Source organism: Solanum verrucosum, unplaced genomic scaffold (assembly GCF_900185275.1).
Source record: "Solanum verrucosum unplaced genomic scaffold, falcon-dt-bn FXZP01000073.1, whole genome shotgun sequence".
Taxonomy (NCBI): domain Eukaryota; kingdom Viridiplantae; phylum Streptophyta; class Magnoliopsida; order Solanales; family Solanaceae; genus Solanum; species Solanum verrucosum.
In genome coordinates this window covers 1,873,787-1,945,875 of record NW_026020298.1, presented here as the reverse complement: position 1 = coordinate 1,945,875, position 72,089 = coordinate 1,873,787, and the positions used below count along the sequence as shown (strand labels likewise).

At 33.0% G+C, this 72,089-nt stretch overlaps 3 protein-coding genes and 1 pseudogene across 3 annotated transcripts; 2 read left to right on the top strand and 2 right to left on the bottom strand.

Moving 5' to 3' along the window:
* Positions 1-42,224: 42,224 nt before the first annotated feature.
* On the top strand, positions 42,225-49,546 carry LOC125834751 (uncharacterized). Its single transcript, XM_049513897.1, has 19 exons — positions 42,225-42,302; positions 43,028-43,132; positions 43,358-43,414; positions 43,519-43,589; positions 43,983-44,082; positions 44,366-44,436; positions 44,549-44,634; positions 44,728-44,831; positions 44,929-44,982; positions 45,096-45,151; positions 45,270-45,308; positions 45,408-45,552; positions 45,724-45,905; positions 45,988-46,055; positions 46,297-46,369; positions 46,464-46,525; positions 46,598-47,525; positions 47,737-48,027; positions 49,161-49,546. The coding sequence occupies exons 1-19, from the start codon at positions 42,240-42,242 to the stop codon at positions 49,447-49,449; spliced, it is 2,844 nt and encodes a 947-aa protein (XP_049369854.1). The 5' UTR covers positions 42,225-42,239; the 3' UTR covers positions 49,450-49,546.
* A 1,109-nt stretch (positions 49,547-50,655) lies between these two features.
* LOC125834802 (uncharacterized) lies at positions 50,656-56,681 on the top strand. Its single transcript, XM_049513953.1, has 14 exons — positions 50,656-51,015; positions 51,560-52,285; positions 52,757-53,236; positions 53,326-53,418; positions 53,493-53,615; positions 53,703-53,828; positions 54,109-54,189; positions 54,261-54,350; positions 54,440-54,737; positions 54,829-54,964; positions 55,054-55,186; positions 55,523-55,974; positions 56,144-56,374; positions 56,459-56,681. Exons 1-14 carry the CDS (start codon positions 50,656-50,658, stop codon positions 56,679-56,681), a joined length of 3,552 nt encoding a protein of 1,183 aa, XP_049369910.1.
* Positions 56,682-57,655: 974 nt separating this feature from the next.
* Positions 57,656-58,415, bottom strand: LOC125834761 (uncharacterized). Its single transcript, XM_049513911.1, has 2 exons — positions 58,209-58,415; positions 57,656-58,099 (listed from the first exon to the last, which is right to left on the bottom strand). The coding sequence occupies exons 1-2, from the start codon at positions 58,413-58,415 to the stop codon at positions 57,656-57,658; spliced, it is 651 nt and encodes a 216-aa protein (XP_049369868.1).
* A 124-nt stretch (positions 58,416-58,539) lies between these two features.
* LOC125834801 (uncharacterized) lies at positions 58,540-59,400 on the bottom strand (annotated as a pseudogene).
* Positions 59,401-72,089: the final 12,689 nt, after the last annotated feature.

Below are 72,089 nucleotides of genomic sequence, written 5' to 3'. Positions count from 1 at the left end.
TATGGTATGTATTGTTAGGTGTTCAAGGATCATGCTAGTCTCTAATATATATTCAATCAGAGAAATAACAATTTTGGGAAGTGAAGATCATTTTGAGTTGCCCAAGGACTATGACATCACTATCTTTTATTATCTGAATAAGGCAAATGTGGTAATAGATTCATTAAGTAGAAAGACAATGAGTATAGGGAATCTATCTTTGTTACAGGTGGTTTGAGCTTCCTTCTGCTATGGATATTCAATCCTTGGCCAATAGTTGATGTAATTCTCACAAGAGAAACTACAATATAATGCGGAAATCGAAAGACAAGAAAATAAAGGATAAATAGATAGACACACAAAGAGGAAATTAAAGGCAATCTAAGGGTATATTAAACCCAAAGACCTCAATCGATAAATCCTACAATAGCACCTAACTCTTACGAAGACCTCAAGGGAATCGAGTTCACCTTGCAACCCCCATTTCTAAGCAACAATCAACACAAGTTTTACGAAGCTCAACACTCAAACATGAGTTTTCAGATTTCAACATCAATATTCAAAATAGTTTAATCCTAAATTGAACCCAAACTAGCTATTTATAGTTTTAGGTTAAAAAGGCCCAAAAGTGGCCTAAAATGACAAAGGGAAAGCTAAGTCAGGGGTCGCCCAGTAGACTCGGTGATCTGCCCTTCTGCTCGGCATTGGTTCCTGCTAGGTAATGCTCCTAGCCATGTTTTGTAGATTTGGGCGAGTTGGGGTCATCGCCCAAGGGCTTGGGCGATCCGCCGATTGGCTCTGGCTCGCCAAAATGGTCAGCACTTCCCCATGCAATCTTCAAGGCATGGAATCCCTTGTTCGCCATCAATACCAGCTCGAAGACCTCTAACTTCGTGAATAACCCTTGCATCCTTTGAAGGTCTCGTGCTTGACTTCTAGTGAATGGCCTTGACGCAATCCGGATTGCATCATTCTCTATTTGTTGAAAAGAATTTGTCCTAAAATTCGATGGATCATCATCATCATCAGTTGGGAATGGTGATAGGTCGCACACATTGAAAGTGTTGTGCACTTGATACTTCGGAGGAAGATCAACCTTGTAAGCGTTGTCGTTGGATCTTTCAAGCACTGGAAATGGTCCATCACCTCTTGGCATCAATTCGTCTTGCGATGAGTGGGGAATCGCTCCTTGCGAAAATGTACCCACACCTAATCACCTGGTTCAAACACAATCCTCTTGCGGCCCTTGTTTGCCTTTTTGGCTACTTCTTGGTTCTTCAGCTCTAGGTGCAGCCGCACCTTTTCATGAAGTTTCTTTATCGCTTCAGCTCGCTTACTCTCATCTAAGCTTAACACAACCTCGTGAGAAATAGAAGTGAGATCTAAAGGGGTTAGGGGGTTAAAACCATAAACCACTTCAAATGGAGTCATGCCAATAGTTCTATGAATAACTCGATTATAAGCAAACTCAACTAAAGGTAAATGTTCCTCCCACGAGGCCAACTTTCCATGCACTACGACACGAAGTATAGAACCCAAGGTCCTATTCAAAATTTCAGTTTGACCATCAGTTTGTGGATGACAAGAAGTTGAGAACAACAACTTAGTACCAAGTCTACCCCACAGTTCCTTCCAAAAGTGACTCAGGAATTTTGGATCCCTATCATTTACAATGGTTCGAGGAATTCCATGCAATTTAACAACATGCTCAACAAACAAAGATGCCACATTTGTAGCATCATCACATTTATGACATTAAATGAAATGAGCCATCTTTGAAAATCGATCAACAACAACAAAGATGCTATCTCTACCTCTATTGGTCCTTGGCAAACCCAAAACGAAATCCATTGAAATATCAAGCCAAGGTCTTTGAGAGGTGGGGAGTGGAGTGTATAAACCATGGGGAAAGAGGAGTGACTTAGCACGTCGACATTCAACACATTGACCACAAATTCAAACAACATACTTGTGCATTTTAGGCCAATAGAATTGTTCCTCAAGAATTCCCTTAGTTTTGTCAATGCCAAAATGACCCATTAAACCCCCACCGTGTGCCTCCCTCATAGATAGTTCTCTCCAAGAGCTCATAGGCACACAAAGTCTCTTGCCTTTGAACAAGAAACCATCAAACTTGGAATAGGGAGTAGAAGACCTATCCCTCATCCACATTTCCCTCTCCCATTCCTCACAACCTTTGAAGATTTGAGCAAACACGGGATCCTTGGGATACAATTCCTTCAAACATTCAAAATCAATCAATTTAGAAAACAAAGTATTTATCAACACATATTGTCTAGATAAGACATCGGCCACCACATTTTACTTTCCCTTTCTGTATTGGATTACATAAGGGAAATTTTCAAGGAATTCAATCCATTTGGCGTGCCTCTTGTTCAGCTTTCCTTGGGCCTGAATATGCTTTAGGGACTCATGGTTAGTCCTAATGACAAACTCTTTGGGCCACAAGTAGTGTTGCCAATTACCCAAAGCCCTTATCAAGGCATACAATTCAAGATCATGAGTGGAATAATTCAAAGTAGCGCCTTTAACCTTTTCACTAAAATAAGTAATGGGCTTTTGGTCTTTCATTAAGACGGCTCCAATGCCTACTTTACTAGCATCACATTCCACTTCAAACATTTTGTCAAAATCAGGTAATTGCAACAAAGGAGTGGAACTAAGCACGGATTTTAAAGCTTCGAAAGCTTTGGATTGTTCCTCTCCCCACTTAAATGGTTTATCCTTTCGGATTACCTCTGTCAAGGGGGCTGCTATGGTACTGAAACCTTTGACAAACCACCTATAAAAACTAGCAAAGCCATGAAAGCTTCTAACATTGCTTATGGATTTCGGAATTGGCCAATTCTTAATAGCGTATATCTTAGACTTATCAACTTCATCCCCTCTTGAACTTACAAGAAAGCCTAAGAAAACAACTTCATCAAGATAAAATGAACACTTATCAAAATTAGCATAAAGTTATTTTTTCCTAAGCATATCAAACACACATCTCAAATTCTCAACATGATCATGCATGGTCTTGCTATAGATCAAGATATCATCAAAATAGACAACCACAAATTTCCTTATAAAGGGTTTCATCACATGATTCATGAGACGCATAAAAGTAGTAGGAGCATTAGTGAGACCAAAAGGCATCACCAACCATTCATATAGACCAAACTTGGTCTTGAATGCAGTCTTTCATTCATCACCGGGGTTCATCCGGATTTGATGATAACCACTTCTAAGATCAATATTTGAAAACACACAAGAGCCATTCAACTCATCAAGCATATCATCTAACCTAGGGAGAGGATGATGATACTTTACCGTAATCTTGTTGATACCATGTTCCATCTTTCTTTGGAACCAAAAGAACCGGCACAACACATTGACTCATGCTCTCCTTCACATAACCTTTGTTGAGGAGATCCTCAACTTGCCTTTGCAGCTCCTTGGTGTCCTCCGGGTTGCTTCGATACGCCGGCTTGTTTGGCAATTGTGATCCTGGCACAAAATCAATTTGATGCTCAATTCCCCGAAGATGGGGGAATCCACTTGGAAGCTCCTTGGGGAAGACATCATCATAATCCTACAAAAGAAATGAAATAGAATCAGGAAGAGAAGAATGAGATTGGTTAGTTTGTAATATAAGATCCCTATGTGTGATAAGGATCAATGGACTATTGGACTCCACTTATTCTCTTCTCTCCTTGTAATTGGCCAACAATACTTGGGCCTTTTCTTTCAACTTCCTCCTCTTCATTACTCTCTGCCTCCACATGTTCCTCCTCACTCTTTCTCTTCTCACTCAACTCACTCATCCTTTGATATACTTCATTGACTTGAGAGGGTGACATAGGGTGAAGAACAAATTTACAATCATCCAACACAAGTGAATACTTGTTGGTCCTCCCATCATATTTGGTTGAAAGATCATTTTTTCAAGGTCTCCTGAGTAGCACATGACAGGCTTGCATTGGGACCACATCACATAGAACCTCATCTTGATACTTCCCAATTTTGAGCTTGATCAACACTTGTCGGTGAACCCTCAATTCTCCACACTCACTCAACCATTGAAGTTTGTAAGGTATAGCATACTTAGTGTTTGGAAGTTTCAAGAAGTCCACTAAAGTGGTACTAGCAACATTTGCACAACTCCCCCTATCAATGATCAAGGAACACACATTATCCTTGATGAGGCACTTGGAGTGAAACAGATTCTCTCTTTGGCTCGGGTCATCTATGGCCTTTTTAATTATTTCTCACCTCACCACATATAGAGGAACGATGTTCTCTCCTTCTCAGAAATAATCATGTTCACTTGGACAACTCCTCATCAAATTATTAGGAACGACAACGACCTTTCGCCCACAAGGGTCTTGTTCCGCATCTTCCCCATCTTCAAACTCATCCTCTTCTTGAGGACCTTCTTCACAATCCTCTTCTTTATCTTCTTCTACACCAAGATATATTTCCCCTCCTTGAATTAGAGCATTCAACCGATTGGGACATTCACGTATCATATGACCCCATCCCCTATACTTGTGACATTGGATTCCTTTAGATATTTTGGTTGGTTCATTATTACCTTTCTCTCTTGGTGGGTACTTTGGAGTGTTTCCTTTGAAGGGCTTCTTCTCATAAGGTTTCTTGAAATCCATACTCTTGTTCCAACCCGATGATGTTTGAACTCCCACTTTGTTCTTACTCCACGAATTGGAGGAGGAAGTCCCTTGTACTTAGGTACCTTCTCCCACCTTGAGTTCCCTCTCTATCTCATTGGCTACTTCAAATATCTCATTCAAGGTAAGAAACCTATGGATGGCCATCTTAGAAGAAATATCTATGTTCAGCCCTACCTTGAAGTGAATAATGCCATGCTCTTGATTTTCATTATATTCGAGCTTCAGGATTATGTTTTGGAACTCATCATAGTAGGCTTCAACACATTTACTTCCTTGCCTCAAGTTGTACAATTTGGCAAGCAACTCTTGGCGGAATATCTCCGGCACATTCTTGATTCTCATCAACATTTTTAGTTCGGCCCATGGTGGGAGAGGACCTCCTTGAATGGCCAATTGATACTTCTGCATATATTCCCCCCATGTAATAGCATACCCTTCAAATTGGGCAATAACATAACAACTCATTTTTACCTCCGCTAAGTCATTGACTTGGAAGATCTAGTCACATTGCGACTCCCATTCTAGATAAGCATCGGGATCGCATTCCCCTTTAAATGATGGAAGGTTAGTCTTGATAGAGTTGATACTAACATCCCGACCTCCGTTGCCACCTTGGTCATGGTTATAGTAACCTCTTTGGTTTTTCTCTCGGTGTTGGTTACCATATTTTTCTCTCGCTCCTTGACCATACCCTTGATTGGCATAGGCTTCTTGTGGCTCTCGACCTTGATGTAGGTTATCATATTGTCTTCCCACATATGGTACCGGACCACTTCTACGTCCTCGGCCTCTATACCCCATTTGTCCTCTAGGCTGATTTATTTGAGTTTCATTTCATGGCGTTTCCTCACCTTCACCTTAAAATCCTCATTGGTACTCCTCATCCCTATCCTCATTCACTAGAACTTGTTGGGCTTGTAGTACCTGGTAGGGTTCCGACCGCCAAATGACTTGTTTTCTTCGCCAAAAGTGAAGTTTAGCTCGCCAACTTGAAGATGGGCTCGCCAAACTCAACAATCTGCCAAGGCAACTTGGTGATCTGGGTGGAAATTTGGCGGAGCACCGATTAGACTCAGCGAGCAAGGCTAAGCTCGCCAAAATTTCCAGTAGCTCCCACGATTTGGCAGCTACTTCGGCGACCAACCTGCCCAAAGGGAAAGGCACCGAATGGACTAGGCGAGCTAAGTCAGTGCTCGACCAATGGTCCAAAGGCTGCACCTGCAATCTCTGAAATTTGAACCTCTGTGGTCCCCCTCTTCCCTTGTCCTTTAGTATTTACCTTTTTTGGTAAATTACCTTTTGTACAAACTCTTTTACACTTTTTCTTTCTTCCTTTTTGGAATCAAACTCCTTCTTTTTGAATATTCTTCCCTTTGAAGATTTGAATGTTGTTCAAGAACTTCAAAAACAAGATGAAGACCCAAAATAAAACCCTTTAGATTTTTAGCTTGGAATTTCACGAAATTCGAGATACAAGCTCTCCTTGATATGGGGAACAACACCCAATACTTTTTAGCCCTCAATTCCCAACCATAACCTTCAGATTTTAAAACCCATTTCCATTTTATTCAAGCTTCTTCAAGTCTCCAATGGTGGAATCTTCAACAAGGCACCAACTCCTTCATATCTCAACCCTAGACCCAAATAGAGTTGGAGAACACTATTCCAACCTTAGAAACTCAAATAAGACTCAAATCTACAAAACCCATTGCAGCAATTTTCTCAAAAATGAATTTGAACACTTTTTTTTGTAACAAACCCAAGACTAGATTTGTAGGAACGAAACTAAGCCTTACTGTGATACCAAATGATGTAATTCTCACAACAAAAACTACAATATAATGCAAAAATCGAAAGACAGGAAAAAATAAAGGATAGATAGATAGACACACAAAGAGGAAATCAAAGGCAACCTAAGGGTATATTAAACCCAAAGACGTCAATCGATAAATACTACAATAGCACCTAACTTTTACGAAGACCTCAAGGGAATCGATTTCACCTTGCAACCCCCGTTTCTAAGCAACAATCAACATAAGCTTTACCAAGTTCAACACTCAAACATGAGTTTTCAGATTTCAACATCAATATTCAAAATAGTCTAAAATGAATCCAAACTAGTTATTTATAGTTTTAGGTTAAAAAGGCCAAAAAGTGGCTCAAAATGACAAAGGGTGAGCTAAGTCGGGGCTTGCCCAGTAGACTCGGTGATCCACCCTTCTGCACAACGTTAGTTTTTGGTAGGTAATGTTGGGCGAGCTGGGGTCATTGCACAAGGGCTTGGGCGATCCGCTGATTGGCTTTGCCTCACCAAAATGGTCAGCACTTCCCCATGCAATATTCAAGGCATGGAATCTCTTGTTCGCCATCAATACCATCTCGAGGACCTCCAACTTCGTGAATAACCCTTTCATCCTTTGAAGGTCTCGTGCTTGACTTCTAGTGATGGCCTTGACGCAATCCGAATTGCATCAATAGCTTTGCGGGACTTGATATTTTGAAATTTGATAGAGTTGTGTCTTACATGGAGGCAGGGTTGTCCTTATTGGATTAGATTCAGGCTCAACAAATTGATGATGGAGATTTCTGTAATATTTGAGACAAGGTGTTACAATAAAAAAAACTGAGGAAATTCTTGATGGGGAGGGAGTTTTGAGGATAAAAGATTGTATTTATATTCATCGAATAGGTGGGTTACGTTGAATAGAATAATCATGGAGGATGCCCATAGTTTATGATATACAATTCATCTGAGGTCTACTAAGATGTATCGTTTATCAGCAAGTAATGTATGCACACCAAAAAAAAACCTTGGAGGTTTTACTTAAAAGACGCACATACTAAAGTGGAAATGGGGAATGATTTCTACGAACTTTGTAGTAGCATTGCCACAGACCTTGGGTAAGGATTGATGTTATTTGAGTCATTGTAGACTGATTGAGCAAGTCTACATATCGCGTGCCGGTTTAGACTATTTATAGTCTAGAGAAATTAGTCCAGTTTTATGTTTCAGAGATAGTTTGATTACATAGGATGCCCGTATCTATTATTTCATGTCAAGGCATATAATTTATATCTTGTTTTTGGCAGTCTATGTAGAAGGAGTTGGGATTCTGGTGGATCTTAGTACATTTTTGCATGCACAGACTGATAGTCAGTTTGAACGGACTATTGAGGTCCTCGAGAACATGTTGCGGGTGTGTGATCACTTTGGTGGTTTTTGGGGATAATTTTTTATTTTTAGTGTAGTTGCATACAACAACAATTATCATTCGAGTGTTGAGTTGGCACCACTCGAGGTATTGTATGGTAGGAGATGTGGATCTCTAGTTTGTTGGTTTGATGCATGTGAGGTTAGGTCATGGGGAACATATCTGGTTAGGGAATTCTTGGATAGGGTTGAGTTGATTTAGGATAAGCTTCTCACGGCTTAGAGTAGGCAAGAGAGTTATACAGATCGGAAGATTCGTGATTTAGAGTTAATGATGGAAGAACGGCTTCTATTGAAGGTTACGCCTATGAAAAGTTTGATGAAATTTGAAAACAAAAACAAGTGAGCCTCAAGTATATTGTCCATGTCGAGATTGATCAATGTATTGGTGAGGTGGCTACAAGTTTGCTTTGTCACTTGGTTGTCGGGTGTTTACATTATATTTCATAATGTAATGTTAAAGAAGTTTCAATTAGGATGGTGCGTATGTGATTCAATGAGATTCAGTGTTACTTGATTGTAGTTTTACTTTTGAGGAGAAGACGATAACTAACATGGATGGAAAAATTCGGAAGTTGAGGTCGAAAGAAATTATTTCAGTAAAGGTTCAAATGAAGGGTTGAAGAGACTACTTGGGAGAATGAGTTGGACATGTAGATCGAATATCCACATTTGTTTTAAGCAGGTAGTTACTTTTATTCTCTTACCGCTCGAGGAAGAACATTTGCTTTTAGTGGTAGATGATGTAGTGACCTGTTAGGTCGTTTTGAGCACTAGGACTATTTTGACTCGCCCGATAAAATTTTAAATAAAGATTTTAAACTATTTGGTAACTACGAGTATTTAGTTGATGAGTTTTTATTAAATAATTAATATAGTTGAAAAATGGGACAAATCCATAATATATACAATATCCTTTACCACTCGGCCCATGTGTACAATTGAATTAACAAAATAGGGATTTATTATTCTTTTGGTCATAAGACAAACCAATTGAGGCTGAAATTCTCAGAGAGAACTTGAAGTCAACATCGACAACAATACATTTTTACTGCTTCAGGTATTAAGTCTTATAAATCTCAACCTTTAGTTTAAATAGAATGAACTATGAATATTGGGTATGTAATAATTTACTATTATTTAAAGGGAAAAGAATTGAAATTGTTGATTTGGCTGGAAATTATTGGATTTGTGGAAATTCTTTTGATTTTAAATTAGAATCTTTCGGCATTGAATATTGGCTAATCATTAGACAATTATCATGATTGATTATTTGAGTGGTATAATGCATTGGGATTAAAACATTGTAACTAGGTTAGTTACTTCCGGTAAAGTGGATTTTGGGGTCAAATTGAAGCGTGATGATGATCCAATGACGTTAGGCATTATATTTTGATATTTTTTTGAGTGTTTATTTCAAATATGGCTAGAGGAAATTGATGTGAGGCAATTTTTGATCACTGCTACTTCTAGGTCCCTTTTTGTTTCTCTTATTATTATTATTTTTGGATGGTTATTGTTTCGGTACAAAAATAGTGAAATATTCAGATTATATAATGAGATGTTTTGCGGATCTGTTTACTTATGCATAAGGTATATTTGATAGATTGGGAACGTTTTGAAGCTCTACAAAAGGAAAAGGTGAAATCTTAAGGATTCGTGATACGTGTTCGACCTTTGAGGTATGTTAAGAATTTCAGATTTCATTGGAGAACATTTTCCTAATTAAAGATTAACGATGGAATAGACAATAGGTAAGGGCGAAAGGTGGGGGTCTCATACCAATGGTGTGACGGGCATTGGTATGAGTACCGGTGTTATAAAAGGAAAGTTTATTACTATAGAATGCAAATTGTAATCTGAAAATGCCAAAGCATATGGGCATTAGTTGATGTATTATTGACTTGAATTCTTTTGTGTGATTGTGTTTCTTTAATGAACCCGTATAATTGTGATAGTTGAGGTGGTTATGTATTATGATGATCTTTAATGATTGAGATGCATCATCATCCCCTTTTATTGAAATCATATTGTGCACATGCATTGACATAAGACTGAATATAAGTTGGGCACATAGAGATCGTCCATGCTAGGGATTGTGAGATGTTAAGATTATAATTTGGACACCTGGAGATCGTCCGTGCAGAAATTGTTTGATTTTATGATGGTGCGTTGAGATCATTCACACAAACGCGTGGAAATCATCTGTGTCGGTATATGGACCTCGCGAGTCCCTCATGGGTCATAAGCTCTCGATATATTTTTGAGAAGTATCATGTATATATGATTGAGATAGTATTTGGCATCTAAGGCATATCATTTCATAGTATCACATTACATTGCATCTTATTACATCCTTTATTTTTGTTGATTATGTGCTTTATTGGTGGTTGTACATTACGTGACATTTGATTGTCCTTATTGATGAAACTTGACTGATAAGTATAATATAGACTTCTATAAGTAAGGACTGATTTTCTTATATGAAGTCTTGTCACTACTTTTTCGTTGTCAGTCTATCAGATATACTGGGTACACGTGGTTTCGTACTCATACTACACTTGTTGCACTCTTTGTAGTGCAGATTTATTTTCGAATACGAACATATCTCGTAGAGATTTTTGAGTCCGAGCTTGGAGTATCTTGGAGTTGTGGTGAGCTGCTTAGTTGTTCCGCATCCCACACCTCCCTCTATTCTATTATTTATTTTGTTGCTTTTGTATCCAGACATGATATCTTTTGTTTAGGCTTGTCATTTTAGTTTCAGACTTGCACCGTATTTTAGAAGCTCTTGTACTTATGACACCAAGTCTTGGGTGGTATTTAGTTTTCTGCATTTCATATTTTTGAAGGACTTAGTGTTGGAGATATTTTACTTGTTGTTTAATTTTTTTTCACCTCATTATATAGTTAAATTAATAATATTATTGGGTTGGCTACCTATCGCTTGGGAACATAGGTGTCATCACGATTTATAAATTTGGGTTGTGACAAGTTAATTCATCATTCTTTATCATCACTTTCCTCTTCATTACCAACATTTCATCAAATCTTCTTTATTTAAGGCATCACTTTGATAGAGAGCAAGTTCAAGATTATGGATTTCGCGGTCTTGGGATTACAAACCGATCACAACAACATATAAATCATTCAAATTACAACAATTAAGTACATGAAAAATTTCACAGCATTGCTCAATGACTATCAATCACTATTAAAAGTATGTCCATCACATAGAACAAATCATAACCCACCTCAACCGAAGAACCAAAGTCAAGCAAGTTAATTCACCAATTCTTTTCCTTTTTTCAATGCTTCATAATGTTCCCAATATATCAAGTATGTATAATTTGTAAATAAACGTTCTTATTTCTATAATCTAGTTTAAACCATGATTTCAAATAGATCAAATTGTATATTTCTTGAATTCTAGTCAAGGGCTAAGTCTCAGTTCCTCCAATTATCATAATTTTAATGGTATCAACAATATAATTCTTATAGTTGAATAATACTTTCATAAATTAATATTTTAAAATTAATTTAGTTTCAGTTGATTTTATATTTTATTTTATTTATTTTGTCTCTTTATTTAGAGATGTGTTTATTTTTCAAACCAAATATAAAATTTATATTGTAATTCAAATAAGCATACACCAACAGACTCTTAGTTAACCATACTCCTTCAATTACCATGAATTGTTTTATTATTGAAATCATTATTCAATTCTATTTTTAGAATACATTAGATCTAAATAATTTTAAAAAATATTTCATTTTTTCAAAATAAAATAAATATATCATATATTCATCAAATAGTTTTTGTATGCTTCTCTTTTTTTATTATATTTTTCACTGCTTATTATTATTATATAGTCAAATTTGGCTAACAGTTCTTAAAATTGTATATTGCAATAAACAATTAAGATTTGGGAGCATTTTTTTAAGAAGAGTATAATGTAGATTATCAAAATTTGAATTTTAAAAAACGGTAAAAAATTTAAGTAGTAGTAAAAATTAGATTGGTAGTACTTTTTCAAAAAAATTTAGTGTTTGCTATTTTTATTTTTATAATTTAAATTAATTTGGTAATACTCATAATGTTTTGATTTTGAATGACAAAGTAGTATACATAGTGGAGTCATATTAATATGTAGTTTTTGTTGATTTTTTTTGTGTGCACTTTCATTTGTTTTTCATATGCTTCTTAATTATTTTTAAAATAATTAAATAGATGTCAATCAATAAAGATAAGTATATTATTTATGATAAAAATAAGAGTCTAAAATAACATAAATATTAGCCACATGTATAATCAGTTATCTTTAAAAATTAAAAAGAGTTACATTAACTATGGTAACTATATTTAAAAAGATTACGCTAAATAAAATACATAGTTTTTTTCTTAACTGTAACGACCGGGTTCCGTCGTCATAGAAAAGCCAACGGGAAAAATTTTGGGTCGAAAAACTTTTTCGTAGAATTTGGATTTTTCCAACCTAGTCCATATTTGGAAGAAATCGGAGTCTTTAAGCTATAGGAAAATCTAGTAGCAATCGAGTGATTTAATAATAATTTTGGTTACATGAGTGGTTAGATAACTCGTTAAGGAATTCGTACGACATTACGGAATTGAATTCGGGCGAGTAGAACTCCCGGAATCGATCTTAGCGTGTAAATTATTTTCTTAGCGTCGTGGGTTAGAGGTGTGTTGTGAAATGGGGATTTGAAATTCTTTAAAATAGCTCATTGGTTCGTGCAAGTCGCCTTGGCGGGGGGTTTTAGCCGCTCTGGCGGGGCCGCTGAAGTGAGATGAGGGTTGTTGTGGCGGGTTCGATGCGACTTAAGGTCGTAAATAAATCCCTAAACGACCTCATTCTGCACTTTTTGATTTTTAGAGCTAAGGAACAGACCCCAGACGACTCTTAATAGTTTTCCACCATTCTTGAGGCTAAAGGTTAGCTTTTCACTCCCCAAATCTATTTTTCGATCCGTAAAACGTAATCTAATAGGTAAATATCGATGGGGGAGGGTTTTGATCTAGATTTTATGGTGTAAACAGCCCTATATTGGGATAATTAGGATCATGGGTGTGATCTAGGGTTGTTAGAATTGTTAGTAACCCGAGTAATTAATGATTGTTTATTGATTCCCGTATTATATTGATTTTTTGTAGACCAAGAAATAGCGGAACGAATCTGGAAAGGGAAGGATCAAGTTTCTTAGGGTTTCAAGCTTGTTTTGAGGTAGGTGATGGTTGTGATTCTTTAATTATGTGATGTATGTTTATTCTTGCTTCATTATGATACATGTATGTATATGAATGTTGCATTATTGATCACACTTGTTGTAAATGAGATAGATGAATGAGGGATACCATGAAATCATGACTTAAATGTATGATCTTGAGGATATACTTGTGATTGTGATTGCGGTGTGTTGAATGGATCGGTTGCCACGTTCCAGCATAACTAACTTGGATCGGCTGTCACGTTCCGGCATAATTATGGGATCGGTTGTCACGTTCCGACATAATCATTGGATCAGGTACCACGTTCCGGTATGCTAATTGTTTGGGTTTGGGTTCCACGAGAGGACCAATGACTTGTCATAATTGTGTATCTTGAGAAAATGTGAAGTTGTTCATTGTTTGTATATGTTGATGATATTGTATATGTTCGATATGTGCATGTGATTATATTGTTGTATTGACTAATGTATGTTACACTTAGTGAGATAGCCGTGTGATCCTACCAGTACATGGTGGTTGTGTACTGATACTGCACTTGCTTTTATTTTTGTTGAGTACAGGGCATCTTCAAGTGGCTACTGACACACCTCGCTTAGAAGATCAGTGATCGTTGTTCGAATTCAAGGGTGAGTCAATTCTTCCGGGCTGCCATAATTTCTCCTTTCGTCTATTTCCACATTCTGGACTTAGATAATTCTACTAATTATTAGTGCATTAGTTGGGGTTGTATCCCTTCTTGTATGGACTTGGTTCATTCTTAGATGTTTTGGTACATTGACTTTCAGGTTCTAGGCATTACTTCCGCATTGTTAGTTTATTATTGTTAGACTTCTGTTAGAGTTTATGGGAACTCTATTACTTTCCTTAGTATTTTCCTACTTTCGTGTGCTTATATGCCTTAGTTTTGGTTTAGTTGCTTGGTTTGGGATGTAATAGTGGTTCTCCAACTGGAGAGTTAGTGTGGGTGCCAATCACGATGGACTGGGTCGTGACATAGTTGGTATCAGAGCCTAGGTTTGTTGATCTTGATGTACCGAAATGAGTCTAATAGAGTCTTGCGGAACGGTACGGGGACGCCTTTACTTTACTCCAAGAGGCTATAGGACTTTAGGAAATCTCTTTGTTTTCTCTTGTCTCCTTTCGTGCTATGACTTGATTCCAATTGATATCTGGCAATTCAAATTGGTATCTAACCTCCTTCAGCCTTTTGTTAGCAGATGGTTAACACTAGATACAACAGCATCAGACTCGTAACTCCCGTCAATGCTCTAGTTGAGGAATCTGCAGCGAGATCTCGCGGTCGAGTCAGGGGCAAAGGAAGAGCTAGGGGTAGAGGCCGTGGAAAGGTAGTGCGGGAATAGAGCTCATGTTGAGAATGCTCCTGTGAATGAGAACCCTCATGTGCATCATGAAGAAATTAAAGAGGAGAATGTTGATGTTGAGGATGTGGGACAAGAGGAAGAGGTGTAGGCTGAGACAACCGATGTTCCCCCCATAGACCTAATGTTAGCTCGACATATCATGCCATTCTTGAAAGGGTTGGTTGAACCTGGAGTGCTTCATTTTGCTCAAGCAACTCAAGCTCTTAATAATCATCATGTTACTAACACTGCGCCAAAGGTGGGTGGGACTAGAGGTAATGATGTTTTCTTCTATCCTTTGTTGGGTTCTGCTTTGACTGATAATGAGCATGAAATGTTGACTAAGTTTTTGAAGCTAAAGCCTCATGTGTTTCTTGGTTCTGCGAGTGAGGATGTGTACGAGTTCATCTTAGATTGTTGGGAGAGGCTTCATAAGCTAGGAATTGTTCATCAGCATGGGGTTGAGTTTGTGACTTTTCAGCTTCAAGGCGAGGCTAAGCAGTGGTGGAGAGCTTATATGGAATGTAGATCTTCAACTTTACCTCCACTTACTTGGACCCAATTTCATTTTCAGTTTCTAGAGAAATGTGTGCCTAGGAGTTTGAGGGATCACAAGAAGGATGAGTTCATGGCTTTGGAGCAAGGTGGTACATATGTGGCTGCTTATGAGGCCAAGTTTCATCCATTGTCTAGATATGCTACTCAATTGGTGACTACTGAGGAAAAGAGAATTCGGTTATTTATTAGGGGACTAAATTCTGAGTTGTAAGTATTATCTATTCATATGACTTCTGCAGAGAGGAGATTTATTGAGGTAACTGACTATGTTTAGAAAGTAGAGGGGCTAAGGCAAGACGATCAAGCTAAGGCATGGGCAAAAAGAGCCAAGAACTCGGGTAACTTTGAAGGTTCTTACTCCAAGGGGTCTGGAAGGCCAACACTTACAGCCAAGCCAATTCAGTCCGCTCTGCCCGTCTCTACAGGTAATTATTCGGGAACTCCACCTTATAATTTGATTCAGGATAGCCACAGAGTCATACCTTCAGCGGGCAGTAGGCTATCTTTTGATTGTACATGTTACAACTCTGGTGAACCTGGGCATATGAGGATAGATTGTCCCCATACACGTGTGTTAGATTCCACGCAGTAGCAGTCTAGAGCAATAGTACCTACGGGGAATGGTAATAATGGTAGAGGACGTCCACAAGGTGGGCGAGGAGGTAATCAGTGAGGCCGTGGAGATAGAGGAAATGGTAATGCAGGCAGGGGTAATGCGCAACCAGGTAGGTAAGTGGCTCGTCAAGATGATATGGCTCAGTGTTACGCATTTCTGAGAAAGAATAAGGCAAAGGCGTCTGACGCAGTGATCACAAGTAGTATTCTTGTATGTGACTGGATAGCTAATGTGTTATTTGATCTAGGTTCTACTTATTCATATGTATCTGTGAGATTTGCCTCAAAGTTTGATATGATTTGTGATATACTTGATACCCCTATCCATGTTTCTACTCCAGTTGAAAAGTCAATCATAGTCACTCATGTCTATCGTGCTTGTCCTATTTTGTTTATGGGTTTTCAGACTTGGGCTGATTTGGTGATTTTGGATATAACTGATTTTGATATAATCTTAGGCATGACTTGGTTGTCCCCCCCCCCCTATTATGTTATGCTTAATTGTAATACTAAGTTTGTAACCCTAGAAATTTCGGAATGGGAAAAATTATAGTGGAAAGGGGTGTACAAGCCTAAGCGAACTAAGTTCATATCCATTCGGGCTAAGAAATTGATAGGCCAGGGTTGTTTGGCTTATTTGGCCCTTATTAGGGATGTTGAGATTGAGGCTCCATCTATTGGGTCTATTCCTGTGGTATCAGAATTTAGAGAAGTGTTTCCTAATGACTTGCCTGGTATGCCTCCGGATAGAGATATAGATTTTTGCATTGATTTAGAGCCTGGTACTCATCCTATTTCCATCCCTCTATATCGCATAGCTCCGACAAAATTAAGAGAGCTTAAGGCTCAAATCCAGGAGCTTTTTGACAAGGGATTTATTCGTGCTAGTGCTTCCCCATGGGGTGCTCCAATTTTGTTTGTTAAAAAATATGATGGTAGTATGAGAATGTGTATAGATTACCGACAATTGAATAGGGTCACTATTCGAAATAAGTATCTCTTGCCTCGAATAGATGATCTTTTTTACCAATAACAAGGTGCATCAGTTTTCTCTAAGATTGATCTAAGGTCTGGCGACAATCAATTGAAAATTAGGCTTAAGGATGTGCCCAAGACGGCGTTTAGAACCCGCTATGGGCACTATGAGTTTTTGGTTATGTCTTTTGTTTTGACCAATGTGCCTGCAGCTTTTATGTGTTTAATGAATGAGGTGTTTAAGCCATTTCTTGATTCTTTCGTTATAGTCATTATTTATGATATTTTGGTCTATTCGAAAAGTGAGGAAGAGCATGCCAACCATCTTCGTATTGTTTTGGGCGTTCTTGGGAAACAAAGTTTGTATGCTAAATTTTCTAAATGTGAATTTTGGTTGACATTGGTTGCATTTTTGGGACATGTAGTCTCAAAAGAATGTGTAATGGTAGATCCTCAAAAGATTGAGGCGGTTAAGAATTGGGTTATGCCTAGCTCTGTGACAGAAGTTAGGAGTTTTGTTGGGCTCGCTAGCTATTATCGTCGATTTGTAAAGAACTTTGCTTCTTTTGCCACACACTTGACTAATTTGACCAAAAAAAGAGATACCATTTAAATGGACTGAAGAGTGTGAGGAGATCTTTCAAAAGCTCAAGACTCTCTTGACCACCGCACTCATACTAGCATTACCGGTAGAAGGTAAAGATTTTATTATTTATTGTGATACTTCACATTCTGGTTTGGGTGTTGTGTTGATGCAGGATAAGACTGTTATAGCTTATGCATCGTGTCAATTGAAGATGCATGATAGGAATTATCCAACACATGATTTGGAGTTGGCAGCGGTAGTGTTTGCTCTGAAGATCTGGCGGCATTACCTCTATGGGGTTAAATATGAGGTATTTACAGATCATAGTAGTTTGCAGCATGTGTTCACTCAAAAGGATTTGAATTTGAGACAATGAAGGTGGATGGAGTTACTTAAAGATTATGATGTCACCGTTCAATACCAATTGAGTAAGGCTAATGTAGTGGCAGACGCTTTGAGTCGAAAAGCGGGAGGATGGGTAGTTTAGCTTACCTAAGTGTAACCAAGCGAACTTTGGCTAAAGAAATTCAAACCTTAGAGTCCAAGTTCATGCAGTTGGGCATCTCAGAAAGAGGTGGGGAGTTAGCTAGTATTGAAATAAGGGTCACATTCATTGAGGAGATTAAGGTCAAACAATTTGAGGATGAAAATTTGGAGAAGCTTAGGAAAAAGATTGTGAATGGTAAGGCACAAGAGACCACTCATGATGAGGATGGTATGCTCAATTTTAAAAGAAGAATATGTGTTCCTAGAGTAGATAACTTTATTGAGAAATTGTTGGCAGAGTCTCATGGTTTGCGATATTTTATTCATCCGGGTGTGACCAAGATGTATCGAGATTTGAAGCGAATTTACTGGTGGTCGGGCCAGAAAAAGGATATAGCGGAGTTTGTGGCGAAGTGTCCAAATTGTCAACAAGTGAAGTATGAACATCAAAGGCCTGCAGGTTTGCTTCAAAGAATGCCAATTTCGGAATGGAAGTGCGAAAGGATAGCCATGGATTTTGTAGTTGATCTTCCTACGACTTTGGGGAAGTTTGATTATATTTGGGTAGTGGTTGATAGATTAACCAAGTCAGCCTATTTTATTCCGATAAGAATAGATTATAATGCTGAACAATTGGCTAAAGTTTACGTGAAAGAGATAGTGAGGTTGCATAGGGTGCCCCTCTCTATCATCTCAGACCGTGATACCCAATTCACATCCAAGTTTTGGAGGAAATTACATGATGAATTGGGCACACAATTCACTTTTAGTACAGCCTTCCATCCACAGACAGACGGACAGTCAGAGAGGACTATTCAAGTGTTAGAAGATATGTTGAGGGCATATGTGCTTGATTTTAGAAGGCATTGGGATAAATTCATACCTTTATGTGAGTTCTCCTATAATAATAGTTATCACTCTAGCATAGATATGGCATCATTTGAGGCACTCTATGAGAGGTGACCATAGGATGGTTTGAGGCTGGAGATGTGAAACTATTGGGGATAGATTTAGTGAAGGATGCTCAAGATAAGGTGATGAGTATTCAAGTTAAGATTTTAGCAGCCCAAAGTAGACAGAAGAACTATGCGGATCATAAGGTAAGAGACATGGCATTTCAAACTGGTGAGAATGTTCTTCTTAAGATATCACCCATGAAAGGGGTGATGAGATTTGGCAAGAAGGGCAAACTAAGTCAGCGATACATTGGTCCCTTTGAGGTTCTTAAATGTGTAGGACCGGTAGCGTATAGATTGGCTTTACCTCCTAATCTATCGGATGTTCATCCGGTATTTCATGTGTCTATGTTGAAGAGGTATCATAGTGACGGGGATTATATCATTAAGTGGACTCAATTGTGTTAGACAAGGAACTCCAATATGAGGAGGAACCGGTGGCAATTCTTGATCGTGATGTACGCAAGTTGAGAACCAAGGAGATTAAGTCCGTGAAAGTTCAATGGAAGCATCGTCCAGTTGAGGAAGCTACTTGGGAGACCGAGAAGGACATGTGAGACAAGTATCCCCAATTGTTCGTCGATTCAGGTACTACTTCATTCCTTCTTTAGCCTGTTTTTCCTAAGTTGTCACTCGGGGACGAGTGATGGGTAAATTGGTATCTATTGTAACGACCGAGTTTCGTCATTATAGAAAAGCCCATGGGGAAAAAATTTGGGTCGAAAAACTTTTTCGTAGTATTTGGATTTTCCCAACCTAGTCCAGATTTGGACGGAATTAGAGTCTTTAAGGTGTAGGGAAATCTGATAGAAATTGGGTGATTTAATTATAATTCTGGTTATATGAGTGGTTAGATAACTCGTTAAGGAATTTGTACGACTTTACATAATTGAATTCGGGAGAGTAGAACTCCCGAAATCGATCTTAGCGTGAAGGGTATTCTCTGAGCGTCATAGGTTAGAGGTGTGTTGTGAAATGGGGATTTGAAATTCTTTAAAATAGCTCACTGGTTCGTGCAAGCCGCCTTGGAGGGGGGTTATGGCCGCTCTGGCAAGGCCGCTGAAGCAGGTGAGGGCCGTTGTGGCGGGTTCAAGGCGATTTAAGGTCGTAAATAAACCCCTAAACGACCTCATTCTGCACTTTTCAATTTTTAGAGCTAAGGAACGGACCTCAGGCAACTCTTAACAGTTTTCCACCATTCTTGAGGCTACAGGTAAGCTTTTCACTCCCCGAATCCATTTTTCGATCCGTAGAACGTAATCTAATGGGTAAATATCGATGGGGGAGGGTTTTGATCTAGATTCTATGGTGGAAACAACCCTATATTGGGATAATTGGGATCATGGGTATGATCTAGGGTTGTTAGAATTGTTAGTAATCCAGGTAATTAGTGATTTTTTATTGATTCCCGTATTATATTGATTTTTTGTAGACCAAGAACAAGCGGAACGAATCCGGAAAGGGAAGGATCAAGTTTCTTAGGGTTTCAAGTTTGTTTTGAGGTAGGTGATGGTTGTGATTCTATGATTATGTGATGTATGTTTGTTCTAGCTTCATTATGATACATGTATGTATATGAATGTTGCAGTATTGATCACACTTGTTGTGAATGAGATAGATGAATGAGGGATACCATGAAATCATGACTTAAATGTATGATCTTGAGGATATACTTATGATTGTAATTGTGGTATGTTGAATGGATCGGTTGTCATGTTTCGGCATAACTTACTTGGATCGGTTGCCACGTTCCGGCATAATTATGGGATCCGTTTCCACGTTCTAGTATAATCATTGGATCGGGTACCATGTTTCGGTATGCTAACTGTTTGGGTTTTGTTTCATGAGAGGACCAATGACTTGTCATAATTGTGTATCTTGAGAAAATGTGAAGTTGTTCATTGTTCGTATATGTTGATGATATTGTATATGTTCAATATGTGCATGTGATTATATTGTTGTATTGACTAATGTATGTTACACTTAGTGGGATAGCCGTGTGATCCTTCCAGTACACTGTGGTTGTGTACTGATACTGCACTTGCTCTTATTTTTGTGGAGTGCAGGACATCTTCAAGCGGCTACTGATAGACATCGCTTAGAAGATTAGTGATGGTCATTTGAATTCAAGTGTGAGCCAATTCTTTCGGGTTGCCATGAGTTCTCCTTTCGTCTATATCCACATTCCGGACTTAGACAGTTCTACTAGTTATTAGTGCATTAGTTGGGGTTGTATCCCTTCTTGTTTAGACTTGGTTCATTGTTACATGTTTTGGTACATTGACTTTCAGGTTCTAGGCATTACTTCCACATTGTTAGTTTATTATTGTTAGACTTTTGTGAGAGTTTATGGGAACTCTATTTCTTTCCTTAGTATTTTCCTGCTTTCGTGTACTTAAATGCCTTAGCTTTGGTTTAGTTGCTTGGTTTGGATTGTAGTAGTGGTTCTCCCATCAGAAAGTTAGTATGAGTGCCAATCATAATGGACTGGGTCGTGACATTAACTTTTTAAAATTTAACTGATTTATAATTTGATTTTTTAATGTATAATGATAAAGCAACATAGTGAGTACTACATTTTATACTATAATCATCTTTAGATTAAAATGAAAACCACAACCAATTATTGTTCTTCGAAAGTCAAACACCCTAATTATTTTACACGAATAAAATGTCACACAGAAAAAGATCGAGAAACTATCACATTTCATTTAACTTTCTAAAATAATTATAAAACATAGATAAGTCAAAGAAAAGAACAAAAATTCAGACTATATCAATATATTAAATTTCATTTAACTTTCTAAAATAATAATTATAAAATTTGAGTGTTAAAACATCAAATCAAATCATATTAAATAATCATCATATAAATAAATCAAACTTGTCTGGTAGTCATATCTATGCTAGAGTGATAACTATTATTATAGGAGAATTCACAAAAAGGTAGGAACTTATCCCAATGCCCTCCAAAGTCAATCACACATGCTCTCAACATGTCTTCTAATACTTGAATAGTCCTCTCTGACTGCCCGTCTATCTGTGGATAGAAGGTTGTACTAAAAGTGAGTTGTGTGCCCAATTCATCATGTAATTTCCTCCAAAACTTGGATGTGAATTGGGTACCACGGTCTGAGATGATAGAGAGGGGCACCCCATGCAACCTCACTATCTCTTTCACATACACCTTAGCTAATTGTTCAGTATTATAATCTATTCTTACCGGAATAAAATGGGCTGACTTAGTCAATCTATTACCCAAATAGAATCAAATTTTCCCAAAGTCTTGGGAAGACCAACCACTAAATCCATGGCTATCATTTCCCACTTTCATTCCAGAATTAGCATTCTTTTAAGCAAACTTGCAGGCCCTTGATGTTCATACTTCACTTGTTGGCAATTTTGACACTTTGCCACAAACTCCGCTATATCCTTCTTCATGCCCGACCACCAATAAATTCGCTTCAAATCTCAATAAATCTTTGTCACACCCGGATGAATAGAATATCGCAAACCATGAGATTCTGCCAACAATTTCTGAATCAAGTCATCAACTCGAGGAACACAAATTCTTCCTTTAAGATTGAGCACGCCTTCCGCATCAAGAGTGGTCTCTTGTGCCTTACCAATCGCAGTCTTCTTCCTAAGCTCCTCCAAATTTTCAATTTCAAATTGTTTGGCCTTGATCTCATCAATAAATGTGGCCCTTATTTTAATGCTAGCTAACACCCCCACCTCTTATTGAGATGCCCAACTACATGAACTTAGACTCTAAGGTCTGAATTTTCTTAGCCGAAGGTCGCTTGGATACAATCAAGCAAGCTAAACTACCCATACTCACCATTTTTCGACTCAAAGCGTCTACCACCACATTAGCCTTGCCCGGATAGTATTGAATGGTGACATCATAATATTTAAGAAACTCCATCCACCTTTGTTGTCTCAAATTCAGATCCTTTTGAGCGAACACATGCTGCAAACTAGGATGATCAGTAAACAGTTCACACTTAACACCATAGAGGTAATGCCGCCAGATCTTAAGAGCAAACACTACCGCTGCCAACTCCAAATCATGTGGTGGATAATTCCTCTCATGCACCTTCAATTGACGCAAGGCATAAGCTATAACATTCTTATCCTGCATCAACACAGCACCAAAATCAGAATGTGAAGCATCACAATAAACAATAAAATCTTTACTTTCAATCGGTAATGCTAGAATAGGTGCGGTGGTCAAGAGAGTCTTGAGCTTTTGGAAGCTCTCCTCACATTTTTCAGTCCATTCAAATGATATCTTCTTTTTGGTCAAATTATTATTATTATTATTATTATTATTATTATTATTATTATTATTATTATTATTATTATTATTATTATTTATTATTATTATTATTATTATTATTATTATTATTATTATTATTATTATTATTATTATTATTATTATTATTATTATTATTATTAATTATTATTATTATTATTATTATTATTATTATTATTATTATTATTATATTATTATTATTATTATTATTATTATTATTATTATTATTATTATTATTATTATTATTATTATTATTATTATTATTATTATTATTATTATTATTATTATTATTATTATTATTATTAATTATTATTATTATTATTATTATTATTATTATTATTATTATTATTATTATTATTATTATTATTATTATTATTATTATTATTATATTATTATTATTATTATTATTATTATTATTATTATTATTATTATTATTATTATTATTATTATTATTATTATTATTATTATTATTATTATTATTTTATTATTATTATTATTATTATTATTATTATTATTATTATTATTATTATTATTATTATTATTTTATTATTTTTATTATTATTATTATTATTATTTATTATTATTATTATTATTATTATTATTATTATTATTATTATTATTATTATTATTATTATTATTATTATTTATTATTATTATTATTATTATTATTATTATTATTATTATTATTATTATTATTATTATTATTATTATTATTATTATTATTATTATTATTATTATTATTATTATTATTATTATTATTATTATTATTATTATTATTATTATTATTATCAAGTGGAGGTTGTAAGGCTGCTATAAAGCTTTCAGGTAAGCCTCGCAAAGTAAGGGGCTTAAAAGCAACCTGTACCAACCCAATATGCATAAACCTATAAATATCCCTATAAGGGGCTAAATCATTATCAGATAATAATCTAAACGTCTGGTTGTCACTATCAATAGTGATAGTTTCTTCTGTGGTTTTTACCACTTGTTTGAGACCTAATTTCTCAAAAGTACCCATCTGATATATGATTCTAGGGGATATTTTAGGAATAGTCCACTTATTAAGTAAATCAAGATGTTGAGGTATATCATATTCTTCCTTTCTACTGTTTTTAACAGTAGACCTTTTCTTTACGATATTCTCCTCCACAAGTGAAGATCTTAAAGCTCTTCAACAAGAAGACTTTCTGACTTTTGAAGATGAGTGTTCACCATGCCAACAAGGAATGGCATGTGAAAAGGAGGTAGAAGAGGATGATCTTTATAAGATCTATGATCAATTTAAAGAAATGAGTCTCAATGTCATTGATAATGACAAAGTAATAGAGCTTTTACAAAATATCAAAGACCCTGAAATCAGGGCCCAAATCATTGATAAAATCAGTGATTCAAAAGAGAAAGATCATATTTCTGAAAGAAATCATATCCCTAAAGAAATCCCTACTAAAGAAGGTTCATATACTATGGCAGAGGTTAAAAATCTCTTATTAGAAAGAAGGAAGATGATAAGTTCTCCTACCACGATTAGTGATTTAAAAGAAGAGATTAATAATCTCAAAGAAGACATTCTACGTCTTAAAGAAAAGAATGTGGTTATAGAAGTCAGAATGGATGCTTTACAAACCCGACTAGATTTAGAAAACGTTTCGGAATCTTCTTCTTCTCTTGAAGGAGAAAATGATAATCTTGATTTTATAAAAAACCTTTCTTTAAAATCAAATAAGACAGATTTTTTATATAGTCTTAAAGCTTTTACTTCCCAAAAGTTTTATACTAAGATAACTCTTTTAATAGATTATAATTATAAGAAAGAATTTATTGCTCTTATTGATAGTGCAACTGATTTAAATTGTATTCAGGAAGGACTTATACCTTCAAGGTATTTTCATAAAACTACTCATAGTCTTCGTTCTGCTAATGGAAGCAAAATGAATATTGAATTTAAATTACCCAAAGCCTTTATATGTAAAGGGAAAAGTTGTGTCCCTCAAAGTTTTGTTTTAGTAAAAAATATCACTAATCAAATTATTTTGGGTGTACCTTTTATAAATGATATTTTCCCACTCACTCATTGGGATAATAATAAAATTATTGGAACTTGGAATAACAAACCATTTATATTAGAGTTTGTTACTAAACCATTTACTAGAATGATAAATGATTTAACTACCAAACTGTTGATTTCAAAAAATAATCAAGTCAATTTTATAAAACAAGAAATTAATAGTATTGAAATTGAAAATATTTTACAAAATCCTAAATTACAAGATAAAATTAATATCCTGGCCAATCAATTCTCTCTTGAAATATGTGGAGATCACCCCAATGCGTTTTGGAATAGGAAAAAGCATGTTGTAAGTCTTCCATATGAAGATGATTTTGATGAGGATAATATTCCTACAAAAGCAAGACCTTGTCAGATGAACTCTGAATATTTAGAGTTATGCAAAAAAGAAATTAGCTCTTTATTACAAAAAGGCCTTATAAGGCAATCCAAATCACCATGGTCTTGTACGGCATTCTATGTTAATAAACACGCCGAACAGGAAAGGGGAGCACCTCGATTGGTAATAAATTATAAGCCTCTTAATAAAGCCTTAAGATGGATAAGGTATCCAATTCCTAATAAAAAGGATTTATTAGATAGAGTTTATGATGCTATTATTTTCTCTAAATTTGATCTAAAATCAGGCTATTGGCAGATTCAGATAGCTGAATCAGATAGGTTCAAAACTGCTTTTAATGTGCCGATGGGGCAATTTGAATGGAATGTCATGCCATTTGGCTTAAAGAATGCTCCATCAGAATTTCAGAAAATTATGAATGATATTTTCATACCTTATAGTAATTTTATAATAGTTTATATAGATGATATTCTAGTATTTTCTAAAAATATAGAAACCCATTTTAAACACTTAGAACTGTTTAAAAGAATTATTATTCAGAACGGGTTAGTTTTGTCTCAACCAAAGATGGCCTTATTTAAAACAAATATCAGGTTTCTTGGTCATAATATAGAAAAAGGAAACATTAGTCCTATCAACAGAAGTATTGAATTTGCTTCTAAATTTCCTGATATTATAACTAACAAAACCCAATTGCAGAGGTTTCTGGGAAGTCTTAATTATATTGCTCCATTTATAAAGGATCTAGCAAAAGATACAGCCATTTTATATGAAAGGTTAAAAAAGAATCCTAAGGCTTGGTCAGATGATCATACTAAAGCAGTTAAAAGGATTAAGGAAAAGGTTAAAAACCTTCCTTGTTTAACTTTGGCCAATCCAAATTGGGCAAAGACTGTAGAAACTGATGCTTTTGATATAGGATATGGGGGTATTCTTACCCAATATTGTCCTGAAAATAAAAGACATTATATTATTCAATATTATTCTGGCAAATGGAACACAGCTCAGAAAAATTATGCCACTATAGCTAAAGAAATATTAGCTATAGTAAAATGTGTCCTTAAATTTCAAGGAGATCTTTATAACCAAAAGTTTTTAATAAAAACTGATTGCCAAGCAGCTAAATTTATGTTTAATAAAGACTGCAAACATGATGTGTCTAAACAAATGTTTGCGAGATGGCAAGCTTTATTGGCACCTTTTGATTTTGAAATACAATGTAAAAAGGGTGAAGAAAATAGTCTTCCAGATTTTCTTACTAGAGAATATTTATCATAATAATTGTTTATGTCTTTTTGCAGGATGAGACCATCTTGGCCCCCTTCACAAAGGGGAAGAGGACGTAACCAGTCCAGAGGAGGAAGAGGTAATATCCTCATTCAGTATGGAAACAGACAGCTAGTAACCGCTAATATTGCATCTAGTTCCAGTGGAACTAGTGGGATTGATATGAATCATCCGATGTATAAGGGGTTTATGGATTTTATGAAATCCAGGAAAGAATCAGATAATAATAATAATCCACCGTCATACTCTTCAATTTTAATAGATGATGAGAACATAGAGGTTTTTGATATGAATGATAAAAAAGAAGTTATACTTCTTTTAGAAGAAAATGATCTCAAATGGAGGAATGAGCCATGGCAGATAATGGCTAGGTATTTGGATACAGTATCTTATACTACTACTGTGTACAAATACAGAATGCATTATGAGATAATACTCTCATCTACAGGGTGCGAATTTCAGCATTTTTACCCTGCTAATACCAAGAAAGTTTATAACTTTTCAAAATTAATCATAAAGAAGATTATAGCGCCTGAAGAGTGGGGTATGAGTACTTTGAAGGAATTGGATTATATCCACCCAGAGCAAAAAGTTGCTGTAAAATATAATTATTGGGATTATATCGATGGATTTAATAAGGTCCTGTTATATGAAAATGCTAATAGGAAGCATTCGTGGTTTATTAAAATATGTTCTAATGTATTTGACAGGCATATTCCTAATTGGTTCTGTAAATGGTGGACTTTATATGGTCCTTCGGTAAAAATCCTACCGGAATCATACAAGAAATTATATTTAGAATGGGTGGACATATCCCCAAAATTAGTAAAGTTGCAGGAAGAGAATGTATTCTTCGAAGGAATATCCTTGATGTATTTCTTCATTGAATTTTCAATTCCTTGGATCATGAAATGGTCAATAGAAGTTAATAATACTTCAGAAGGATTTCCTTGTTTGCAGAGGACTTTTTACACTAAGTTCTGGAGTAAATTACTTCAGAAAAATCCTGAAGGCAAGTTACATGGCCAAGAGATTATTGATTTAATAAATGTTAAAATTAGTCAATATGAGGCTATCACTATGGAATCGTCTATCATAGAAGATTTAAGTCCATTCAAAAAGATTACAAGAAAACTTCAAATGAAAAAAGGGCTTATCTCTAAGTCAGAAGCTATTGCCATATATATGGAAGAAGTAAAGAAAGATTTAATGAAAAATCTTGATATTAAGATAAAAGATGATATTTCTATGGCTTCAGCCAGTCATACTAATGAAGACGATACATGTATTGCTGGAGAAGGACAAGACATTGATGATGAAGAAATAGATCTTGAGACTATTCTCAAGAAATATCAACAACAACTAGAAGAATCTTCTAGTGCAAGTACAGCTGGCGATAAAGGAAAAGGCAAGATATAAAGTTGGTCACTTGTCATAAGAGGCCAAAAAATTAAAGCTACTTTTATAAAGAATAGCCGAAAGCATTGTCGGCCATCTTAAATAAAGAATGAGGCCATGTGAAAGCCATAAGGGCTTGTCGGTCTTATCATGTGGTTATTGGCCAATGTAAAAAGTTGTGGGCCACTCTTTATTATTCGTTTTGCTTTGTAACCTCTATATAAGAGGAAGTGTGTATTCAGTAAGAGGCAGGTTTTAGAAACCCCTCTCTCTTTCTCTTTGTTTCCCTCTCTCTCTCTCTTTGTAATATTTTTGAGTATTTCAATAAAAGTTTGCAATTTGGTTTTGAAGATCTTGTTCGAAGGTACTATTTCTCATCTTAACCTATTGATTTTCTGTTCATAAGCCCAATGATGGGCTAAACTGTTTGTGTTGAGCTATAGCATACTAAGTTATTTTAAGGTGGCATTGTGTCTATTATGTTGACAGATTGAACAAGTTAGATTAAGGTCAGACATAGGTAATCCAGGCCAGTATATGAAAAATAGCCGAAGGAATCCGTTGGATTACCCATGAGGAAGGGCGGACCCGGGCGGACCCGGATAGTAGGGATTTTCATATACTGTTGCCAGGGCTAACTATGACTATAATGGTTCCTAATTATCTAACTGTTGTGCGATCCGTTTCGTATTGGTATCATTATTATTACTATTATTACTATTATTACTATTATTACTATTATTACTATTATTACTATTATTACTATTATTATTATTATTATTATTATTATTAGTATTATTATTACTATTATTACTATTATTACTATTATTACTATTACTATTACTATTATTACTATTACTATTACTATTATTATTACTATTACTATTACTATTACTATTACTATTACTATTACTATTACTATTACTACTATTATTATTACTATTACTATTACTATTATTATTATTATTACTATTATTATTATTATTATTATTATTATTATTACTATTACTATTATTACTATTACTATTATTACTATTACTATTACTATTACTATTATTATTATTATTATTACTATTACTATTATTACTATTACTATTACTACTATTACTATTACTATTATTATTATTATTATTACTATTACTATTACTATTACTACTATTACTATTACTATTATTATTATTATTATTATTATTATTGTTATTATTATTCTTGTTATTATTATTGTTATTATTATTATTATTATTACTATTATTACTATTACTATTATTACTATTACTATTACTACTATTACTAGTATTACTATTACTACTATTACTATTATTACTATTATTATTTTATTATTATTATTATTATTATTATATTATTTTATTATTATTATTATTATTATATTACTATTATTATTATTATTACTATTACTATTATTATTATTATTATTATTATTATTATTATTATTATTACTATTATTATTATTATTATTATTATTACTATTATTATTATTACTATTACTATTATTACTATTACTATTATTACTATTACTATTATTATTATTATTATTATTACTATTACTATTATTACTATTACTATTACTATTATTATTATTATTATTATTATTATTACTATTATTATTATTATTATTATTATTCTTGTTGTTATTGTTCCTGTTGTTGTTCCTTACTTATAGATAGCAAGCACCAAAGGAAGAAATTGAACAACGTGGGGACTAATATAGCAGAATATAACCGAAGAAGAAGCACTAAACCCGCTCATGCATAGCCTCAACATCTAACTGAATAAGAAAGATGACCATATTTTTTGTGCGCATAGCACCAACATTTATGTGATTGAACAAAACTGAAGAAGAACTTAATTATGTATACAGAAGATACACTTGCAGACTGCTCAATCAAGTGATATTCATCAAGTATTTGCTTACAAAGACATCGTATGCAAACAACCAAATAGATTAATAATAGAAGTTGTCTAAGTTGGGATAAAATCATACAAGTATGAATATCATCACTACGGATAACAGGCTTCTACTTAGTAAACTAAACTTGAAATGGAAAAAGGATGAAACACTTAATTAAGCTCAAAGGCGTTTACTTATTAAACTAAACTAAAAATTATAAAAGGACGAAACAACTTAACTATGAGTTTCTCAACCACATTATTAAATAGGGTAAAGTATTGTCCCCTTTTGTATCTGTCACTTTTATGTGTATCTTGAACCTATGTTTAGAGAATAGGTTAGATTAATTCACAATGTATACAAATCAAATTCACAGTGCTTCTACAATCATCACTACGGATAACAGGCGTCTAGTTAGTAAACTAAACTTAAAATGGGAAAAGGACGAAACAACTTAATTAAGCTCAAAGGCGTCTACTTATTAAAATAAACTAAAAATTATAAAAGGACGAAACAACTTAACAATGAGTTTCTCAGCCACATCATTAAATAGGGTAAAAGTACTATCCCCTTCCGTATGTCACTTTTATGTGTATCTTGAACCTATGTTTAGAGAATAGGTTAGATTAATTCACAATGTATACAAATAAAATTTACAGTGCTTCTACAATCCTTACTTCACCAAAGGAAACTTGCAATTTTTATTGCAATTATTGCAGCGATAGACACTATTGACAGATTCAATCTTCTTCGAACACACATTACAAAAGAGGTAGTACCAGCCAAAATAGTTATCTATTTCTATAATTTGGGACTTCACTGTAATGAATTCTTACATTTTAAAAAACAAACTATAATTATATAGTGTAACAATCCTATTGAAATGGAAAATTACAAACAGAAGAACCAAAATAACAAAACAACCTGTAGTTTAGAGCTTCACTCAGACTCCAACAACTCCTTAATGTCCATGCGGTTCAAAAACATCTCTTCCTCAATTGGAAGGTTGTTTCTAACCCTTATCATGAAATCATCTCGACTAGAAACCAACTCTGAAAGGCAAGAATAAGCCATTATAAGAACTCAATTAAAAGTTATACAGAAAATGCAAAATTCGATATGAAAAGGAGTCACTATCAAACTATATATAATCGAATAATTAGGGTATAAAATGGCACAAAAATAAATTAACAGTGTAATGATCCAGAGATTAATACAAATTTAAAACACTACAGTTACAAATCAAGAAGATAAAGGAGTGGGTTAATGATGGTAGAAGGTGAAATAAAATGAAAAACGTACCTTATGAAACTTATGAACTTGGGAGGGAGAAGGTCAGAAACTCAGCCAAAAAATTCTGTGAAATAAGAAAATCAAAATAACGCATGCCTCATAAACTAACCTATTAAATTGGATAATTAAGGCAATGGTAGTGGGCTGGTTGTTTAACGGTTTGGGCTGTAGCTGAGTAATGAACTAACGTAGTCAATTGGTTAATTAAGGTGATATTAGTGGGGGTGGGTTTTAGATGTTTTGGGCTGCAGCTAAGTAAATACTCATATTTAGTGTGATATTTTTAATCATTTATGTATTTTTTTTTAGGGAAAAAATCAGAAATAATTCAAAAAAAGGGGGAAAATAGAAAATTGCAAATGTTGGCCATTAGAGGGTGCCACATCAACAGACCTAGTTTTAGCTTTATATAGATATATAGATTGATTGATTGCAATAAGTTCTTTATAATTGTTACATATTTTCATTTTCTATTACAACACTAAAAATATTTTTTCTTTAAACTCTTCATTGTCCTCTTTAATGGTGTGTTAATGGATGAATAAGAGGAGTTTAGTATTTTTTTAGTTAAAGAAATGAAGGAAAAAGTCCAAAAAATTAAGAAAGAACATTAAGAACAGGAGTAATAATAATAAAAATGTATATTATAGAGAGATGTCATCTCATCTCATCTACGTTTAGCTTTATCAAATTTTATTAAATTAAAAAAAATTAAAATTATTTATTGAAACAGATTTGTCTTTGTCACAATCTTAAGAATACTCTAGAAACGTAATACCCTATGTAGTTGGCCCTTTTTCTCATAGTCTTGGCAATAATGGGTGAGAAGCTATGGAAATTTTAGTATAGGAGAACAATAAGTTAATTTAAACGTTTTATTATCGTGGAAAATTGATAGATGATAAGTTTTTTTATAACTGATAATATAATTAAATAATCATCAAGCCAATAGTAATGAGATTATTACTCCCTCTGTCTATTTTACTCACCCATTATATTAAAAATAATTGTCCAACAATTCAGTTTGAAAAACTAAGAGATAATTTATCCTTTGTTTATTTTATCTTTGATGGTAAGTATGAGTATTTGATAGCTAATACATTTTTCAAAACATTAAATTTAATATATTCAAAAGACAATAGTAATTGTTTATGATTTCGTAAAATGTGTGCTAAATCAATAGCGAATAACAATTGTTGGGCAAAGGGAGTATTAAATGAAGAACTATGCATGATTTTGCACATTTGTTATGGATATTTTCCTGTGATCTTTTCATTAATTAGCCACGTACATTTCAAGAAGACTTTGAATTATCCGTAATTATATTTATTAATAATTACAACATTTTATTTAACTATATTTAACATATTTAATAGAGTTAATTGGGTATATTATATAGAGAAAATGGTTAAATGAGCCCTCAATCTATTATTAGATTTCTAACTACACATTTATACTTTACGAGGTCCGATTACCCCCTGAACTATTTAAAATTGAAATTATTACCTCCCTAAATGCCTATGTGGCAAAGTGAGTATATTTCATTCTCTTTGAGAGAGTGAAGACCAAAAATAAATATTAAAACTTTATTTTTAATATTCTTTCCATTTTTTTCCCTTAATTTGTTTTTTTCTTTTTTAATTTTAAAAAGGAAGTCAGATTAAAACACAGTAATTGAAAAATCAAAACAAACAAAATCAAAAGAAAAAAAAAAGCTACAGAACAATTTGTAAACTAAGCTCCTTCCTTCTTCGGAGCTCCAAGGGTCCGACGCCACCGCATTGATGCCGGAAAATCGAGGTACATAGTTGAAGCCAACCTCAATCACACCAAACTTGAAACTCCTATGAAATTGCCAACTATATAACTCCCATCATCATAGATTTGACATGGAAATAACACAAAAAGCTTGGATAAATATCATCCAAGACAACTATCACATCTCTAATTTGTTTTCTTCTTCTTAGCAACTTAGTAGAGCATTCATGTCAGCCATCAAATTTCACCATCACGATCTGGAAGTCACCACCACAAATCATAGATAGAAATCTCCTTCCCACTCTCCACAATCAAAAACTATTAAGTAAATTACTTTACATCCATTTTTAAAATCAACTAATAGTCATTCAAACTCCATTGAAATACCATTTTGAAGTTATTGTAACAAACTTTTTCAGTTAACAAAATCCATTCAAACAACTTAATAATGATGTAAATCTCTAAAAAAAAAAGATCTCAAAATTTCATCATCGGAAAATATTCTGGCGGACAATTTATTTTTTAGGTCAATTAAATTAACATTAGATCTTATCATTTATGCACCTATTCCATGACCATAAATTTAATAATAATTTTAGATTTAATAAAAAAAAAGAATTTAAAAAGGGAAGAAAAAAAATGGCATTGATGTGTTCAAGGATTTAAAGAAAAAGGAGGAAGAGAAAGGAAAGAAATGTCAGTCAAAAAGGTAACAGAATAAAAAAAATAAAAAAATTCACGTGTCAAACGCGTGGATTTCACTGATCAACATAAATGTGATTGTGAATTTTTAAGGAGATAATAATTTCATTTTTAAATAGTTTATGGAGGTAATAGGACCCCCGTGAAGTATAAGTGTATAGTTGGAAATCCAATAATAGGCTGGGGGCTCATTTGATCAAAATTAGAAAAAAAAAGACTGAAAAATGAGAAAAATAAATAAATGGTGTTCAACGCTAAAGTGAGATGTCACATCACACACACACACACTATATATATATATATATATAACCTTCAAAGTATGAACTCCTAATTTGAATGTTAAATTACTATAATATCCCTAACTTAGGTTGTGACTTTTTCGATGAGTTGTGACTTTTCGATAAGTTGTGACTTTTTATGAAGGGTTGTGATTTTTCGATGAGTTGTGACCTTTCAATAGTGTGACTTTTCCAAAGGGTTGTGACTTCTCGGACTAGTCATAACTTTTCAGATAAGACACAAAAAACACTTGTTCATACTACCCTTTGTTGACTATAAATAGAGGGGTTTCCTCTCATTTTTCAACCACAATTTTTTTTAATCTTCTACTCTTCTTCTTCTTACATTTTAAAAAATTAAGTGTGATTTATTGTCGTTGAGTTAGTTCGAAGTTTAGTGGAATATGAGATATCAATATTATAATGAAGTTAATCGTTCTATCCTAAGAGGGAATGATAACTTCGACTACTTCAGGAAATATATGAATTTAACATGATGTAGTCTAAATTTATTTGTTTTTGTTAACAATTTCACTTGTGATGTAAATATATTCTTCGGAACATCTTTTTACAAAATTATTAAACTTCTCAAGAGTTGGAGAATTGTCTCAATTTGTTTTTTTTGATGCTCAAGACAAAAGAATGACTTTATTTATCAATGTTACTTATGTGATTTAGAATGTTAGAAAGTTTTCTTCAAAATAGTTATTACTATATAAAATTTACCCTTTTGTTCTACTTATTTACTATTTCTTAATATTTCAGTATTTTAGAAGAAGAAAAGTTCATATGACGAATGTATAATCAAGTTAACAAGATCTTCAAACTTCAAAATATACTATATTATTTTGAATTGGTCCGAGTTGTTCTTTTTTAAAAAAAAAAAATCTCACAATAAATGTGAAAATATGTGAATCATTTAAAATTTATCATTTACAAAATAAATTTTATATTCAAAAATATGGAATAATCATTTTCATTTTGTCCCTACACTAAATTAAAATCTAAGAACTATAAAAAAAAAATAGTAACATTACTTAAAAGTCCTATTTATTTATGTAAGTATAAAATTTATTAGAAATACAATTATTGCACATTAATTCTTTAGTTATAACATTATAAATTCTCTTAGTTATTACTAATTATTGCAAACGTTATTCACACTCTTTAACATTGTTTAGTTATAATATTATGAATTCTCATAGTTATTACATTAATTATTTCTATCTTTCATCTTTTATTACATTAACTTTTGAACAATAATGTTTCATATTATTATACCGTCCCTATATATGGGTAAAACAATGTTGTTATTTTCTTGGACGAATCATGCTTGGTTGAATAAATTGAAAATCGTTTACAAGTACATGAACTATATCTTTGTTGGGTGTAAGATAAACATGTGATCATATATATGATTTCACAGATTGAATATATTCTTCAATTTTAATTTCTAGTTTTTTCAGTAAAAAAAAGGAAAATTAACTATGGATAGTCAGATAGTTATCTTTGCTTTAAGTACACAATCAATCGAGAAGTCAAATATGAGAACCAACAACAAGAACGTCATCTATTATGTTATAACTTCTGAAATAAAAATTAATAAAATAATTAGTTCTAAAAAATAATATCTAGTTGTTCTCTTCACATGTTCATATGACATCTAAACAGTTTAACGTGGAATAAACGTGCAACGCACATCTGGTTAGATGACACGAAAAATATACAAAAAACAACATCTATAACGTAATATTACTAAGATCGACTAATTACATGATTGAACCTCATCAAATTATTTAAATAAATATATGCATTATTGCATTTAACTAATAAAATTTTTCATTTGACCATCTCCATAGGTTCGCATGAATAAGATATATATATACATATATATGACGATCCACATGGAATATTCATAAAAGAATCTATAATATTATTTTGTGCAAAACTTATTATTCAAATCTTCGCTTAAATAAGCAATACTATTTACTATAACATATATTCTTTGAATTGATAAACACGTGCAACACGTGTCGAAAAAACTAGTATATATATATATATATATATAATTGATTGCAAAATCAATTGTATTTCATGATGTGTAAAAAGTAAAATATCATGCTTAAATAAATTTGCGACATTCACTTGAGGCACCGAAGTCAAAAGCTATTAAAGTTTATGTTGTCACAATCTGATTTCTCAAAGAAAATTGAATTGTAGTCATATTCGGCTCAAACAAATAAGATAAAAATATACTGAAAATAATAGCAAGTCATCAACAAAATATGTAAAAAGAAAATTAAAATAAATTGTTACGTACACTTCTTGACTTCTTCTGCTCAATGCTTCTACAAATTTCCTGAACATGAAATTGGAGGAATTGATATATTCTCTTATACTCTTTAATCTTTACACAAAAACTATAAAGCTGGGGAAATTGAAAAGCCAAAGGTCTGATTATTAATTAGCATTATTTAGTAGTGTAGAACGTGGGATGAAGCAGTTATTTAGGCTTTATTAGAAACTGCTATCACGTGGACTTACTGTTAGCATTAATGTTTGTTATTGGCGTTACTGTTAGTTATCCATAGTATGTTTTGTTAGGATTTTTTTTTTATATATACATTTTATTATTTTTATATTTATTTAATTAATAAATTATGAATTTTAAAATGCAAAAAAAAATAAAAAAATATGAATGCTGGTCATAGAGAGGTGTAACATCACCTTCTCTATATTTAACTTTATATATATATATATATATATATATATATATATATATATTCTTCAATTACAAAAGTCTCTTTGGGAGGAATCTTTTTCTATTTTTTTAAAGCATCAAAACATACATAAAATCATATATATATATAATGCTAGATAAAAAAGAAGTGATGTGGCACCTCTCAATGGCCAAGGATCCTATTTATCTTTTTGTGATTTTTTTGACATTTTTTCTAATTTTCTTCAATTATTTTATTTTATAAAACCATCTCCTTAATTCATACCTCTTCAATTACATAAATTTAAATATTAGTTAATTTAGTAATATATATATATAACTCCTAATCTTTCATATTCATAACCTTCAAATTATTTAATATACAAATTTAAAACTCCTAAATATTACACTTATAAAAACCTACTTTGAGACTTGTATGATGATTATTTTATTTTCATTTTTCTTATTCTTCATCTTTTGTCTCTTTGATTGGTTAATTTTTTGTCTTCTTTGATTTGATTTTGCAGGAGAGATGTATAATGAAGAATGTTAGATATATTTCCATAGTTTGATTTTACAAGGTAAAATGATTTGACATGTCTAATACTTATAGTTATCACTTTTTTTCTATTGTAATTATACATTTAATATTATGTTTTTGGATTCTTGATGACACAAATCAATTTTTTTATAGGAAAAATAATTTGTTTTTTTTTTCTTTTGCTTCACTTTGTAGTTGCTTGAGATTTTTTCTTTGCTTATTGCTGTAGTTTCTAAATACTCTGATTGTTTTTACTCTCTTCGTCCCTTTATAGATTTTGGAGTATTGAATTATGTTATGTTGAGAATATGATCCTTCTTTCCTCTTTAAATCATAGCTAAATATTCTTTAATATTTTTGCTTGATTAGCTATATAATCAAGAAAATGCAACATTATGAGATATTGTTGTTATTGTTAGTACTCCAGCCAAATCTCCAATGCAACAAGAGATGATTGGTTCCTTAGCTACTTAGTTAATTGGAAAATCGTCAGTATATTTTACTTTTACTGATCTGAAATTCAATTTCGTCTAACGATCTCTTCCTGCCACTAGCTATAAAATTGTTATACAAATATATAATAGAGATAAGTAACAAAAAAAAGTAATATGTCAAATCTCAATATAAAGTATAATAAAATACTAAATATTGCACACAATATATATATATAAGAGAGAGAATGAAAAGAATCCTCAATTGAAATATGAAAAATCATACAATTCAATTAAAAAATAATTCATTAACAATATGAGCCATTAAGAACCAACACGATATTATATATTAATTTTTGAAAAAACTATCATCAAACTAATTATTTTTCTTATATAGCTAAGAATCAAATAAACTGATTCCTCTTAAAATTTCATATGTCATATGTCACAATCACATAACAATGATATGGTAAAAATATATAATTTTAACCCTACATTCTTAATTATATTCTTTAGATATAGAAATTATTTATAAGTCAAAAAGTTGTTTCACAATTTTGAGAATTCAATTAACAAAAAATCAACTATTTTATTTTATTTTATAACATCCGCAACATTGCTTTTTTTGACAAAATTTAAATTTTTTCTATTCCTTTGATTAAATTTTTGATTCTCTGTCCCTTTTAAATTTGTTTTTAATTAATTTTTCCCTTAATAAATTTCTCTCCTATAATATAAAATAAGAGAATATATATATATATATATATATATATATATATAAGGTAATGCAAAATATATTTTTCAAAATAATAGTAATTATTAAAAGTAATGTTTATTAGTAGAAGCATATTCAGTGACATTTAATTAATTTGAAATTTCTAAAATAGATAAACAGAGAATATGTCATATAATAAAATTAAACCATAAAAAATGGTGGAGGATTTTTCTTAAACGTACTTCTGTTTATTAAAAAAAATGTATTTTTTTTTTACTTTTTCTCTTATTTTTATCTATTTATTTATATTTAAGTTTTATCCTAAACTCACACCCTTCATCTTTCATATCCTCTATACTTAATTAGTACTCCCTCCATTCCCTATTAATTGAATTTTTGGGGCATTTTCCATTTTTCAAATTAACTTAATTGTTCAATCTTCAAGACTATTTTTAAAATATTCTTCCAATTTTACCCTTCATTTGGATTTTCAAGGTGATGACTTCAATAAATTTGACAATAATTAATAAGGGTAAAAATGGAAAATTATGTTCAATTTATGTCTTAATCTACTTTTCTTAAAGGCTGTGAAACACCTCAAAAATTTAATTAATATTGAATTGAGGGAGTACTTATTAGTAATATCCATAACTTCCAACTTTATACCTTCATAACCTCTAATTACTTAATGTTCAAGTTTGTGACATCTTAAAATCACATCAAAATAATATTTCTATCCAAATATATTTGTTTTGAGCTTAATTGTCCTCTACTTTAATTTTGTAGTGCAAAAGCTATCGACAAAGATTACTTTGTGTAATTGTTTTTATTTCTAATAATGAGGATACAAAATAAGATATATAAAAGAGCAAAATTGATTTGGATTTTTTTTATTTATGAAATTATAAGAGCAAGATCATTAATAAAAGTTAGCATAAAAAATTATTCTTGAAAAACATTAAAATGTGTTTGTGGATACACTTAGCGGTGGAAGATAATCAAAATTATTATGAAGTTATTTTTAAATTTTCAATAAAATATGAATAATGAAAAATATAAGAAAAATTAATTAAGAGAATTCATTTTTGATATTTTGCATAAATTAGTAAAAATCTAAAGACAAGCTATCTTGATTATGTTAAGATACGATGCCAATTGTTACTGTTTTTAAAAATATATATAAATTAGTAAAAAAATTAAAGACAAGCTAACTTGATTCTTTTGAGATAAGGATGCTAATTGCAACTGTTTTCTTAGTGGAATTAAATAAGCAAAAAAGAAAAAGAAAATAAGAAAAATGGGAGAATCGAAAAATAGTGTTGGAATAAATTCAAAGAAACGTCATTCATCCTCCTTTATAATTATTCTAAGTATTTGCTTAACTTTTTCTCTTACAATTTAATTATATGAAAATATTATTTATCATTAACAATTATAAATATTCCTATTATTTGTGAACAATTTTTTTTATATTTACCTTATTTTAAGAAAATCCAAGAGTCTAATTATAAGCTTTTATTAGATATTATACGAACTTTTTTTTATCTTTATAACATAAAGCTTTTTATCATTCTTTTATAATTGCTCATTTATTACGTATTTTATCATGTATTTTAACCACAATATATAACAACAATATATTATTTTTTTGTTATTTCTATATCACCAAAAATTATTTTGCAGAAGATCATGTATCACCCATTTCTTTTCCAAAGAATCTACATATGAGAAAAATCTTTAAATTTTAATATACAATTGAAGTACTCTTTTAAGTCTTCAAATTATAGGTAGCTTATCTATTACAAATATTTTTTCATATTTCTAAGAGCGTGTTTGGATGTGTTACTATTTTAATTTTTTTTGACATTTTCTTAAAAAAATTTAAAAGACTAAAAGACACTTTAAATTTTTTACAAAATATCAAAGCTGACCATATTTAATTTTGAGAACTCATTCAAATGGATAATAAAGTCATAAATTCTTAATTATTATATTATATTATAACTAACATAAAAGAATAGGTGCTATTCAACCAAAAATAAAAATAGGTATTAGACAATGTTAATTTAAGGATTTTGTTTTGATAAAATCAATTCATGAATCAAGTTAAAATTACAAATCTAAATGTTAAAATTTGTTATTTAATATATTTAAATTTAAAAATTAAAAAAAATTAAAACTTTTATACACCGCGCGTGGCGAGGCTAAGTTTACTAGTTAATTATAAAAGTAAGTATTGACAATTGATTGCTACAAAGTTTATGATGAATCCATCTTATCCTTGGCAAATTAATGCAAAAATTTCAGATTCTTAAAAGAATTCTTTTCAATAAAAATTTTTTTTGTTCAATAATAATGTAACAAAATAGTTTTTTCAAAATTATTTCTATAAGTTCCTGGAATTTTTCTATATGTTCCTCTTGAAGAGGGAAAATTTTATACAACAAAAAAGAGTTTTTTTTCTTAAAAAAATAAAATAAAAAATTTAGTACATCAACTCAAATCAACATGTTCAGTAAGTAATACAACAAAATATTTGTTTTAGATTAAAGGATCTTACAACTTTAATTGAATTTGAATAGAGATAGATAATTAATTCAGTTATTCTTTTCAATATGTCCCTATGATTTAGGAGCATTTTTTTAGGAAGAGTATAATGTTGTTAGCTACCATTAAAATCTGAATTTTAAAAAACCGTAAAAGTATTTAAGAAATAGTAAAAATTAGATATTTTGTATTTTTCCGTTATTTTTTTTTAGTGTTTGCAATTTTAATTTTAATAATTCATAAATTCTGTTTTTTGGTGTTGACTGCGCGTTTTCACCTCTCCTATTATATATAGATTATTATTATTATTATTATTATTATTATTATTATTATTATTATTATTACTTCCTCTGTCTAATTTATGTGACTTACTTGTCAATTTTTTCTTTTATAGTTGTCCCTAATTACTTGTTCATTTGGACAAATCAAGAAAAGGCAATTTTTTTACCTATTATACCCTCAATTAAATGACTAATTACTTTGAAAAATGCAAAACTTTTCATCCACTTCATATTTAATAGGGATAAAATGGTAAATTCACTATGTCATTAATTGATTTCTTAAGGTGTGTCAATTCAAAAATGGACAAGTAATTAGGAATAGAGGGAGTAACAATTTAACTATAAAATATCCCACACAAATTTCTATCATTCATTTTGAACCACAAATTTTAAAAGTCTTTTTATCTTTTTATAACTCTGTGCCGAATCAAACTATGTTACATAGTGGTTAGGCAATTTGGACAAGTTGTCTGGTAATAGGCCCGGTTACGAAAATTAGCCTTTTGCTACCTTTGAATTGTTAACATTTATTAATTCAAGGAACATTATTGGATGCAATCTGTCCACCAACCCCATTACTTATTGAAGATGATGATGATGATGTTGAACTATTAAATAAGTTGGGAATTGAAGTTTTTGTGGTCCAGGTTGGTTTGTCCACCATCATTGATTTGATTTGCTGCTTTAATTTCTGAAAAACAAATTAGTTTTTAGATGAATCATATTCATGGAAGAGTAGTATATAATATGTTTAATTTGGAAGAAAAAGTGTTGGTCATTTAAGTTTTCTAATCAAACAACTAGTCTATTTCTTAACCAATTTTTGGCCAAACTAGAGCTAATACCAAAAATAGGTTGATAATAAAGGTGTATTCATATTTCTCCAATCTCTTTTTTAGCTCTTCCAATCATTTTTGGCTGTGTTTAGCATCGAAATGAAAAGCAAGCTAATAGTACAAGTTTCATTCACTCTTTTTTAGACAAGATGTTTGAAAATGGAGTTGACAAGGAAGAACGACCACCATGTTCTGATTCATTGTTGCATAAGGTGAGATGTTTGCTAAAATTATACACAACCAATTGCCACAACTTTGATCAAATAATATTTCTTTTTGTCTCCCCTAATTATCAAAGTTGGCTAACATAGAAATTGTTATACTACTACTAGTAGTGTCTCTACTTCTTTCATATGGTTGTTGATGCAAGCTGTTGAAGATTATGTGAAGAAGGTGGACGGATTTGTTTTGTCAGAAATTCAAGTCAAGGGAGAGATTTGTTGGATAGTAGTTGCACTGAATTTCTTACCATAAATAGGTTTTTCTTTTAGAAAAAAGTTTTGGAGTGACTAGTCTTTTTCTTGTAGGAAAATGTTTATGATTTTATAAATAAAGGCTTGTTCCTCCCAATTTAATCAGCATTCACAATGTAGTCATAGGGGCTTTGAGAGTTTTGGTTAGGGGGAGAATTTGTGGGACACAAGTTTGATACGTTATCACTTGTGTGAACCTCATGTATTTCGAGTGAATTAGTTGAGGTTATTTCTCTCTATATTTTGTACTCTCATATTTATAGTGGATTGTTCATCTCCTTTGTGGACGTAGGTTGATTGACTGAACCACGTTAAATCATTGTGTCTTTTGATGTATTTCTCATTTGTCTTCTAATTCGTGGTCTATCGAGCTTTGCTTTGTTAGCTTCCACATTACACCTAATTATTGTCGATCCTAACAGATTCCTTTGAAAACTTATGCTATCGCATCCTTTTGCATATAGGTTCATCCTGGAAAACCTCCTTTACTCACATGGCAGCGGAAGTTAAATTCTTCAGCAAGTACCCCTACATCTTTTGCTCCTAGCATTCGAGAAATTTTGCACATGGTAGTATTCACTCAGAAAACATTTCCATTTTCCCCATACTTTGTTCTTGTTGTGCTTTTAGCTGCATTAGAAATCTTCAAACATTATATGCTTACGCATATATTTGTGCTACTCTAGGTAGGTGAAACATAAAAGTTTGCCATAATTTTGTTGCATAAGACAATCTTTTTCTTAATATAATCTCTTCTCAAGTAAGGTAATTGTCGTTTTATTTTTTGTGGATAGCTTCCACTTGGTCTAAGGTTGTGGAGGCATATACATGAAGAAGCTGCAAAAGGAACGGTAATGTGTGATACATATTTCCCATATTCTAATGTTTCATTACTTGGCAGACCATATGAATGGTGTACTTATCCTCATCATTGTCCTCCAATTTACTTTTTCAGCCCTCAATCATGGATCCGTACAACAAGCGTCTTCTCTCATGTTATCATGGCGTTCCATTAGGTGGTATTGGGTGAGTTTTCCTATTGTTTGTGTCAATCAGTTGGGAAGTATGGGGAGTCGATGAAAACGGTTTTTGTAGCTTAAGAGTAGAAATCATCAAATTGAAAAATAATGAACTGTGTAATACAGTCTGCAACACTCATTCTGATTAAGGTTAGTCGACGGAGTTTCAGTTTCATAGTAAATAACTTCATCAAGTATTAAGGTTCTTGACCACTAACAGCCTACAAAAAATGCAAATGGCAGTATTTACGATTTATTATCTAAATATAGAATTGGAAAAGCAAATGCGACCTTGTTTTCCATTGATGGATAGTTGAATTGGTATATAATTACATTGAACTTTACGCTTGATTGTTACTGCTTAGGTTATGACCTTAATAATAGAATCATCAATCTGCAGTGCAGGAAGTATTGGAAGAAGTTTGAGAGGTGAATTTCAACGCTTTCAATTATTCCCCAGAAAATGTGAAGACACACCTATTCTAGCAAACCAGTTTTCAGTAAGTAATTCATTTAATATTAGCTTTTTTATTCTTTGTTTCTTACATTTCTAATTAGCCAGCAACAGAACCTTATTGCCGTGCTACTGCAATGTTATAAATGCATAATCAGAAACTCCAAAGTGGTCTACGCTTTCTTAACATATGACTCATTAATGCAAAAATAGTTGTTGATAAGTAGGCAATCCTAAAGGTCTGAAGAAGTAACGACAAATTCCTGTAATAAGGAAAATGTCATTTTTGTGGGAAGTCATTTAATAGTTTTGTATTTCTCCTTCTACAGATATTCATTGCTCGCCCTGATCGAGAAAAGTTTTCAACCGTGCTGTGCTCCAGAGGTCCCGAAGAGCTCAAGTAAGTAGCCAGCTTAACTGGTGTAGAGCATCAATCGAGACACAAAGGCTCCAGTTGAATTCTAGTGCTCTAAAAACATTATAAAATGATACTGAATTAGCTAGTGATACAGAACGGATGAATCATGGAAATGGAAGCTAGATGGGGAGAACTGCACATATCATGCTTTATACCCAAGAGCGTGGACTGTATATGATGGTATCATGTGCTGATAAATCAAACGTCAAAAGTCTAAAACTCTTATCTAATTCAAAACTAATAAAATGATAAGTTAAATTATTCATCAAGCAGGTGTTCCAGATCCTGAACTCAGCATTGTTTGTCGTCAGCTTTCACCATTTATTCCACATAATTACAAGGACAGCAGCTTCCCAGTCACTGTATTCACATTTACGGTACAGTAGTTTTAAGCGTGTAGAAGACATTATACTAATATCTTGACTTGTCTTGACTTTCTTATATGTTAAATCTTGCTCATGAAAATTTATGCAGCTTTCTAACTCAGGGAAGACTGATGCTGATGTGACATTACTTTTCACATGGGCTGTATGTCGAAATTTCTTTGTTTCTAGTAGAAGCATTCCTTATTGTTTCAAATGAATGTTTTTCATGAATTTTCTGTGTAACTTATTTCAGCATGTTTACTATCTTATCTTCAGAATTCAGTGGGTGGTATATCAGAGTTCTCTGGTGGACATGTTAATAAAAAGATTTTGTAAGAACATTTCCTACTTCAACTTCAATTAACATTGAGCGTCTGACGGAATCAGTTTGGTTTGGTTGCTAATTGTATTGGATGATTCATTTGACCAATATGCATTGGCTCTTTGTAGGATGGAAGATAGTGTGCATAGCATCCTCCTCCATCATAAGTATGTTTTGTGTAAACGCCCTCTAGTCTATAGCAACATTTGTTTTTCCCCATGGCTTGATAGTTCTGTTTTTCTAATACAACTGTATTTTCCATTCAGCGCTTCAGATGGACTCCCTCCAGTAACCTTTTCCATTGCAGCTCAAGAAACTCCTGATGTCCATGTCTCGGAATGTCCATGCTTTTCGATTTCTGGAGAGTCTGAGATTATGACAGCAAAGGACATGTGGAGGGAAATTGAGGAGGTCAGTTTGGTTCATGCATATAAGCAACATCATCACATATAACATTTAAATTCCAACTTCTTAGCTCCTTTCAAGACCTTTTTCCTAATTCTAAATGATTATAATGAATGAGTATTAACCTTATGTCTTATTCTTTATTCCTAATTTCTTTTCAATTTTTTGATTTTGCAGCACGGTTCATTTGATCATCTTAAGGATGCTAAGACCTTGGTAACTTCAGTAAAAGGATCATCTATTGGAGCTGCTTTAGCAGCATCTGTTAAAGTTCCATCTGGTGCTGTCCGGACAGTAACTTTTTCACTTGCGTGGGACTGTCCAGAAATAAGATTTCCCGGAGGCAAGACTTACCACAGGTCATAAAACAGCTCTTGTTTCTAGAATATTACATTTAAATTATTCATTGCTAAAACTTTTGGACATTTAATGTTGTCTCAGACGATATACAAAATTCTATGGTGTTCAAGGTGACGGTGCAGCTAGTATTGCCCATGATGCCCTCCTAGGTAATAATATCATTTATGAAATAGTAATGCATGTATTTTGGCCTTTCCAGTATTGGTGTAGTATTTATGTTTTGGCATTCTTTAACAGCTGGGAGAACCTACTCAACTAATTTACTCATTAAAGTTATCATAAAACAACAAAACTCAATTTGACAGATATGGCCCTGAATGACTTGTGATCTGCAAACAGTCTATGTTTTATAGTCATCCTAATTTTATCGACCGTCTGTCTTTAAATTAGAACATAACAATTGGGAGCATGAGATTGACAAGTGGCAGAAACCAATACTTGAAGACACAAGTCTGCCAGAATGGTGATATATAGATTTAACAAGGTTTTTCCTTAGGGCATATACAGATCACTGAAGTTTCTAAATAATTTTCTGAAGTGCTAATCATTTGCCTCAGGTACCGCATCACTCTTTTCAATGAGCTATATTATCTTAATGCTGGTGGCACAATTTGGACAGGTAATGGGAAAGGAAAATCTGTTGGAATTTTGTGTTATTGTGTCTGATTAAGGCCACGTTTTAATGTCACAGATGGGTCCTTACCAATTCAAAACTTTGGAACCATCAGGGAGAGAGCGTTTTCCCTTGAAAAGACAAAATCAGACTCTGAGGAAACGTTAAAGTTGGACGAAAAAAATGAGACTTATATGGGATTACTTTCTAGGATGAAATCTACTGTTAACCAACTTCAGACTCCGGTGACTTCAAACTGTGGTTTTGGTACTTATCTACTTCAAGACGGAGAGGAGAACATTGGCCAGTTTCTTTATCTTGAAGGAATTGAATATCACATGTTTAATACGTATGATGTCCATTTTTATGCATCATATGCGCTATTAATGCTCTTCCCAAAACTTGAGCTGAGCATCCAAAGAGACTGTGCAATGGCGGTAATGATGCATGATCCATCTAAAATGAAAATTATGAGTGATGGAACATGGGTCTCCAGAAAGGTTCTTGGAGCTGTCCCTCATGATATTGGACTTAACGATCCATGGTTTGAAGTTAATGCATACAATTTCTTCAACACAGACAGATGGAAGGACTTAAATTCGAAATTTGTCCTTCAAGTTTATAGGGATTTTGTTGCTACCGGTGATAAAATTTTTGGAAAAGCTGTTTGGCCATCGGTATACATAGCTATAGCATATATGGATCAGTTTGATAAGGATGGCGATGGCATGATAGAAAATGAAGGGTTCCCTGATCAAACGTACGATGCATGGACTGTTAGTGGTGTGAGCACATATAGTGGAGGGCTCTGGGTAGCAGCTGTACAAGCTGCCTCGGCAATGGCTCATGAGGTCGGTGATGCTGCAGCTGCTGATTACCTTTGGGCTAAGTTTCAGAAGGCAAAGTCTGTATATGAAAAGTTATGGAATGGTTCTTACTTTAATTATGATAATAGTGGTCGAAGATCAAGTTCTTCAATTCATGCTGATCAGTTGGCTGGTCAATGGTGAGTTATTTCTTCATCTTACTGGGAAAGAGGAACTAGAGGCTCTAAACTGAAGAACTATTTCTGAATTTAGAGAAAAGAACACGTACAAATATGTTGCGCTTTTCATATGGTTGATAGAGTCAGTGTTGATGATAAATTGGAACTTGTGCCATTGAATCTGTTGCTCGTTACTTTTTTTTCTTATACTCATTTGGTTGCGATTTCATAGGTATGCTAGAGCGAGTGGTCTTTCACCTATTGCTGATGAAGAGAAGATAAGAACAGCTCTGAAGAAAATCTATGATTTCAATGTGTTAAAGCACAAGGGAGGGATGTGTGGGGCTGTAAATGGGATGCTACCAAGTGGAAAACCTGATATGTCAGCTCTGCAGTCAAGAGAAATATGGACAGGAGTTACGTATTCTCTTGCTGCTAATATGATACAAGAGGGCTTGGTGGACATAGCATTTCAAACTGCGAGTGGAATACACTCGACAGCTTGGTCAGATAAAGGTCTTGGGTAAGTTTTTCTTCTTTTTTGTTTTTGGAAATTCCTCTCTTTTGCTTAGAAGTTACATTTTTGAGGCTGGAGAGGTTCTCATTTAACTAAAAATACTGGTGAGGCTCGGGGTCCAGATAAGATGAGGCTTTCTGAGAGCTAATGTTTGAACAAAAAATCTATTTAGCCATTCAGTTAGAAAACTACTAACATAAAGAACAAATTGATAATCTGGATGCTAAAGATTGCGGCCATTTAATTATGTCATTGATGGTTTTCTTTGGCAAGACATTAGCAAGAGCTTTGTTTGCCTATTGTGTTATATATCTCGGTCGTTAAGGGAGAGGAAGTTAACTTTTTGATGTTGCCAAATCATGATCCATATAACTTATAACTGCCCTGATATCATGACCAGAGAAGAGGATAGAAAAGGTTTGTTGTATTTTTTCTTTGTAATTGTAGCTGGTTATCTCCTCTCAATTACTGTCCTCGTTTCTCTAAAGATTGGACTATGCAAGAGGATATGATCCGGTAACTAGTTGTTAGATTATCAACAACTCTCCGCATCCTTCTTCTCAATGGTGGAATTCAATGTCCCAAAACCGACATCCTTGTATAGCAACATATATCAAGCATCATCATTCATTCATCAAGTTAGTAGTTATAGATTGATCATATGTATCATTGAGCATCACCATTTAAGGAGCCTTACTAGATGCCTTTGTTTGCTATATGTTTACGGAAAAAAGGGTACAATTGAATTATATGAGGTCAAGGACATGTGTCTTAGCTTAACTTGTTATTGGTAATTAGTAGTTACATATCTTGATAATGGTAAAGTAAAAACGGGATAAATATAACGAAGATAGTAAATGAAAGCCTTCGATGATGAGTTTGTGTTGTATCTCCGGTGTTGTTGGAGTATCTGAAGCCTTAGACCTGAGAACAATATTGTAGATAAATGCTATAAGACAAAGACTTGACATTAACCCATAGAAAAACTCCACTCATCCACAAAGTACTACGACCAACAGGCGTTGTCTTGGAAGTGTTGTTAGTAGTGCCAACCAATATCCCTATGCTACATTCAGAATATTCGTATGATGATATCTAGCGTATCCATAATTTAAGTTATTGTTCATGTGTATGTGCAGGTTTGGTTTCCAAACGCCGGAAGGGTGGAACACATATGATCACTATAGATCACTGTGTTATATGAGGCCGTTGGCGATTTGGGCAATGCAATGGGCTCTATCAAAACCAAAGTTGCACAACCAGGAGATGAAGCAGATGAGTAGTAGTCTAAGTGAGAATTCTTCCTATGTAAAACAGGATGCAGGATTTCAAGAGGTTGCTCGCCTTCTCAAGTTACCAAAAGAACAAGCTTCTACAAGTTACATTCAGTCGTTGCATCAGTTTCTTTGTAACAAATTCTCAATTTGACTCAAAACATCATTTCCCTTCCCAATTATTTGTGAAAAGACTCAAATATGTCATCCAACTTTGAGAAAAGACTCGTTATGTCATCTGTTAAAAGTTTGAATTGTCCATATCATTACCATTTGAAAAAAGTTCATCCATGCTATTATTTTTATTTCCGGTTTTGCAAAACCATTTTTTTACCTTAACAAGACCCCAAACAACTTTGAACACTTTTCACTTTGAGTTTTGGATCAAATGTATTGTTTTTTGTTTTTTTCTTCTTAAGAACACCAAGAACACGTGAAGAACACCAAGAACTCTCAAATTTTCAACTTATTTAATTCTTCACAAAATCAACTCAAATTTCAAGAGTAGCTTCCCTCCAAACTAGATACCAAAATTCAATATCTTTTGAGCTCGAATTCAACCTAACTTAACAAGACACACTTTAAATTTCTTCAAGCTACACGACTCCAAATCACTTGAAATTTTGAACATAGACTCAAAACAACACTAGTTAACAAAGATGGAGGATTTGTGGCTTAGGTCGCAGGTTTAAGCCCCACACCATGCAAAGCGAAGCCCGATATTTAAGTGGAGAAGGGTAGAGGGGCGGGCCCATTATCCACCGAGTTTAGAAGGCTGTGATTGGTCCAAAGGGCGGGTCACAGACGGATTTCTCGGTTATCAAAAAAAAAAAAAAACAACACTAGTTAACAAAGATCTAGTGCCAAAGCGACAACAAAAACACGAATCAAAGTAGGTTTTCAAATTTTTGGGACTGATTTCCATTTTTTTTAACACAGGTGGTATTTATTTTAAGGGATAATTGTACATAATGGCAAACTTTTAATGTAAAATAAATACAGTAGCTACCGTTTCATTTATTTCCTTTAAGGAGCAAAGTTTCCGTCAGTTTGCTATTTAATGGCCCCACCGAATTGTATAAGTAAAAAAAAAAATTCAGTTATTCTCTTCCTTTTATACAATATCTTCTTCTCGTTGATATCTCTTTTTTCCTTCAATTTCTCCCAAATTTTCTCCCCAAAATTAGTTTGAAATTTCAAATCTCCACCAGCATCGCGGTTTCAAAATCCATTCAAAAATTTCAGGTACCGCCAAAACTTATCTCAATCGATTACTTTTAATTTTTGTCTATTTTTTTTCAATTTTTTCAAGCTATTTTTCACATCAGTTCATAATCCATACAGTGTTTTCCTTCAAACAATGGATGCCCAATCTCCATCTAAAAGATTCACAAGAGGTATACCCTTGCATGTCGAAAATAGTGTTGAACGCCCATCTTTTTCCTTGGGTTTAACTCAGGATTTTGGGGAGGTTTCAGGTTCAATGTCCAAATCCAACACAATGCAAGAGATCAAATTCAAATTGAAAAATAACCCAATCAGATTGGAGGGAATGAGTGCGAAATCGAAGCAATCCAACATCAAAATTGTGGAGGGAGGTAAGAAAGATCAGTCTGCTGTCGGGTCAAGTAAAAAAAGGAAAGAAAAAACAACTAATTATACAGAAGAGAATGCAAAAAGAAAGAAAGTTGTTGTTTCTGGCTTATTGGAGCATAATGAGGTATTTGTATAATCATTATTTTTGTATATGTTTTCTGTGTTGATTCATGTCTTATAATTGTTTGTTTATACAGTTTTATATAGTCACTATGTTAATATCCAAAGTTAAGTGTATAAAATAGAACTATTTAACTATACATACAAGGTAAACAAGTATACATTTGAAATTTGTTGTATAATGTATAATATATATACATTATAAACATTTATACAGTTTTGTGCATTGTTTTATGTATAAGTTTTTTTCATTGTATAAGGATCCTATTTGTATAATCTTCCTTTAGACATATACAATTCCACAAACTTATACACATACATTATAATATCAATAGTTATTGTGTTCGTAGCGGTACACCAATTTATCTATATATACAATATAAACATTTATACAGTTGAAATTAGTTTGTATAATGTATTTTTTCTTTATAAAACTTGTATATGTTATTTTCATTTAAAAGCTATTTCATACATTTTGATATCTGTACTTGTGTCTTAATTATGTATACGTGTGTATTTTTAGTAAAATTATATATGCATTTTTTCAGGCTGTTAAGTTTTTAGGAAAAAGAGAACCAACACGCATACCTCACATGCAGTGTTACACAAATATTGAAGTAATGAAAGTGTTAGCTACAAAGCTTACTATTTCACAGTATAAAGAATTTTGTGGAACAACATGTTTTGCCCAATTATCTAGCATTCGTAGGTGTCATGTTCAAGCACAACTGATTAGGTGCATGTTTTTGAGAGAAATTGAGGGTAGCTCAAAAGATGCAATCCTGATACATGTGAATGGCACCACTTTGCGATTCACCATTCGTGACTTTGCTATAATAACTGGGTTAAAATGTTCAGACAATGAGAAGGATTTTGTCTTTAATACCGAAGAACCAAACAGAATGATTCTTCAGTATTTTGGAGTCGAAAAAGCCATCACCAAGAGTCAGTTGGTTGAAAAGTTTGATAATAAGGTTTGGGGGGATAATGAAGATGATGCAGTGAAGTTTGCTATATTGTTTTATATACATTCATTCATCCTTTCGAAAGAACCAACCAGTACTGTTATTGATAGGAAAGACTTTGATTTGGTTGAATCGGGCAGATACATTGACTACCCATGGGGTAAAAAGGCTTTTGACCTGCTGATTCTGCATTTGCACACTAAGATCAAACACGATGGGAAGTATTTCAGGTTGTATGGTTTCCCACTTGCTTTGCAAGTGTGGTTTTATGAATGTTGTTCGAATTTTGATGAGGAAATTGCTATTAAGGTATCTCATCACATCCCTAGGATACTTAACTGGAAGACAAAAAAAGATTTCCCTCGTCTAAGCTATTTTGCTAAGGGCATGTTCAAAGACGACAACAATCCGGTACGCACTGTACAAACTTATGTATAATATATTATCTGTATAAATATAGTATACATATATAACTGTATAAATATACAAATGTATAAATATATGTATCAGTTTGTGCTATAGAAAACTATATGTATAAATTTGCTCCATGTATTATTATTTATACAAGTTTTTGACAATGTATAAATATACCTATAAGTATGTGAACTTTATAAACATAAGCTCATTTGTATATATAAGCTTATAAACTGTATAATTATACATATAAGTTTGTCTAATGTATATATATATTTATATAAACTGTATATATGTTTTCACAGTTGATTAAGTAAACATTTTGTATAATGAATATGTCAATATGAACATGTCTATATTTTGCAGCTTGTTTTTAAGAATATAACTCCAACTCCAATGGAACTCAAGATTCTTGAATTATCTCCTGAGTATGTTCAATCGGATTCATCTCCAACAGAAACAGCAGCTGCAAATGCTTCGGACGATGATTTTCAGGATCCTCCATGTCCAATAAATAACAAGGGAAAAGAAAAAGTTGATAGTTGTTTGTCGCCTCCTAAGAAGAAATCAAGGCAGACAGTCACTCCTATTCAGAAGAAGACAACACCTAGGGTCATTTCAAAGAAGCCTTGTTTAATAAAGTCTCCCCGACGTGCCAATGTTGCAAAAAGACCTAAGTCACCACTTCCAAAGAGGCAGGCCAAAAAACATGCTAATGTTCCATCCTATACAGGCATTAAGCAAAATGTTGAGATTAAATCAAGTGTTCCTTTCGAAATACCATCTACCAGCAAGTCACATGATTTCAGTATATCGCGTGATGAGTTTGATCAATTCAAACTCTCGGTATTTATTTTTTAATTGTTTTTATTTATTAAAATTATTTTTAATTTGTATATTTAGCGTTAAAGTTACCTATATATGTCCAATTTCAGATGGAGAAACAGTTTACTGATTTAAGGAACTTCATTGAAAACAACTTCAAAGTTGTGTTGGATTCTATCAAATCAAAGAATGCGGAAGATAAGGTTTGTTAATATAGATCAATACATATATATTATACATAATTATGATAAATATACATTTAATATTTTTCTTTCAGGGTGATGGTGTAGAAGTTACAGATAAAGTGCCAGTCGGTGTCGTTCAATCCGAAGAACCTTCTCAACATTTACCTTCTGAATTGAACTGTCAATCTGTTTTTAATGATCTAAATGATCAAGAGGTATTATACCTATTTTATCTTGTTCCTTATTTAAACTTTTATGGCCTTTTGTATATAATGTATATTTTCTTAAAAAATCTACAAAAGGTTGTTCGAGTATCAGTCCCATCATCTACTCCAGATGTTAGTATTCACCAGTCAAAATTACACTCTCCAGCTGGACAATCAGCATTTAGCCCTTTAGTTCAACAATTCAGTAATCCCGAGCCACAGGTAATTTATTTCTTTTGTGTTATAAACAACATTATCAATTGTTATATACAAATAAACTAACATACATATAGAGTTAAAATGTTTCCAAACAAATAACATACATATACATATACATGTACATGTATGTGTAAAGATATTATTATTATACATATACAACTAAGTAACTGTCCAAATGTATAATTATCTATTGTATAATTTAATAGCAATATTCAATTTGTAACAAACTGTATAATAATGTTGAAATAATTATTACTAATATACAAAGTTATATTTGTTGCAGGGTCACAACAATTCTGGAGTTCCAATCAATTTTAAGGTTCAGAACACTTCCAATATTTTTGAGGTTCAAAACAATTCTGAGGTTTGAATTCTTCAATAGCTTTTTTTGTAATTTTATAATATATAAATATATGTTTATACTTTTATACATAGAAGGAGAATTGTGAAGATGTTCCAATTGAAGTGGTCAAAGAGGGATCTCAATTCATGGATGATCAAACAGACTTCAACAATTCATCTTTTGTATGTTCTTGTCATATTACTTTATAATTGTATATAATCGGATCAATTGTATGTTCTTGCCATATATTTTGTTTATTGTTATATAACAGCAGGATTTGTTGAATGTTATACACGATCAAACTGAAAAGATGGAAAAAGAAGAATTTTCAGATACAATCAAAGCAAGATCATCCAATGTCAATGAGTTAGTTGTTGAAGAAGTTTTAATGCCTCCAGCACCTCTTCAAATGGTACATGATGACCAGCCAAACATTAATCCAGAAAGAAGCATGGTGTTACATCCTTTGTTAGCTGTGGACGCGCATACACCATTACCAATTCATAGGGAAAGGCGTCTAGGCCCATTCAACACATCGCCTTATGTGACATCATTCGGTTCAGAGTCTGGTACAACAAAATTAACTGTTTACATAGTAATATATATATATCAATAAATGTTAAGTCTTATACAGATTATTTATGTCTTTATACATTTCAGGTAGTTCATCAAGGTTCCATTTCTCGTTTGATTTGAAACATCCATTTGTTGCAATGTCTGATTTGGAGCGTACAACTCTGTATATTCATTTCTGGAAATGGTTAAATGAAGGGCTGCTTGTTAGACACAACACAAAGTAAATCATTTAGTAATTGTTAAATATAGAGATTTAATTTTATATGTGTATATTTGTATAAATTTGTCTTTTTATTGTTATTTTGTTAGGAATGGCAAAGAAGAGCGATACAAAAAGAACAAGTCTGTCTTACAAATGTGGTTTCATTTTGGAATTGTCACAGTCCAAAACAAGAACTGGTTCTATAGGCTTGCATACAAAAATCAATTGCTTGATGACTCGGTAAGCTTTACATTATTTATTTCATTATACAGTTGACATGTTCTGTATAAATGAACTTTTTATATAATGTTAGTTGTGTTTTATACATTTATTGTTTCTCTATAGATTTTTTGTGTTGATTCATGCATAACAACCTTTACTATTTTGATAAATCTGAGTTTGTTGTTTGTGGGTCATTGTACTGTATAATCATTATTTTTACATTGTCTTATTGTTGTGTTGATTCATGTCTTATACTGGTTGCTTATAAAATTGTGGTTGTATAAATGTATAATGTTCCCTTAAACATACACATTTGATCACACTTATATAATTTATATCTTCTTATTTTTACAGCATGTAGATGTCATTTTGTATTATATACGCAAAAGAGCCAAGTACTCCGACACCAATGCATTCAGTTTTATCACTGTCGATTGCAATTTCAGTAATCTGATTACCAATGTCTGGGATGCTTATTATAATTTTGAAAGTAATATTAACAAGGAAAGTACAGAGGAGTCGATTATTGAGTATATTAACGGATACAGAATGCATGTTGCTAGACCTTGGCATACAGTTGATAACATCCTCATTCCTGTTAACATCAAGGAGATCTTTCATTGGATTTTGATCGTTGTGTCTATTAATGATAGATCTATACAGATCTATGATTCTCTTAGGGGTGGTGCCCTACACGATTCGTCAGTTGAGAATGAGATCAAGAAATATGCACAACTTGTTCCCATGTATTTATCTAAGTCTGATTTTTATGGGAAGAAAGGCATTGACATATCTTCACACCCAAAGTACATGTCCCACTCTGAATGTGACTCTTTTGAAATGATTTATGTCAATGATATACCACAACAAGATGCATGTTGCTATACCTTGGCATACAGTTGATAACATCCTCATTCCTGTTAACATCAAGGAGATCTTTCATTGGATTTTGATCGTTGTGTCTATTAATGATAGATCTATACAGATCTATGATTTTCTTAGGGGTGGTGCCCTACACGATTCGTCAGTTGAGAATGAGATCAAGAAATATGCACAACTTGTTCCCATGTATTTATCTAAGTCTGATTTTTATGGAAAGAAAGGCATTGACATATCTTCACACCCAAAGTACATGTCCCACTCTGAATGTGACTCTTTTGAAATGATTTATGTCAATGATATACCACAACAAGATGCAGGAAGCCTGTAAGTTTTATTATGGTTATTTTTATTCAAATAGTTATTGTTAATTTTATACTGACCATAAAATTGGATGTGTTTTATTTTCAGCGATTGTGGACTATATGTTGCTGCTTATGCAGACCATATCAGTAATGGAAATGTGGTTCCAAAATCCTTCGATTCAGAGTTCACACGTATTCAATATGCTTCTTTATTGTGGAACTATGGGGTGCAAAAGATCCAAGCCGATGCCACTAGTGACAGTGAGGCACCAGAAAGGCCAACCAGGATTCATAGGGATTGCGATAGTAGTGAAATCACAATTAATTAGAACAGTACTAAATTTCTGGTTTTTTTTTTGAATATGCAAGTGACATGCATAACAACCTTAACTGTTTTGAACTTCAAGTTTTGAACTTTCAGTTTTTTGATTGTAATATACTCATTTGATCGATTAAGTCTTTTACTTACTTGTTTTTGTTAATTTCATTAAATATGTAGTTTAACACTTTAATAATTACACAAACTAAATTATATAATGTATATTTATACATTAACTATATAAATCTATGTGTATCTTTTATGTTGTGTATATGTATGCACTTATTGTTGTGTCAAGTAAAAAAAAAGGAAAGATAAAACTTACATTTATACATATCACAATGATAAACTGAAGTTGTGGTTTGTGGGTCATTGGACTGTATAATCATGTTTTATATTGAGTGTATAAATATACATTTGTTAGGATTATACAATTTGTTCATAAAGTTTAATTATACAAATCAACTTATACAATGTTTGTTTATACACTTGCAGTATAAATCTAAGAGTACATTTATGTTGAATATATACATCTACATTGTTAGGCTTATAGGATGTTCATAAAGTATAAGTATACAAACCACTTAACTAACAACATATATTTACAGATTAACTGTATAAATGTCGAAAGTTTATACAATCTTTAATTCCCTTAATTCATTATGAATATACATTTTCTGTTTCAAAAAGGGAAAATCAATATAACTAATACAAATAGAATACAATGTTCAATATCCAGCTTATACAAATATAATAAAACGTTCAATTTAACTTATACATATAGAATTTATGTATATGATGTACAATATATACGCCAACGATAATTCATATTATATACAAGAGCATGAATACAAAATGAAGATAAAAAAGATCACAATTAATAGGACATAACAATTTTATTCCATCATCAACATTCCAGTTCAGAATAACATTCAAGTATCTATAAAATCGAATTTTACACTCAAATATAATCGAAAGAGCTTATTAAACTTCTTGAGGTCTGTTTCTGCATGAACGCCTATTGTGACCTGCAACTCCACATGTGCTACACGTATGCTTCCCTTTGAGACCAAGCAATTCACGTTTTGTTTTTGAACGGGGTTTATTTTTTGGCCTTCCTGGAGGTCTTTTGAATTTTGGAGGCCGGACTTCATCATACATTATGTATTCAGGTATCACCCATTCTGCTACATCAGGCAATGGATAAATTGGTATCTCATAAATCTTCAAAACCGTCTTTGGTTTATACAAATCCGAGCAATATCCATCAGCCACTAGACTTTTCCGCTTTAGTACAGCCCAAGCATGTTCACATGGTATTTCTTCGTATTGAAACCTTCCACAACTGCATGTTTTATTCTTTAAACATACCACAAAACTCCTACCATCATCAGTCACATTGTATATATATTCAGTTGACGGCACAACCTGTTTCATACAAATAGATTTATTTATATGTATAAGTCTATGCAATTGTATATATATTCTATCTGTGTGCATAACTGATTAATTAACACTACATATACATAAAACATACCCTCATTCGTGTGCTCATTGCTTCATTTTCGATCAGTATCTTCTGAAATTTTCCAATCAACGGAGTAAATGTGCAGGCTGCCTCGTGTTTGTTGTCATGATTCCATCTCCCAAACATCAGTCTAACCTCTTCTAGAAAATTAAAAATTGGTAATTCACGTGCAGACACTAATGCAGCATTTATACTCTCTGCAATGTTAGACGTCATAGCCCATCCCCGATGAGTTTCTGCATGACACCTTGACCACTTATCATATCCAGCTAGCTCCAAATACTCTTTGACACCTACATCAACCTTTTCTACAGTATCCATCAACCTATCAAACTCAACTTTACTGCAAGTCTTTGCCATATTATAAAACACAGGACTTAGCTCCTTTGATGCCTTCCTAAATTTCTTCTCTACATTACACCACAAGTGCCACATACAAGCATAATGTGGCACGTTTTTATACACTTTTGTGACTGCCTTTATGATGCTCTCATTTCTATCGGAGACTACACACATATTACTCCTTTCCCCATAAGCCTCTCTTAGTTGTACAAAAAACCAAGACCAAGATGCGTCATTTTCTGAATCAATGATACCATAGGCCAGTGGGAAAATATGTCCTACATTTTTATTTACATACAAATTAACATAAAATCAAAAATATACATTCAAAAACACAATGAAACATACCTGCTCCATCCATTGTGCTTGCAGCCACAAATGTTCCATTATACAGTCCTCTTAGGTGACTTCCATCAACAACTATGACAGGCCTGCAATGATCAAAGCCTTGTATACAATTATTCAATGCAACAAAAAGATACAAGAATTCATTTTTGTCTGTTTTCTTTAGACGTATATGCAAGCCTGGATATGTAATATCCATCATATACAAGTATGCTAGAAGTTTGCTGTAAGATGCAGCTGTGGTGCCCCTCAATGAAATCAGAGCCTTTTCTTTAGCCCTCTAAGCCAATGAGTAATTTACATCAACTCCCAAATATATCTTTACATCACTCCTAATATCAGAAGGTGTATATTTTCTCTTGTGATCAACAAACTTAGGCTTAACGATCCCACCAATCAACTTGCTTGTTGCATGTTTTTGTGAATACACTTTATCCTTCAAAGGACAAGTATGATCTGTATTAAATGCTCGGATCCTAAACATTCCAGACTTGCTGATATTTGATGCTTTCATCAACCACTCACATTCATCAGAAATACATTCCAGCGTATAACTACATCAGCAAATACAGCACAACATATCAATATACAAATAACTAAAACACCATATACACTAATGTATTTGTTGTATAAACTAGTTACCTGATTGCATTTGACCTCACAGTTCTATATTGAAATCTATTTTCAATTGCATAATTTTGCATCACAGATTTCAAAGTGGCTTTGTTCTTATACACTTGGTCAATCTCCACGTACTTATTACAAGGATCTGAAATGACTCCATCGCAGCTCCCTGACCCCAAGACACAAAGCGGCTCTACCAATTCACCATTTGACATATGCATAGTCTCAAAATCAGCAATACCATCATTACAAATTGATGTAACCATATCATTCTCCTGATTTGAACTTTCACACAGTTCAGTGATATTGCTACTATTATCCATTTTGCTTATACAAATTGGATACTTGTTGAAGTCATCTGCAGACTTTTTAAGCATGATATACACTCTAACACCCATGTCATTGTGAATCAACATTGGCGTTTTGCTTTCTTTAACCCTATACTCAAGTTTCAGCTTAATCAAATTTGTATCAACACCGAGTTGCATTGCAATAACATTATACAACTTCCTATACGATGAACTTTCTTTAAAAATCACCCCCTCAATTGTATAGTCAACGTAACAATTGTCATTGTCCCATCTACCAGAATGCATAACCAAAATAGCTAATGAAGCCATTTTTCAAAATTTCTGTATAAAAAAAAAGTTATATATACATATACATTTATACTATTAAGAATTTCAACAACAAACATAATGTATATTTATACAAATTCTAGCAACTTCAGTTATTCACATATATACATATTCCAATTACATACTCATATAAACGTTTATATACACATTCAGCATATACATTTATATATAAACAATTATATACACAAATTATAACTTTATACACAATTATATAATTTCATACAAGTGCAGTGTTATGATGAAGATAACTGTATAAAACATACACATAATAGTTTCATATATGTATTATACATATCTTACTGAATCATATCTGAAAACCTATACGTATAAACTCTAAGCAAATATACAAATTCGAACACAAATATTACTGTGAAATGAGCGAATCTCCGATCACAAATTCAAAATAATCAACAAGTTCATCCAGAAAATTTCCAGATCACAAATTATTGTAGATTGTTAAACTCTATTTCGAACAAAATATACACCTCTCAATATACATTCAACTTAAATTGATGATAGTTAAAAAGGAAATCTGATTTTGAATACATGTTGAACACCATCTTCGACCTAAAAAAGCAAAATCAGAGTATGTTTTCGTCATGAAATTACCTCTTATTGCTATCTCTACAGTCCAATGATCTCGATTGTTTGTGTAGTACCGTCAATTGCTTGATCAATTTTCTGAATTGAGTTACAATGGAGTTCTTACTGTTGAAGACGACGAAGAAGGAAGGGAATTCGAATGGAACAGAACGTGCGTGACTTCACTGATTTTTTTCCTTTTTTTTCTAACCGAAATTAACGCCCTTTTCTTTTTTAAACTATCAAAATGTATAAAAAAAATAAAAATTGACAAGCGAATATACAGAAAGAAAAGTCTATAGCAAACTATAATTTTGCTACGGACTGCAATTTTACCAAGTTTGCTATAGCATACAATTAGCAATTTTTTATTTGCTATATGTAAAATTTTCTCTTATTTTAACTCCACAATTGATTTTAGAATTTTGACTCTTTCTTTTAAAAAAACAAAAAATTAATGACATGGCCAAATTATAATTGGTCGCATGTAAAAAATAGTTTTGCAAAACTGAAGTTAAAAAATAATGGCTCTTTTCTCAAACGGATATAAATGAATCAAACTTTTAACGGATAACATATGAATTTTTTTTCGAAATTCAACAACATATTTGAGTTTTTTCATGTCTTATTTTAAGTGTAACATGATAGAAATTGTTTTACACTTGCACTGCATCATGTCATGTCATTGTCACATCAAATGCTATGTTAGATTTCAAAAATAATTTTTTCTTCACTATACATCATCAAAATTCAAACCCACTACAAAACCAACAACATAAAATCCATATATTTCATTACTAAAATCAAAATAATCATTAGAGTTCACCACTCGCTATCAAACCTGCTGTCAGAACACACCATCATCATTGTCACAAAACAAAAATCGCAGATAACTATCACAAATTTCAACAGTCATAATCAATTACATCACTACCATTGTCATCTTCAAAATTGACAAATTTGTGTGAGTTCAACGTGAAGAATACACTACAACAAAAATAATTTTTTTGCGGTAATAAATAGACACATTAATAAAGAGGGTTAAAGTCTTTATCAATATTAATTAAATGTCATTAAATCCAATATTGCTAAAAGTTTTAGGGACATATACAAAAAATGCTAATTGATGCTAAAAATACATAGCTAGTAGTAATTAAGCTATTGTCATTAGTTAATTACTGTTAAAAATCATTTTTGATGTAGTAATAGCTTTAATAGAGTGTAAAGAAAAAGAAAGTACTCCTTAGTAAAAGAAAACAAATGATAGAGAAATAGGTAGTTGTAATATGAAAAAATGAAAAAAGGGAGGAGAGAGATGGTATGAAGGAAAATAAGAAGGGGTCACCAACAAGGATTACCAACAAAGATTGTGGTGGAGTGGTAAGTACTCTTTCATCCTTAATCAAGAGGTTTTAGATTCGAGCCTTCTTGGGTACATAATCGCCTTTGTTAGGGGGAGCGCTTTACCCCCAAAGTGAGACTTCCCGGCATGAATTCGAATCTAGTCGAGCTCCAATGTGGGTATCAGACACCGAGTGAGAAACCAAAATAAAAATAAAAATAAAAAGAAGGGGTCGATAGAATAAGTTAGACATGACACAGCATTATCTAATGAAAGTTGGAAAAGATTATTTCCAGAATCAGAGATTAAGAATCTCTCAAGAACTTGTTTTGATTATTCTTCATAGTATTAGCTCATAATAATTTTATAACTCTTGTTACTCCCTCTGTTACCATTTACTCATTCATTTTTATTTGACACACTTATTAAGAAAATAATAATTGACATAATGAGTTTACCGTTTTACTCCTATTAATTTGTAGAATTTCAAAATCAATTTACTCATTACAGAAGTTTACTTTTTCAAAAATATTAACTCTCCAAATAAATTAAAGATATAATTTCAAATTCCGGGATATGATGGTTTTCAAGCCTTTTTCTATATATATAAAAAAAAAGGTTGAAAGTAGGTCAGACCTTCATTTTATTAAAGAATAATTTAGGTTTTCTAGCTTTTTAAGTGAATTGAACAATTCTCTTATTACGCTTATACCTAAGTTGGTTAATCTTGAAACTCTAATCCAATTTTGATTTATAAGTTTGAGTAATATTTTTACAAGACTGTCATAAAGAAAATAATAAATAAAATCAAACTCATAATTCATAATATTATTGGACCTTATCAAGGCGAGTTTATTCCAAAGAAAATCACTTCTAATATTATCATTATCACTCAAGAAATTCTCAATTTTTTGAGATATTGAAAAGGAGGCATGGCCACTAAAATCAATTTGCGTAAGGTTAATGAAATGGTCTCTCGGAGTTCCTTAATGCAACTCCATGTGGAGGAAAAATATCACACTCAAGGTACACCCTAGGCGTAACATGACATATAGGACCCCGAGAAGCCCTACACAAGCCACTTAGCATATATCATACAAGATTATAGAAGTAAAGACTTTAAAAGGTAGCATTTCATATAACAAAAGTTTGACAAGCAGAAGTCTAACATATGTCTCAAAGTTCTCTAATACATCATAAGGAAAGTGATTGAGATGTAACCCATACATCATAGACAAAGTTTGAAACGAAATGACATAAGGCTATAAAGTGTCTCAGTCCTCTAAACATGAAAACTCATGAATCAATTGAAGCACCCAAAAGATCTTTAGCCACGAGTGTGCGTGGTAGGAACGTCGGACCCTACATTCATGAGATAATGTAGGCACAAATATGCATTAGTACATGACATGTACTAAGTATGGGGCAATATGCATAAACATGGACATGATAGAATAAATGGTTAAAAACATGTAGACATGATCAATAATTGGACATTTTTTCTAAAACATAAGGAAGTAAAGCATGAAAATCATAGGATATAGTCAAAGCATTTGAATAAAGGACATAGGAAAACTTTGAAGAAAACATAATCATTTTATGGAATTTTAGCTTTAACAGACAATAAGACCATGAGAGCTATATCGTGGAATCTGGTATATCCCTCACACCGAAAGAAAGTGAATCTACTTACCAAGGTAGAATTTGTACATGTCATCTTTTGCTAAAATAGATTCACTAGTTAGGTCATTTAAGACAATCCTACGGAGGGACATAATTTGGGACTAGAGGTTGTTACTAGAGACTACCTTATTTGAGCGTCCACCTAAAAGCCCTCTCGGTGCTAAGTATAAATCCCAACGGAATAGATAAAAGTTAAATATCAATTTAACATAGGAAAGACAATGATCAATACCAATCCACATCTTTAAGATCAAAACATAGAATAACTCTTTAAATATAATTCAACATAGATGAAAAAACATTTCACCCATGTGAAACCATATGTGAGAAATACCTTTACAACCATGATCATAATAGTAAGTGAGAAATCATTTCACCATAACATTGATACTTTCCTTTCAAAGCATCCTCAAATCATTTATAATAACTTCATAAAAATATGCATATCTTCATAATTTCATAATTCGTAGATTCATGAGTTCATCATAGGTTTATAGTTGACAAATCATAATTTAAGCATGGGTCAACAAAATTTCAACTAAATACCACCTATTAACATAGAATCATGCATTAGGAGACTTAATCAACAACAATAAATCATAGTTGAATGAACATGAGATTGGATTAAAATCTAAACTTGAATCAATTGAAATTGAATGGAGAAATTTGAAAACTTAGGGACCCCATGGAGGAAAGGACTCCATGAGTGAATATTCACATACCTTGATCCTTTATGCCCAAGAATACTGGCGGATTGAAGACTTGAATGGAACCCTAGTTCTTCTTCTTCCTTAGCCTTGAGAGAATTTGGGAGGATGACTTGGGTTAGTTTTAGGGACTTTAGGAGAATGAAATTGAAAGTGGGTAATTTGAGGCTTAAAAACTTTATATAGTGCTTAGGGTAGAAAGCGAAACGACATAGTTTTGATTTGAAATGATTAGGGAAAAGACCCAAAAGCCCTTTAAAATAACTATCGGACTCGACCTACGGTTTGTACTGGTCAACTATTGATCAAGTATTGGACCATAATTTTACCCATCTTTTCACGGAATGTTTCTACGGCTCGTAGGTCTTCCTACGGTCCATAGGAACTAATCGTAGAAACCCATTTTGACCCTTACAATTTCACTAAGTCTGGGACTCACCTACGAGACCTATCTACAACTCCTACATGAAATGACATACCGTCCTAATGAGCCATACAAAGGGTACATGGACTTGATTTTAGAAAAAATATTTTTCCCCTTCCTACAGTTGCTATCTAGGCCTCGTAGAAGCTTTTACAGTCCATAAATAAGAACCATAGACGCCTGCAAGCCAAAAAACATATTTTCCTTTTTTTCCAAGTCCGAGGTGTAACGACCCTTCCGAAATAATATAAGCCAATAACTTACGAGATTTTTATACATATATTTCCCTCACACTAGACGAAAATGATGTAAAAGAATACTACCAATTTCCGAGTACCCGAACTAGATCTTTCATGCTTCACACAATCATACAAAATTAGTGATAAATTTAATATATTACAAGACTTGGGCTTACACACCCCAAAAGGTCAAAACATAGAGCCATACTTATATTACAACCCATAGAGACATGATCAATTTAGTCCTCAAAATTTCATGTAAATATACAACACATTGATCATGTACAAGTCCCAAGGTTTATACAAAATATAGATGTCTATATGCAAATGTGATCTTCCTTAAGGCTCTCAAAATTTCCATCTCCAATGGCCAGCTTCATGCATCCACTCGATCATTCCCCTACGATAGAAACAACTATCGTTAAGCATATAGCTTAGTGGTGCAAAACTATAGTTTCGGGGCCATCCGATTCACAAAACAAACTTTCTCAAGTCATGGGCAACATAATTGAACATAATTAATAAATAAAGTAAACAATATATAAAGAGTATCAAGTTCGATATTTAAAGACCCAAATGTCAAGAACGTTCATAACATCATTTTCCAAGAGATTCAACAACAAGGCTCGCCCAATATATACATCATGTCCTCACACCAAGCACAAGCAAGTATCAATGTCACGACCCGAGCCTACACCCTGGACGTGGCCGGCACTTGAAGACCATTGCTGGTCCCCAAGCGAACCCTCATCCTGGCTGACTACAAGCGGAAAACTGATTCAAGCATACAAAGCTTAAAAACTGAAATAAAAGTTCATAAAACTTAAATACAAACTTTAAGTCCAAAGAAAACTCTGTATAATAAAATATATACAACTCGCCATAAAAAGGAAACTTTAGTCTTTAAAACATTTAATAAAATAAATGATACAGACTTCTCAACTATACTGACTATCTATGAAGCCTCTAACTGATAAAGATGGAAGTCAGGACAAGACCCACGACATCCTAACAACTGATATAACTGAAAGGTAAATGAAATCCCCCGAAAGCAAGGAGGCTCACCATAGCTAACTCGAACTCTCGGATGTATCAACGAAGCTCCTGTTGATGATCCTGAATACCTGTGTCTGCATCATGAGAAGATGCAGGCCAAATGGCTCAATACGTGGAATGTACGAGCATGTAAGAGGAATTCTAAAACATAAACATAAGCTTAAAACTTGATAGAAATGAAACATACTTACCTCTTCTCAAACTTACTCAACTCAAGGAATACTCAAGGATACTCAAAACTACTCAAACTTACTCAACTCAAAAGTACTCAAGGATAAGATACTCAACTCCGAGATTAGATACTCAACTCAAGGATATGATATTCGACTCAAAGATATGATATTCGACTCTAGATACTCAACTTTGAATACTCAACTAAATATGACTAAACTCATTTCAATATAAAGCAATTTAAAACAAGTGCAATATAAAGAAACAAACTGTTTAGAAACATGCTGTCAAATCTGTGTGTATACAAGGATACAACATAACTCTGAAATGTATATAAAAATACAATAAACTGATGTATATAAAAATATAGTAACTTCTGTGGGAGTTTCTCTAACCGACAACCATCACATAAGAGCTATAGTGATGATACAGCGATCTACCTCACGCTGCCAGCGCATCCTATACCCGGCCAAATGTATAGGACCTGAACTACTAATGGATCCACTAGTCTATGTGAAAAGGGTTCATCTAAAAAGTATGACCCTTTTCTACCCATGATGGCTACATGGTTTATGGGGGCTGTGAGTTGTCTGAACTCTCCCCCATATCGGTGCTCAATACTACTCCCAAAAATATATTAGCTCTTATGTTTTAAAAACATACTTCTTTCTGCTGATTTGAGATAATTGCTCAAAAACTTAGCTCAAAGGCTATCTTGGAAATCCAGTTTCCTCTCTTGCTTCATTTAGAAAGCGATTACTCTTTTCTGAAAACTAGCCCGAAGGTCCTTTGGAAATCTCAGTTTCCGTTCTTATTTAAATGTGAAAACATTTATAAACTCTTTGGGAATACTTAGTCCCCATATACTTTTGAAGAAAAGGACTTCAAACTTTACTCTTTACTCTTTACTGAACTCAAAACTTAAGTCTTAAAACAAAGTTAAAACGTTTGTAAAAGACTTATTAAAATATGGTTCATACCGAATTATGGACATGAACTACTCAATGCAAGGTTTTCAATAACCATAGATAGAACTCAAATACTTGGAACTCAAGAACTTCAATGATATTACTAATTTCAAGAATGCTCAACTCAGAGGGTTCGTGCGGAATTATAAGCATGAACGACTCAACTCAAAGACTCAAAGATACTTCTCTTCTCAAGACTGCTCGACTTATAAGATTCATGCGGAATTATGGGCATGAACAATTCAACTCATAGACTTTATGGGTAACATGTAATAGTCCCATGCTTAGAAATATAATTTCAAAGGGGATTAGGAACTCAATGCTCAAGACTTAGAACTTGAAGATAATACTCCTCTAAAAGATACTCAACTTCTGGAGTTCATTCGGAATTTATGGGAATGAACGACTTGACTCGTAGGTCTACATAGCATTATGAAACTCATGTATGTGACTCTTCTCATTCTCTGACTTACTTCCTCAAAACTTAGTTCAAATCGATAGTTGATCTCAAAGGATTCACAATTGAACTCAAAGGCTTTCTTGAACTCTACTCTTAACTCTCTCTTGAATTTGAATTATGAATTCAAGAGTTATGATTCATGATATGAAGGATCTCAATAACAATATAGCTATTCGATAATTAGGAATATAACTTTTAAAAGAAACATGAATTCAAGAACTCAAAATCAACTTATCTCAAGAATACTCAAATCTAGGGAAAGTTTCCTAGATTATTCTTTTACTAATCTGAAAGTAGATGTAGGGTGTGAGGACGAACTAGTCCAACACTATGATAGCCTTACATACCTAGAAGAACAAGATTCTTGAAGAATCTTGAATAATCTTTAAGAATCTTGAAGAAGAACTTGATTAGAAGCCTTGAAACCCTAGCTTGAAGGTAAACAATCAAGAAGACCTTTCTTGAGATTCTCGAGTTAGTTTCTTAAAATCTCTATAGCCAAAAATTATGATTTTCATGAGTGAAGATGAAAATCTGATTGTTTTGAGCTTTTTATTAGACAAGAAATTCGTTGATGGTTTTCTTGGAGGTAAAAAGACAAAAACCGATTATTTTCAATATTTTCCCGTCGGCTAATTCGTAACAGCACTGTATAGGTTACTAAAATAGTCATAACTTTTTACTCAGATATTGGATTGACGTGAAATTGGTGGGGTTGGAAAGTAGATTCAATTACCTTTAATTGGATAGGTTATGGCTCACGTAACTCTTAATATTCTAAGATATATGGTCGTTTAAAGTTGACCTAAGCAGAATCTTACTTCAAAACTTAATAAACTTCAAGAACACTTATCAAGAACTCATCAAGAACTTAAATCCATAAATTTCAAGAACGAAATTACGCTGAATAAATCATGATTGGCATGTGGGTGAAAGAACCCAACACTATGGAAGCTTACATACCTCTTAGGGATTAAACCCATGGCGAAAATCCGCAACAAGATGCAAGAATCTCGATGAACGCTTTCATCCTTTCTCTTTTCTCCTCTTTTCTCTTCTTCTTGTCTCTTCTTGAATTCTCAACTAAAAACCTAGGTGTATTTTAGGATTATAAAACTGAACCTAATAGGATTAGACCCTTAAGACCTTACTAAAAACGAATTAAATCTGATTTGGTAAGGAAAGACCAAAATACCCCTCTCTATTTTCGGCTAACCTTCCTTAACTGGTCAGCCTATCTTCAAAAGGCCATATCTCAGTCATCCGACCTCGAAAGTTAGCAAACTCAGCGGCGTTGGAAAGATAATTTAAAGATCTTCGCTACGGTATCTGGTAGCACACCTAATTCATCCTGAGCTAGGAATTATGGTCGTTTGAAGTCGACCCAAAACTCATACTTAAGCATAACTTGCAAAATTTCAGATTTTGCTATTTCCAATTTTATTCTTTTTTTAAAACTCAAGGTGCTACATCTAGTGACCTTAACACTTAAGAAATTTTAAATTCCTTGGTTAAATCTCATTCACTACGTAGAAAGGTTCGGGTCTTAGTTCGAAAATTTTCTGGGGTGTTACAATCAAGAAGGGCCGACACCTTATATCAAGAAGGGTCAAAGCCCAATAATCAAGAGAACCAAGAACCATATTTAGAATGGCTTTCTAGTTCGTACTTAAAAATGGACAACTTCCATTCTTAAGACGGACTAAAAATCCAGAGTCAAGATGGCAAATGATCCGAATCAAGAGGCATGCCAATAGTGACAAAGTCACAGCCACAAGAAGGACAAGGTCCCAACAAGAGTGCCAAGTGATCAAACAATCCATACAAGTGGGCGAGTTACACAAGCATCTTTAACGTCTCAAAGGATACCAACACAACAATGCAAAGTGACAAGAGGTAACCAAGGTACCAAGATCCAATTTCAAATATACTAGAGGTTAAAAGAGTGCAAGTACAAGTTTATACACAAACCTCAGTTCTTTAGCAAAGAAACAGTCCAACCAATGTATCAAGGTCCTCAACTTGTTCACGAGTATATACAACCTTTAAAATACAATTAAACAAATTCTTTAATCCCTAGCAGCTCAATAATATTGATGTAAAAAAGGATCATCATCACAAGTAAAATTAGCCTGCACAAACCCAACAGTGCTCCCAAAACAGTGATTCTGGCCAGCCTAGTACCTCATGTCGCAACTTAGATTTGAAACGGAAAACAGCAAAACTAGACTTTATAACCTTCATGAAATATGTAGATACATATCTTAGGGTTGCAAACAAACAAGAATCACCGCAAAATGTATTTTGTACAACAAGATATAGTCAAAACACTAACATCTGTTCATACAGAATTTGTAATTCTAAAATCTAGATAGAACTTGTTCTATGTTGCGTCCCATATTTCGAGTCTATAACAGCTGAATCAGAGTTTGACATAAACATAAGAGTTGTAGCTCTATGAATTAGGTTTCCAAATCATATTTACTCACTGTAAACTAAGTTCTAGAGCGAGAGATATACATAAAATACCAAACACTACCCAGCTCAGAAACAGATTTCGACACTTACCAACAAGAAGTGTGTGTTCTTGAATTCCAGCCAAAAGGGCCAAGTTTTCTCTTGTGATTTTGAAGAACAATCTGTTAATCTAAGGTTCTAATGTTCTTTGACTTGAGGAAAACGAAATTAATTATAGGAGGTGTGAAAATATATATTTCAAAGGTGATACTTATCACCTAAACAAATGTCACCAAAAGGGGCTGCCCAAACAAAAAGTTGGCTGCCCAAAAAGCATACATATATACCTATATGTATATCCCTTACCTTCCTTTTAAAGTTATACATAATTCTAATTAGGATATTACCTAAAAACCCCATCACAAATCCTTAAATTACGATAAGAATTTATGCTAAGCAAGTTGGCAATTATCACAACACTTCAAGTTCCCAAAATGAGACTAAAACATATTCTAGTAATTAAGCAACGGTAAATCGACATACGACTCTTGGTTAGTATTTAGGGGTGTTACACGAGGTTTTACAATATCTCCACATTGGTAACATTCTTCCTCGAATGGAACTTAAGACATCATATGGAGGGTAGGGAAGAAGATCTAACGGTTCAACATGAATGCAACTTCATCACAATGCACAATATCCCGGAGGAACATCAACTCCAAGCCCAAATATATTCTAAACATCATTTCATAAGGCATTCATGCAAATCACACTCAAATTAACATAATCTTGAAGAAATCAATCAAGTTACCTCATTTTCCCAAAATTAAGTTTTCATGAGTATGTATGCATGAGGAAACATGAGAACAACTAAGACACATAAAACCAATAAGGATGAACCATGAGGAGTTAAATACCTCAAGCTAGAGTATGATCGAAGGGAAATAGATGGGATAACGGGACATCATATCAGTCTCGCCCTCCCAAGTAGCACCCTCAACCCTGTGATTCCTTCATAAGACATTTATGAACACAACTTCCTTATTTATCAACTTCTTGACTTGTCGGTCTAAAATCTCAACCGGAACCTCTTCATAAGAAAGACTTTCCTTTATACCAAGGCTCTCCAACGGTACTATAGATGTCGGATCACCAACACATTTCTTCAACAAAGAGACATGAAAACCAGATGCACCGATGCTAAGTCATTAGATAAATCAAGTTCATAAGTAACTTTACCAATACGCCTCAAAATCTTATATGGGCCCACATAACGGGGACTAAGCATCCCTTTCTTCCCAAATCTCATCACACCTTTCACGGGTGAATTTTTTATATAAACCCAATTATCTACCTTAAATACAATACCCCTCCTTCTAACATCGACATAGGACTTTTATCAATTTTGAGCCGTTTTCAACCTTTCTCTAAATGCCAAACTTTCTCCATAGCTTCATATACTAATTTGGGACCTATCAAAGCAATCTCACGACTTCGAACCAACCAATATGAGATCTACACTCCCTCAAACGGAGTCATACCAATGCTCGAATGGTAGCTATTATTGTAAGCAAGCTCAATCAAGAGAAATGATCATCCCAATTACCCTTGAAGTCAATCACACAACCTTTCAATATGTATTCCAAAGTTTTAATAACACGTGTCTCTTGCCCACTAGTTTGAGGATGAAAAATCGTACTAAGCTTAACACGAGTACCAAGGCCCTTTTAGGAAGACTTTCAAAATTGAGAAGTGAATTGTGTACCATGACCGGAGATGATGGATAGGGTCACTCCATGCAACCTAGCCCTTTCCCTCAAGTACAACTTATCATAGTCTTCCACCGAGTAGG

Excerpts from the sequence above, each read along its gene's own strand:
- LOC125834751 (XM_049513897.1), top strand. The coding sequence starts at position 42,240 with ATGTTTGAAAATGGAGTTGACAAGGAAGAACGACCACCATGTTCTGAT. Across the intron at positions 42,303-43,027 it reads CTGATTCATTGTTGCATAAG|GTTCATCCTGGAAAACCTCC; the intron begins GTGAGATGTTTG and ends TTTTGCATATAG. Across the intron at positions 46,370-46,463 it reads GACACAAGTCTGCCAGAATG|GTACCGCATCACTCTTTTCA; the intron begins GTGATATATAGA and ends CATTTGCCTCAG.
- LOC125834802 (XM_049513953.1), top strand. The coding sequence starts at position 50,656 with ATGGATGCCCAATCTCCATCTAAAAGATTCACAAGAGGTATACCCTTG. Across the intron at positions 54,965-55,053 it reads CTTGTTAGACACAACACAAA|GAATGGCAAAGAAGAGCGAT; the intron begins GTAAATCATTTA and ends TTATTTTGTTAG. Across the intron at positions 55,187-55,522 it reads ATCAATTGCTTGATGACTCG|CATGTAGATGTCATTTTGTA; the intron begins GTAAGCTTTACA and ends TTATTTTTACAG.
- LOC125834761 (XM_049513911.1), bottom strand. The coding sequence starts at position 58,415 with ATGACGTCTAACATTGCAGAGAGTATAAATGCTGCATTAGTGTCTGCA. Across the intron at positions 58,100-58,208 it reads CAATGAGCACACGAATGAGG|GTTGTGCCGTCAACTGAATA; the intron begins GTATGTTTTATG and ends TGTATGAAACAG.